The sequence below is a fragment of the Triticum urartu genome, chromosome 7A, assembly GCF_056163025.1.
Source record: "Triticum urartu cultivar PI428250 chromosome 7A, HENAU_Tu73, whole genome shotgun sequence".
Lineage (NCBI taxonomy): Eukaryota > Viridiplantae > Streptophyta > Magnoliopsida > Poales > Poaceae > Triticum > Triticum urartu.
The window spans coordinates 656314827-656386915 of NC_141879.1; the positions used below are offsets into that span (position 1 = coordinate 656314827).

At 43.9% G+C, this 72089-nt stretch overlaps 1 protein-coding gene and 1 pseudogene across 1 annotated transcript; both read left to right on the forward strand.

Moving 5' to 3' along the window:
• Nucleotides 1-6031: 6031 nt before the first annotated feature.
• On the forward strand, nucleotides 6032-8247 carry LOC125519260 (chaperone protein ClpB1-like). Its single transcript, XM_087535593.1, has 6 exons — nucleotides 6032-6314; nucleotides 6682-6848; nucleotides 6937-7277; nucleotides 7372-7651; nucleotides 7730-7927; nucleotides 8049-8247. The coding sequence occupies exons 1-6, from the start codon at nucleotides 6032-6034 to the stop codon at nucleotides 8085-8087; spliced, it is 1308 nt and encodes a 435-aa protein (XP_087391719.1). The 3' UTR covers nucleotides 8088-8247.
• Nucleotides 8248-28504: 20257 nt separating this feature from the next.
• Nucleotides 28505-31063, forward strand: LOC125522968 (G-type lectin S-receptor-like serine/threonine-protein kinase At2g19130 pseudogene; annotated as a pseudogene).
• Nucleotides 31064-72089: the final 41026 nt, after the last annotated feature.

Sequence of the window (72089 nt, forward strand, 5' to 3'; positions counted from 1 at the left end):
AGTGATTCGGGTATTTTTCGGAGTACCGGAGAGTTACGGGAATTCGCCGGGAGAAGTATTGGGCCTTATTGGGCCATACGGGAAAGAGAGAGGGGCTGCCTAGGGCAGGCCGCGCGCCCCCCCAAGGCCTAGTCCGAATTGGACTAGGGGGAGGGGTTGCGCCCCCTCCTTCCTTCCCTTCTCCCTTCCCCTTCCTTCTCTCCTACTCCTACTAGGAAAGGAGGAGTCCTACTCCCGGTGGGAGTAGGACTCCCCCCTTGGGCGCGCCTCCTCCTCTTGGCCGGCCCCCTCCTCCTTGCCCCTTTATATACGGGGGCAGGGGGGCACCCCATAGACACACAAGTTGATCCACGTGATCATATTCTTAGCCGTGTGCGGTGCCCCCTTCCATCATAGTCCTCGATAATATTGTAGCGGTGCTTAGGCGAAGCCCTGCGACGGTAGTACATCAAGATCGTCACCACGCCGTCGTGCTGACAGAACTCCTCCCCGACGCTTTGCTGGATCGGAGCCCGGGGATCGTCATCGAGCTGAACGTGTGCCAAGAACTCGGAGGTGCCGGAGTAACGGTGCTTGGATCGGTCGGATCGTGAAGACGTACGACTACATCAACCGCGTTGATATAACGCTTCCGCTTTCGGTCACCGCGGGTACGTGGACAACACTCTCCCCTGTCGTTGCTATGCATCACCATGATCTTGCGTGCGCGTAGGAATTTTTTTGAAATTACTACGTTCCCCAACAGTTGGATAACATATATAGCATTTAAATTTGAAAAAAATAGAGCAATGAGTCTAAAATTCAAGTGATATGGCCGTATGGCCGAGCATTATAGCACCAACATAGCCTCTTCCGATGGGTGGGTTCTTCGAGGTATCAAGGGAGTATGGGCAGCGATTGGTGGAAGCCTGACCTAGTGGGAATGAGCAGTTGGAACTAGGGTCACTGGATCGATAGTTCAGAGGAGTCCGATGGCGATGAGTCAAGATTTCATCATTTCAAGAAGTCAAATAGGACGTCGGAGGAGTGTTGAGAAGGTGATTGTGGGCCTATGACCTATGGCCGGTTTAGGGAATACAAGATTTAGGGTTGGGCCATATCAGTTAGATACTTACCCCACATGTCATAGGAATAATTCTGATTTATTAAATTTTTGGGTATCCATTGGGTTACCCATGGGTGCAAGTTAATACCCATGCCCTACCCATAGATTTTGTAGGTATGGATACCCATTACCCGTGGGTACAAAATCTTTTAAAGTCATGCCCATGCCCATTGTTTTCGGGTAGGGTACCTGCGGATACCCATACCCATGGGCAAAACAGCCATCCCTAGTTTTGTTTTGCAACATCCAGTTTGTCGCAGAAACATCAGTGATGTTGCAAAACTTTCTTCCGTAACACCATATAGAGGTGAAGACCAAGAAAAAAAATTTGCAATCACCTCGGTTGCCAAAAGTTTCTACAACAATACCATTGTTGCAAAAAAAGTGAAGACATGATTTTTTTTTCTGCAACACAACCTATGTTGCAAAACATATATTCCCGCAACACAACCTATGCTGCATAAAACTCCACAACACAATCTCGGTTACAACTGTTTCCATGACAAGGTCATTGTTGCAAAGAAGAGAGAGACGTTCAGCTAATTGATTGTTGCAAAGAAGGTCATTGTTTCCATGACAAGATCCGTCGTATGACGCTTAGAAGCCCCCATCTCTTTTTGGTTTCCATTGTTTTTTTCTTTCCCTTTTCGTATAAAACATGAATATATATTTTATACGCAGTTAACATTTTTTCCAAATACATGAAACATTTTTAGTTTACACGTTGAACATTCTTTTGAAATACATGATTAACATGTTTTTAAACATATATGTTTTTTATGTCTACGATTTTTATTACATAGTATACATTTTTGTATACAACAGGGACATTTTTTATACAGACATTTAACATTTTTCTATCAGGACGACAATAACGACGTTTTCCTAAGACCCAGCGCTCCCTCCTCCTCCCGGGTCGCACGCGCATGCGGCTCCGGAGGCGCCCCTAACCCTAGGAAACCAGAGGCACCTGATCTCCCTTCCCCGGCCGCTGCCGGCGCCGGCGCCGGCGGTGGCGGCCACGCTTGGCCGTCGAAGACGGTGGGCGAGGGCGGCGCTCCCTGACGAGCCCCTTCGCGCGGAGGCGGGTCGTCCCTGGGGATGCGATGGTGGTGGATGGTCGGCGGTGCGAGGATGCGGCGGGCTTCTCCGGTAGGCGGAGTGGCTCTTGGAGGAGCGGCGGAGTCGATGGGGAGGCAGCAGGGGCAGTGGAGCTAGGTGGCACCTCGGCGCTGCCTGGAGGCGATGGCGCTGGATCTCGGCTTCGGAGGCGGTGTCGTTGTGGAAGCTCTGTCAGGAAGGAGCTCCTGACGAGCAGCGGGCGTTCGGCCTCCTCCACGTCGGGGCTGGTGTGGTGTCCGCCAGGTGGTGCTGGCGCTGGAGCAGTGATTGGAGAGGAGGGTCAGATGGATCTTTCCGGATTTGATCTGGGCCGAAGGGGATGGGGTCATTGCGTGGATGTCCCCTGGAGCGGGTGGCGACCACGGTGATGACCCTGATCCATGGCTGAGGTGTCGGGAGGCTGCTGGCTGAGGTTGGTGGTGGATGTTGGGGCCGCATTCCTCTCTGCTTGCCCCAAACCTTGGAGGTGGGGCGATGTGCGGCGTTACGGATGAAAATCTTGTCCGGTTTTGCTGGGCCGGCGGTGATGGCACCCGTGGGTGTCTTACCCCTCCTTGGAGGCGTCGTCGAGGTGCGTCGACATCCCCTCGCTCGCTTGGTGTTGGTAGTTGTCTCCGGGCGAAAGCCTTGATTCGGTGCAGGATCGGCACGATGGCGGCGTCCTCGACGTCGTCCCTCTGGTGGGAGCATTGTGTCTGGAGACACGGGTTGGAGGTTCTTCGTTGCGCTCCTCCGGCGCTCGCCACTGTTCATGATCGATCATCCGCGACGCAATGTACGGTCGCCGCTAGTGATTCCAAGACGATACCTTTCTCGGGTCTGATCGGTCCCGCCATTCTCCTGCCATCTCCTTTAGGCATTAAGGGTGGATGGTGCATCGGCAAGGGATGCTCGGTGGGAGTTGCAGTCCTTCGGAGGTGGCTGGCATCAACTAAGACGCGGCGAGGTTTTTCTGTTTTGGGCAAGTTCCTTTGCGTTGTAGTGGTGTTGTCGTAGGTGGCTGTCTTTGGACTAGCCGGATGTGGAGTTCATGCTACACTTGTTGTTCGCAGCGAGTTGTAGTCATCTTGTATTTGTATTTCTCTCTTCTTCTATAAAGCTATGGTACGCAATGTGCGTACTCTCGAAAAAAACATTTTTCTATCACATGATTAAATTTCGAAAAACATATTTTTTGGCTACTTTATTATACACATTGTACACTTTTATACATCATTAACAGCTTTTTATACACATGTGTAGCATTTTTAAATACATGATTAACATTCTCTTAAATGCATTTTTATGTCTATTTTTTTGTATATGCGAGGAACATTTTTCTTATATAAATGTATCATTTTCTAAATAAACGTTTAATATTATATATATATATATATATTCTTACATACTGTACATTGTTTTATACATCATAACAATTTTTCTACACCTTTAACATTTTTAAAATGCATGATTAAAATTTGTAAATACAGAATGTAAGTTTATTTTTATTAATATATATTTAAATTATTTCGATATATAAGTAAAAGTAAAAAAGTAAAAAATAAAAGAAAAAATGTGAAAAAGGGAAGAAGAAGAAGAAAAAGCTATGGATGCCTGTGGCCACTGCTGGCCGATCAATTATGGGCTGCTCCTTGTGGCTTACTAACCTCTTAGAATCGGGTTTGTGGGCTGAACTCCGCAGTTGGACCATCTAGCTGACCGCGGTAGAAAGCCTTGGGGCCCAGTTGTAGGTGGTGACGAGACCGCGCTGGAGGATTGGAGCTCAAGCTGCCGCCGCCGGAGGTAGGGCAGCTCGCTCCTGGAAAGCAGAGGAGAAGCGAGGGGTGGAGAGGCGCCAGCTGGAGTGAACCCGACGAGAGCTCTTGGTGGAGCGGCGGAGCGGCGGGCACTGAGGAGCGGGCGGCGGCGGCCTGGAGGAGTGGAGTAACTTCGCCCACGACTCTGGTAAAAACAAAATTCGCCCCTCAAATCCCAGTTTTGCTGATTAATCAAGAGGAGAGTGAATATTTGTGTAAGTAAATAGTTCGCCCCGGTTAATCTTGGAATCTTGCCTCTCAACAGACAAAATTTGAACACTCCCTAAAAATCCAAATTTTGATCACAACTCAGGTTTCCAAAGCAAGACAGAACAAGAAATTTTGTTACAACTCCGCCATTGTAATACAATTTGAAGTCCCATACTTCTGCAATATATATGCATAGGTTGAAATATTATTGCAGTGTATCTTCGTTGCTCAGGTTAGGTCTTTTCATTCATCACCATCACCGTATGGAGGCGACTGCAATCTACGATTCTCGGCTTGGGACCTGGGTTATGGTGTCCGATGGAGAAACTCCGACAAGTGCGGTCTTGGATGGGCTCCTGTCACATGCGTCTATGTTGTTCCGAGGGGTGGAGAGCGCTCTCTGTGTTGGAGCAGCCTTCGGTTTGTGCTGGGCAGCTTGGAGGTACTACGAGCGCAACTCGTGCCTGCGCAGCTACGGCCGTGACATGACGAGTGTTTTGACAAAAAACTATCATTTTAGAGGTTTGCGACCACAGAATTACCACTTTAAAAAAAGTGACCGAAAACTATCAAATTTTTTTAATTTTGTGACTAAAAACTACCATTTTTAGATAATGACTAGTTTAGACTATTTAAGCGTGTTTATGACAGGCAGGGCCCATCTGTCAGCGCTAACATGGCGTCAAAGTCAACTTCACAGGAGAGCGGACGCCGCTCGCCTCGCCTATCCCCGAGATCTGGGGCGTCAATGGAGTTTCGCCGGCGTTCCACCCGGCTACGACCACCGGACCGCATCAGGGCCCTCCCCAACGACCTGCTCCTCGTCCTTGCCCGCTTCCACTGCGCCCGGGCCGCCGCGGGCACCGGCCTCATCTGGCGTCGGTGGTGCGCCCTCACGGCCCGCCCACGTCAACTCGCTGCCCCGCGCCGCCGCGCGGCTCGAGACGGAGGAGCTCATCTTCGACCTCCGCTCCGATCTGGTCGACGGCTCCCTCGTAGTCGACCTGCCCTGCCTGCGTCGTGCCACCTCCTCCTCCTCCTCATCCTCCGCGTGCCCGACGGCGCAGAATTCGGGCAGCAGCAGTCTCGCCCAGCAGCAAGGGCTCGCCGCGATGGTGGCCTCCCTTCGAGCTGGAGGCTCCGGCCTCCCTCTCGCCTCCTGCGATGACCGCCGGGGAGCCGGGATGCACAAAAACTGTTTGTGAAAATGGCAAGGAAAGATAAAGAGAGGAGGAAGAAGAATGACGTGTGGGTCCCAACTATAATAATGGTCAACTGAACAGTCAACATGTTTAAATCGTCTAAACTGGTCATTATCTGAAAGTGGTAGTTTTTAGTCACAAAATTAAGAAAATTTGGTAGTTTTCGGTCACTTTTTTTAAGTGGTAGTTCTGTGGGACGCGAACCCTTAAAATGGTAGTTTTTTGTCAAACACTACATGACCGGCAGCAAGCAGGCAGCCAGCCCGGTGGTCGGCCGGGACAGCGAGATAGACCGTGTTGTCTCCATCCTCTGCCGCAAGACCAAGAACTGTGCCGCGCTGGTCGGTGCTGCAGGAGTTGGCAAGACGGCCATCGCCGAGGGCCTTGCACAGCGCATCGCTGCCGGGAAGGTCCCTGCGGCACTCGCCGGGGCACGCGTCGTGGAGGTTGATCTCACGGCGATGGTTTCTGGGACTGTGTTCCGTGGCATGTTCGAGGAAGGCATAAAAAGCGTGATAAAATAGGCGGAGGACTCAGGTGGCAAGATAGTTCTCTTCATCGACGAGATGCACATGCTTCTTGGTGCCGGTGATGGGATGGGGGGATGCCAGGACGCTGCCAATATGCTCAAGCCAGCGTTGGCCCGTGGTCGTATCCGTTGTGTGGGTGCGACGACTTTTGATGATTACCGTAAGTACATTGAGAAGGATGCCGCACTCGAGCGGCGGTTCCAGAAGGTGCACGTTGAGGAGCCTAGCGCGCAGGCCACCATTGCCATGCTGCGGACGCTAAAGCAGCAGTATGAACAGCACCACGGCTTAGAAATCCAAGATGCCGCTCTTGTTGCTGCCGTGCAGCTCGCTGGCCGTTACATCACGGGTGAGGAATTAATTTTATTCCTTTTGTTTCCAGAGGTGATTAGTAGATGCATGAACTCATCTAGTTTATTATAGGAAATCTAATGAAACATGAAGGGAAGAAAGAGGGTTATATATGATCTTTAATTGGTTATCGTCAGATGTTCATTCTTGTTAAGGTCCACTAGCTCACATGCTAACCCATGTTGCAACCTGTACATTCAGTTTTGTTTGGCTTAACTAATGTATAAATCATGTATACGGTATTGAACAAATTCATGATAGTGTCAGATGCATCAATTAATGGAGCAGGTGCTATCTTTCTGCCGACTTGCTCCCATGATTGGCAAGAATGTATATATGTTGGAGTTAATTGATGTCTACTGTAGGTCGTCCATTTCCTGATAAGGCAATTGACCTCATTGATGAGGCTGGTGCCACAGCAGCCAAAACAATGATGCCAGTTGGTGATCAAGAAGAGAATGTGACCACTCTGCAGAGTAGCTCTAAAAATGCAGTGAAGGAGGCAATTGTTTGCCCTAATCATGTCGCACAAGTAGGCATTCTCTTCCTAATGACAGTTTTGTAATGTTTTGATCGACGAGATATGCTTGTTATGCAGATTTTAACATTGTTATTTGAAGGTTGTGAGCCAATGGACTGGAATTCCTGTCACTGCGCTTGACCAAGAGGAGAAGGACAGACTAATCCACCTAGCGAGCAGACTGCGGGAGCGAGTTGTTGGCCAGGATGAAGCTGTAAATCTGGTTGCACAAGCAGTGTTACGTTCCAGAGCCGGCTTTGATCAGCCTGGCCAACCCATAGGCTCTTTTCTCTTCTTAGGCTCGACTGGTGTTGGAAAGACAGAGCTTGCAAAAGCTCTTGCTGTGCAGTTATTTGACAGCGAGAAGATGTTAGTTCGCTTTGACATGTCTGAATATGTTGACAGGGGATCCGTGCTGCGTCTCATCGGAGCACCTCCAAGGTTTAATTTGTATATCTTTTTGAACATGCATTACTTTCTCATATCATACTTTAATTTCACTGATCGTAATTGCTTTATTTGTTCCTTCTTAAAGCTATAAAGGCCATGAAGACGGTGGACAATTGACGGAGAAAATCAGGAGACGTCCATACAGTGTTATCCTTTTTGATGAGGTGGAGAAGGCAGATCCATCGGTGTTGAACCTTTTTATTCAACTTCTGGATGATGGTGTGTTGATAGATGGGAAAGGCCGGACCGTAAATTTCAAGAACACCATCATCATTATGACTTCAAATCTAGGAGCGGAGCACCTAACAGCAGGAATGGCTGGAAAAATCACAATGGAAGCTGCACGGGACCTTGTGATGCAACAGGTTTGTGTATACAAGAGACTGCTGTTGTGAAGTCACCAGTAGAAACATGCTTAATGCCATGTACATTTGTTCTTGCAGGTTCAGAAACACTTCAAACCCGAGCTTCGCAACAGAATGAGTGAGATTGTGATATTTGAGCCGCTGTCGCACGACAATCTTAAGGAGATTGTGAAAATCCAGATGAAGAGCATTGTCGCCAGCGTAGCTAGCAGGGGCATCTCTCTATGTGCGAGTGATGCCGCGCTGGACGTGGTTTTGTCGGAATCTTACAACCCAGTGAGCACAGCTTCCTTTCAAACCTGAGGCAATATTAGTCTCATGTTTAAGGTAACAACGTTTATATTTTGGTAACCATCCATGCTTAATTTGTCCCGCACCCGCGGATGTATGGCGCAAGGCCTGTAAAGAGGTGGTTGCTGAAGAATGTGATGACTGATCTCTCCGAGATGCTGGTCAGCGGACGAATCTGTGAAGGCTCCTCGGTCTCCATTGACGCTGCCAATGACAAGGGTCTCAAGTTTGAAGTAGTGACGTAGGTGTCAGATCCGTGACGCAACAATCCAACTCCCCGGTGACTGCGAGACTGTGTAGCTTTCTTTGGCATGACAACTAGGGATTTCTGAAATTTATTTGTGTTTTGGCGGATGAGTTTCTCGTTCATCAGTGGCGTGTATATATACTATGCACGTGATGATTCAACCGGTGGCCCTCGTAGTTTATAGCAGTAACTAGTTTTAAATGCTAATCTTCTATATCTAAATAGCTAGCCCCCACTAACCTATTTCTCTCAACATGCAAGCATGACACCTCATCAAGCAACATGCATTAGAAAAGACCCACTTCAACATTCAATGAGTCATAGAAAAAGATTAACTTCAACATGCAAACATGCATGATATATTTAGTAAATATTTTGCAAAAATACAATAATCTAACACAAATAAAAATATGTATTTTTAGTTTTAGCTCACATATTATTTCTCCGAATATTCTTATTTTCATAAAATTATTAATATCTTAGAAATGTATTGCAAAATATTCCCGCAACAACGTGCGGGGCATCGTCTAGTGCTAAAGAATTTATCAGGCTGCACCACAGTACAAACTTCTAGTGTAGACTTGCAAATGGAGATGATAAAACAACCTTCTATTGTAGACACATTGTCACTACACCCAATCCAAGTATAGATCATTGAATCTCGTGTTATCATCTTAACTCAGTATATTCTCTCAAAGCTAAGAAAAGGAAATTAGGACTAGCCCAAGTAGGTTGCGCACTTGGGCTACGATAACGCAGCACGAGAACATCCCGATTCACCAGTACTTATATACGAAGGTTCGCACAAGATGGCTTCATGGATGGTCCTTCTACCTTCCCATAATTTACTCCAACTACCCTATATCTAATCTTCACACTCTTTGTTTTGCTCTATCTAATGCTACTTCTTCTACTCACATACATACACATATCTGTTATAATAACGTTGAGGTCTGAATCTCCTTCCTCTTCTCCTTCTCATTAGTAGGAAAAAAAATCTGTGAACCTAGTACGTCCAATACTCACTAGTTTGTTGACCTTTCGGCATGGGAGGTATTAGGATGCAGAAGGTGATGCTGTGGCTTCTCTTGAGACCCGACATGAGTGGTGCTCCCTTTCCTACTACAGCCTAGTAGGACTCATGTATGCCCAGCTTCACATTAGAGCTAAGACACGTGGGACACTTCAAAACCTATCGTCTCCGCCCTGGAAAATGTCTATGGGTCATGTCTGATGAACTAGACAATCGCGGAGTGTTTCGTGTGCGTAAGATTCTAATTTTATTCTCGATCTCTGAACCTCCATGTGAAGCTAATTAAGAGAGTGATCTGGGAGATAGGGACTAACTAGATTACTCTCTTTAGTTTCAAATTAACTTTCAACATTCTCAAAGAAACTTCGTATGATTTCGATTCACAGAGCACAGAGTTTGTCCGACAGATATCATATGGGTCCAATATATAGCTCTATATCCCTACTAACTTCAAGAAATACAACATGGTTTGGGACTTCATAGGAAAAATATCATTTTGTCAAATGCATGTGTTTCCTTACTGTAGGATCCGGAAAACCAAATTCCGGTGTTACATTTTGTCAAGTTATTGCGTTTCTAGAAGCTCCATGGACGGTACTGGAACACACACAAGGGCGTAGATTTCCACCTGTTCTTCAAGTTCCATAAACTAAAGTGGTTGCTGTTCCGTAAGATATGTTTCCTGTAAAAAGTACTCACTCTGTCCGAAAAAGTTTGTCCCTCAAATGGATGTATCTAGCACTAATTGGGAATTAGTGCTAGATACATCCATTTGAGGGACAAGCTTGGGACAAGTTTTTTTTTTTGGACAGAGGGAGTAGTTCCTATCGTGATTTAGATGCGCTTGTTCATGTTCACTTCTACCATTATCAACACAATAATAATGGTTATCAGAAATTCAATATCAAACCTCACGACCAGAGACGGAGTATTTTGTGAAAGAGCTGATTCAATATATTTTACGAACCCGTGCACCTTACAATCAGACAAAGTTCAGTGATAAAAAACTCCATGCACCTTATGATCGGACAACGTTCAGTGATCCTATCCCGCAAAAAAATAAAATAAAATTTCAGTGATCCTTACATAATTCGGTAGGTAATTCGTGGACTGTTAGTATGTCCATCGTTTCACTGAACTCCACCTGTCTCTTGATTTTTTAACAAAAGGCAAGTGTATCTTCAGTGAATATGCAAGAGTTTATGTACACGCAAATGGAAAAGGAAGTTCTATATATGGGCGTGCCATTGCAACACTTAGCCTTGTTCTTGGTAAAAACAAAACAGTTGGGCCCATGGAAAACCAATCACATTACTTTTTGTTCAGTCCTATCGATCCTGAACAATACTTGCTTACTATGAACCAACTGATCCCTTGGCTGTCTCGATGATACGCATCCATATTCTGCTCACATCATCACATCTTTATTCCACTTCTATATATGCTCCTCTTAATGTACAATATACTACCTTTTTTTTTCTATTTTTTTACTCCTTTCACGTTCCATGTTCCATGTTTCAACTGCCTCTTCTTTATTCGCACACCTTCTTATTGGCTCCGTTTATTTATGCCACTCGCATATCCTAGTTGCATGTGTAGCTTGATCGGCATCCTAGTATGATTAGGTTTGATAGTTGATACGCACTGAGCACCTTTCCCCTCAATGATTCAGTGGCCGCGGTGACAATTTGAAAAGAAAAATGTTCTCTCTCTCTCTCTCTCTCTCTCTCTCTCTCTGGGTACTTTGTTTACTCCATCTATTCTAGTACTGATCTTTCTCTTCTTCCATTATTACCGAAAGTACATAGCTACTTCAAAACGACCTCATATAACTTTGCAAGATAAATACCACCAAATAGGCACATCATTGAGGTTTAACTGCCTCTGCCTCCTATTCCAATCACAAACAAACATCACGCGTTCACCCACACGGACATGGTTTTCTTCAGTTACATGGTTTTATCCAATCGTAGGAAAATAGCATGCATGCATACAAAGAAAAATGATTGTTGTGCACATTGAAAAACAAGATGTTCCTGAAGATTAGTCACGACATTTCCCCAATGGGTTGTTATCTTAGCATGGGAGGTATTGGGATAAAATGTGAAAGTTTTCTGGTTGCATTTAGTAAGAGTAGTTGGTGTCCGTAACAAACAAGCGAGGAAATTTTGCGAGAGAGGTACTGCACAAGGTACTCGACAATCTTGAGGAACTTTCCCCAGGAAGTGGGAACTTTGAAGTACAAAGTCGTCATCATTTCTTGAGTCTCACATTTTGATTTACTCAAGGCATCTATTTAAATTTTGTTATTGTAAGAGACTTATTCACTTACTAGTTACCAACCAGTTATGCCTTTCTATCTAACGTGATGAAGCTATAAGTTGCATTCGCGGTGGTTAAATTTTAGTAGCTACATGGTCATTGGTGTCATCACTTGACACTATGCATATGTAGGCAGTTTTACCGATGTTAATTTTAGTAACTACAATCAATCAAGATATTTTCCCTGGGTGTTTATGTTTATTTCAAAAGATAAAATGTATTAACCATTATCCATACTTCTGTATGTGAGCCCATGCATACATGTGCACATAACCCATAAGTGGCTGAATGGAAAGTTGTGCATTGAGATCAAACTTATTGTTTAGTAGCCCTTATTTGACGAACTATGGGCGAGCAAAAGAAAGTACGATAAGGGGGTATAAATTATATTTCATTTCAGCGCCAGAGAAATGTTTATCACATTTTTCTTCTACTGTCATATCTCAACATTAATTAACATTGTTACAGAGAGGCCTTACTTCGCCTCGTCAACTCTAGTTTGTCAGACTTTTTACATCTTGGCCTCCGATGGGAGCACAAGACATATGGGCTAACACTTTCCTCTTCTGCTATAGGTTTGGGCAAGATGGTCATCAAAAGGCTTTTAGAAACCACAAGTCAACCAAACATGGCTTTGTTTTGTATGGTTCCCTATTGAAATCTTGGATGCAATAATGTGTCATGAAGTTTGTGGCACATTGGACATCATTCTCTTGGCCTAACACTTGTCCTAGCTACTAGTTTGGATATCAGGGATAGCAGAGGCATGTGATGCGGGTGGGGGTGATTAGGATATATGATGTTTCCTTATCATGTTTACTATGGCAAAAACTTGTTTGGTCATTGCAGTTCAAGTTGAAATTAAGGATGTCTTTTGTTACTCCAAGGATAGGGCCCGGAAAGGACATTAGATCCTTTGTTTTGATTATTTTGGGTTTCATTGTTGTAAAATCCGATTCATGGCATGCGTGGCATGTTTTTTTTTCATGAACGTCTGACAAGCTAGCTGTCCCTGACAGTTTCTCTTGTATTTTCCCATAAAAAGTACACATTATTACAGGTTGTATCTTTACCTTTCAGGTGTGCACCTACCTGCCACAGACCCATATCAATTGCATATGAGCACATTGGGTTATATCCATTTGTTTATCAATAGTACACATTTTTGTTTTAAAGACCATTTTACCGTTTGTTGGTAATACACATAAGTAAGAACCCCACGATTTAAGGCCTACCTTCTTTTTGAGTACTCAATTGTGTTCTAATAAAACAAAAGGATATGCTACTCAGCTTGTATCCCAAATGGATATGAAATAATCATACAGTCGTCGTAAAATTTGGGTTAGTTCTGTAAAATGTCTGAAGCAGGTGAAAATCTCCAAAGTGCAGATTTGTGAAGTGAGAAACTCCAACCTTTAATCATGGACAAATGCATTCGGAAGATTTGCCAATTTAGTTGTTATGAGTCTCGATGGGGACAAAAGTGCATTGTGTAAAATACTTCCCAGACAGAGAACCCTTTTTCTCTTTGCCACGGAATAGCCCTTAATTTTGGAAACCTCTTCTTAATTTAGATCTGAGACAAATTCTATACTATGTCAAGTTCATTGTGGGCTAAGGGATCTAGTGAGCTCGCCCCATTATGCTTCTCGATTTTTTTTGATTAAATCTATTTACAATAGCCTACAATCTAGAACCTGCTCCAGTAAGTTTTAGGGCCATGTGGGCTTAAACGGCCCCTTTCCCCTCCCCCTCCCTCGAGCGACGGGGAGAACCCTACCCGTCGGTCATGCTGCCCGCCTCCCCCCCCCCCCCCCCCCCGCGCCGACGCCACAAGGGCGGCCGCCGCCGCCGCCGGCGACGACAGGGATCTTTTTCCACCTCGCCTGCTCGGGACTGATGCGGGTCTATGCCGTCTGGTTGGGTTGTCAAGGTGCACGGGCTTTGGTGGCGCGACGGCGGGCCTCGGTGACGACGTCGCGAGGCAAGCTGGTGGCATGGTGGCGGAGTGCGTCTGGCCAGGAGGCAGCGGCAACTGGTTGTCCCAAATCTGGCACCTGCCAGGACGGAAGGCACGCACTACTGGAATCGCCCTATACGCCGAGTGTCACGGACACTCGGCAAAGGCCCAAAAACCGCCGGCAACGCCTTTGCCGTGTGTCACTTTCAGCAAAAGCCACCCGGCGTACACCTCTTCGGCAAACAGGAATTTGCCAAGAGCCATAACACGGGCACTCGGCAAAGTCTTTGCTGAGAGCTAAACAGCCCGTCTCGGCAAAATAAAGCAGCTAACGGATAAGTCCGTTAGCTCCAGACATGTGGGACCACGTAAACTTTGCCGAGAGCCACTCTCTGCAAAGGGAACCATTAGGAGGCTGACACGTGTCGCCTCCTGACATGTGGAACCACGACAACAGGCCAAGGGCCAACTTTGCCGAGAGCCACTCTCAGCAAAGGGAACCAGTAGGAGGCTGACACGTGTCACCTCCTGACATGTGGGACGACGAGAGCAGGCCGAGGGCCAACTTTGCCGAGAGCCACTCTCGGCAAAGAGAACCAGTAGAAGGCTGACACGTGTCATCTCCTGACATGTGGGACCACGAGAGCAGACGGCTTGGGCTGCGGTCGGCCGCCTCCGCAGTAGTTGGTGGAGATGGCGGCGCGGTGGAGGTTGCATTCATCTGCTGGCTACCGGGCTGTTTGGCCTCGTTCTGGTTTGGTCGAGCGGGCTCCGCGACTCTCTGCGAGTGCGTGAACGGGGATGGATGGTGCTATGGCGGCCCGTGGTGGGTTATGGTGGGGGCTAGCGTAGGCGTGGAGGCGTGGACGTGATCGTAGTTGGTGGCTGCTGTTCCCGGGTGGCTCCCGTTTGGATATGGAGTTGCTAGATCGGATGGTGCAGTGGCTGCCGCTACTCTCCTGAGGTGCTGCTAGCAGATGGCCGGCGGCACGGGCCTGGATGTAGGGGTGTGTGGTTCCCTACATGCCCAGTCCGAGCTTTCTCCATTCCTGTGGCCTGGTGCTTGTTCGTTGGGCGGCTTTCGTGGCGATGTTGCCCGCCTATGGCTCCCTCTGGGCGACTGCGTGGTCAGTCTTGGCGGGTTGGCAGGGAGGTGGTTCCTTCTGGGCCTGGTGATGGCGTTTGCGTGTTGTGGCACCAGGGAGTGGTCCAGAGAGATGCTGGGGTGGGGGCCTTAGGTGGCGGGCTACTAGGTGGCTCTTCGGAGGGTCACCGGGTAGCGATGGTGGCTGCATCTCTCGGTCGTGCAGACGGAGAGTGGTGCGGCGTTGGGAGGCTCTGGCGTCTTCTACGTCGCAACGGAGATGCCCAGTTCTAGTTATAGAGTTCTTGGTTACACCGCGGCGTCCGGCTTAGCTCCTGTTTGGCTGGTGGCTACAACTGGGTGAAAGCTCCGCCCTTCGGTGCCGATGACGACGGTGCCCGTGGGTGCCGCTATCCTCTTGAGGACGTCGTCGCAGGTTTGCTTTCCCAGTCAGTGCTCCGGGTGAAAACCTTGGTCCATGTCATCGGATGCGGTGATGATGACGTGTTGCAATGTTTTTCCTCCTTAGGTCCTGTAATTTTGTTCGGCGACATAGTCATGTCTTGACCGATGTATGTTGGCTGTTTCTTTCTAAGTTCTGCTTTCTTTGAGGGCTTGCTCATCATTGATTTATCGTATGGCCGTGTACTTTTGGTTTGTGCTTTATATATAAGAAAACGGGGCAAAATTCTGTTTCGAGAGTTTAAGGCCACGTGGAAGGCACATATTCCTCTTAAAATCTAGATTTTTTCAGAACAACATCAAGACCGGGGGTAATCCTTCTTTTTTAAAAAAAAAATCCGCCATTGTTCGCTATAGCAGTTGTATCATCTAGGAGAAGTGGCTGCGAATGCTTTCTCCCCCGATCCAAATCTGCTTGCTTGGGACAAAAAAAAAATGCTCCTAGCTCCAAGATTATCTCACTCCTCTCTTTGCCCATTCTAGACGCATCCGTTGGGTTGCATTTTCTGCTATAGCTTGGTCCTTATGGAAAACCGGAAATACCCCATGATGGAAGCACCCGACACTTTCCCAGGTGCTCCCATCTTGGGGTAATCCCGGTGCTCCAAATTCAATAAAAACAAATGTTAATGTTCACAAGGAGTTTGACTACAACCCTAAAAGTTCAAACGTACATTGAGAAAAATATATATGAAATCTAGCATGAATAGTGTTAAAAAAAAGACACAAGCAACATTGACACTATTCACATCTGGATTTCACTTTTTTGTTTCTCATTGTGCATTTCGAGTTTGGAGCTGAAATTTTTAGGGGTTGTAGTCACATTCCTTGTGAACATCTACAATTTTCAGATTTTTTTGAAATATTTGTGATTTATTTTAATTTGGACACCAGGAGTACCCAAGGATGGGAGCATCGATACTTTCTCGGGAGCACCTGATACTTTTTCGGTCCTTATGGACTACCCGCGACAAATTTACTATCGAGCTTATTTTCTCCGGTAAGCCATATGACTGCTATTTCAAACCGATTTTCATCTTACGACAATGGTGGCCGCTTGCTAAGGTGGTCGATGGTGACATGGAATTTATTATCTCCAAGATACGCACCACAGCCCGCTCCTTGTATTCATCGCCGGACTAGTGTGAATGTTATGTGTTATGTTTATGGCTTGCTTCATCATGTTTGGCTTTACTCATAAAGTCAGGCGTTCGCCTTTTCTATATTAAAAAAACTCCAGCATTTCCCCATGCAGGTGCCACCTTTGTTGATGTAGTTAGTTGGATCGGTTGCTTTATTAGAGTACAAGCGTGAAGTTCCATAATATATATTATCTTTTATTACAGTAATCACCTCTGGCTATCTTATGTACTTAAAAGATTACTCCTCATGATTAATTGATTATAGCCTTCAACTGCCACATCTCTGGTTTTTACACACTCACATATCATACCTTTTTATGTCCTCCCTCTCTCGCTCCAAGTCACATATACATTTTAATTTTCAAGAAGTGTTGGTCGTGCATATGGACCTTTTATAAGCTAAAAGATGCGAGCGTTAAACCTAGCTGATATCTAGTCTTGGTGCTCCTGCTCATCTTCCTTTCCTTCCCATCATATGCAAATGATATATGTGCACCAGATATGGTCTAACCAAGGCAATTGATCGATATACTACATTTTAGAAGGGAGGTATCAGGATATGCATAGGTGTGAATGGGCATCTTCCCGCAAAAAACATGTTAACTGACAAGAATTTGTGGCAACCACCAACCTGACACTCAGATGCAACTCGTACGACCTTGGATGCATAGCAACTCCTAAAAAAAAGGCAATTCTCTGTGCCTTCATAGGTCATAGGCCTCCATCACGCAATGGGTTAGGCTTGGGGATACGATGCAGCCATGTTTGCTTGTCTGGGAATGTGTTCTTGAGTTCTCTAGCTTCCCTTGCCCGCCTGGTCTCAGTGCGGGTCAGTTCCTACCCGTGGAATACGAAACTCTAATGTTTGTTGTTTGAAACCAAAAAGTAGAGCACTGGCCGCGTGAACATAAAGGTTACACATGCATCTGTTGTATTCTATATGTGTGATTCATTGACATGCTGTTTCATTCTAGGAGTAGTATAGATTCTTCATTTGAGCAGACCATGCATGTCGAGGCACCGTAAAAGAACCATAGTCATTGTTCACAATCATGATGGAACAACCACATTGGTACGGCTCATTACAACAAATACAGCCCACACATATCAATAACCGGATTTAACAATTTATGAATACCCTAAAAGAACAATGAATCCCCTAAAAAAACAATTTATGAATCCAAAGACTCACACGGACACGCCTCAACAAACACAAAGTATTCCTCGCCTAGTGTAAACAATAGCATGCAATCGCCTTTGGCGCTCCAAGCAAGGGCCACGGCCCATAAGCCTATTTTTCTAGTTTTACTAATGTTTTTTAATGATTTTTTCATTTCCAGTTTTTTTTCTGATTATTTATTTATTTATTATTTTCCAGTTTTCAGTTCATTTTACTTTTCCGTCTGTTTTCCCTTTTCGGTTTCAATTTTTTACCTTCTGTAACTTCTTTTTGTTAAAATCACATATTGTTTTTAATAATACACAATTTTAAAAAGGCAGTGGTGAAATTTTTATGCATGATGAAATACATAATATTTTTTTATTACGTGATGACCATTTCTTATACACGATGAAAGTGTTAGAGTTAACCTTGTTCTAAAGCATGCATCATGTTTACTTGGTTGCATTAGTTCGTTCATGCATGTAGTTGAGTTTCCTATACGCGAGCTGCGGTAATGTGTGCACTGAGAGATGCGATCCTGTGTACAAATGCAAGCTGAGTGTGTTTAGTTTGGCTAAGATGTGGACCCAGTAATCAACTAGGAAGAGGATGGTGCCCGCCGAATAGTGTGGCCTTGCCAAGTCGTTGTTACTCATAGCCTTAGCTACTGACTAGTGGAGAGCAAATAGTGGATAAGGCTAATTTTAACATGGTCCCTCTTACCTCCTCTTTTCACATGATAGGTAAGAAGGTAAGAGTTAATCAGGCCACTTCTTAATGAAATCAACGGCTTAGATCTGTTCTATACTTTTACCTCTCATGTGAAATGAGGAGGTAAGCGGGACCATGTTAAAACTGCTCAGTGGATAAGCAGTAGCAGTACGTGTGTATGCATCTCTATTAATAAGACTTGTAACCGGTTGCATCAAGTGAGAGAAGAAATACAAGAAAAGGCAAATGTGTGCATGCCAAGACTCTTTGTGTGTATTCATCAAACTCCAGCTCGCGCGAGCGTGTGTGACCTGGGCAGATCCAACAGAAAGTTTTTTCTATAATACTCACTTTTGTTCTTCTTCGGCTACAATTTACACTTCTCACGTCTACACACCTTCAATTGCTCTGTCCTTAGACTTTAGACACCACATATATCGATTAGTAATTGGTTCTCTTCTCCCTTCAAATCACATACACGTTTGAAAGGGTGTATATATAGCTAGCTAAGATGCTCCTTTTGCGGTTACCAGACACACGAGAAGTATATCTAGCTAACATAAAAGTCCTAGTGTTGCTACCTCTTCCTGGTCTTCTTCCTACCATCAGCAACTGATATGTGAATCTAGATTTATATTTTGTGACGGCGATCAAAAGGCTTTTAGAAGCCACAAGTCAACCAAACATGGCTTTGTTTTGTATGGTTCCCTATTGAAATCTTGGATGCAATAATGTGACATGAAGTTTGTGGCACATTGGACATCATTCTCTTGACCTAACACTTTTCCTAGCTACTAGTTTGGATATCAGGGATAGCAGAGGCATGTGATGCGGGTGGGGGTGATTAGGATATATGATGTTTTCTTGTCATGTTTACTATGACAAAAGCTTGTTTGGTCATTGCTGTTCAAGTTGAAATTAAAGATATCTTTTGTTACTCCAAGGATAGGGACTGAAAGTACATTAGATCCTTTGTTTCGTTGGTTTTGATTATTTTGGGTTTCATTGTTGTAAAATCCGATTCATGGCATGTGTGGCCTGATTTTTGTCCATGAGCGTCTCACAAGCTGGCTGTTCCTAATAGTTTCTCTTGTATTTTCCCATAAAAAGTACAAATCTTTTTAGGTTGTATCTTTACCTTGCAGGTGTGCACCTACCTGCCATAGACCCAGATCAATCACATATGAGCACATTGGGTTATATCCATTTGTTTATCAACACTACACATTTTTGTTTTAAAGACCTTTTACTGTTCGTTGGTAATACATATAAGTGTGAACCCCACGATTGAAGGCCTACCGTCTATTTGAGTACTCAATTGTGTTCTAATAAAATAAAAGGATATGCTTCTCAGCTTGTAACCCAAATGGATACGAAATAATCATAGTCGTCATAAAATTTGGGTTAGTTCTAAAATGTCTGAAGCAGGTGAAATTCTCCAAAGTGCAGACTTGTGAAGTGAGAAACTCAAACCTTTAATCATGGACAAATGCCTTCTGACAAAATGGTGGTGGAAGATTTGCCAATTTAGTTGTTATGAGTCTCGATGGAGGCAAAACTGCATTGTGCAAAATACTTCCCGGATAGAGAACCCCTTTTTTCTTTGTTGTGGAATAGCCCTTAATTTTGGAAATCTCTTCTTAATTTAGATCTGAGGCAAATTCTATACTATGTCAAGTTCATTATGGTATCTGGTTCCTCAACTAGGTTTTGGCTAGACTGCTAGACCGGAGATGGTCCGCTTAAGGATTGCTTTCTAATACTTTTCTCATATTGTGGCAATCATGATGTACGCACCTACGAGCTTCATGCTAGAAACTAGGACTTTGGCTTTCGACGTTCAATGTAGTGAGATGAACCAGTGGGAACCTATTATTACCCGGTTGCTTCCCCCTCGTGCGCTAAGGATCTAGTGAGTTCAACCCATTATGCTTTCCGAAAAATTTGGGTTAAATCTATTTACAATAGCTTGCAATCTAGAACCTGCTCCGGTAAGTTTAGGGTCACATGGGCTTAGACGGGCCCTTTCCCCTCCTCTCTCACTCGCCCCCACGAGCGACGGGGAGAACCCTAGCCGCCGGTCATGCCACCTGCCTCTCCTTCCCTCCCCCACCACCGCTGTCGCCGCAAGGGGTGCCGGGGCAATGTCCGGCCGTTGTCGGCAACGACAGGGATCTTTTTCCACCTCGCCTGCTCGGGACTGATGTGGGTCCGTGCCGTTTGGCTGGGTCGTCACGGTGCGCGCGCTATGGCGGTGCGATGGTGGGGCTTGGTGACGAGATCGCGAGGCAAGCTGGTGTCATGGTGGGCCACGTGGTGGCGGAGTGTGTCTGGCCAGGAGGCAACGATGGCTTGTTATGCCAAATCTGGTGCCTGCCGGGACGGGAGGCACGGGCTATGGCAGGCGACTTGGGCTATGGCCGGCCTCCTCCGCAGTAGTTGTTGTAGATAGCGGCGTGGTGGAGGTTTCATTCATCTGCTGGCGACTGGGCTGTTTGGCCTCGTTCTGGTTTGGTCGAGCGGGCTCCGCGACTCTCCGCAAGCACATGGACGAGGATGGATGGTGCTATGGCGGCCCGTAGTGCGTTACGGTGGGGGCTAGCACAGGCGTGGAGGCATGGATGTGGCTGTGGTTGGTGCTTCCAAGGCTGCCCGACGACTGGAGCTACCGTTCCCGGGTGGCTCCCATTTGGATCTGAGACTGGATTTTCTACTCTCGGGTACACCTACACCCGCATGAACAGTACATTTAAAAAAATACAAAATAAAATTGAAAAAATCTGAAATTTTGGGACATCAAACTAGATCAAAAGTTTTCGCTTCTTGCAAAATTTCATGACCAAATAACATTCGAGGAGCCCTCAACAAAAATAACAAATCTGTGTTCAAAGTTTTATTCACTTTTCAGGAGTGATTTTGTTTTTTTTGCTGAGGGCTCCTCAAATGTTATTTGGTCACGAAATTTTGCAGAAAGCTAAAACTTTTGATCTAGTTTGATGTCAAAAAAATCGAATTTTTCCTACTTTGTTTCATTTTTTTTCAAATGTACTGTTCATGCGGGTGCACCTACACCCGGGAGCTGCCACACCTTTCTCTTTGGATCTAGAGTTGCTAGATCGGATGGTGCACTGGCTTCCGCTGCTCCCCAGAGGTGCTGCTAGCAGATGGTCAGCGATGCGGGCCTGGATGTGGGGGTGTGTGGTTCCCTGCCCAGTCCGAGCTGACTCCATTCCTGCAGCCTGGTGCTGGGTCACAGGGAAGCTTTGGCAGCGATGCTGCCCGGCTATGGCCCCCCCTCCGGGCGGTTGCGTGGTGAGTCTTGGCAGGTTGGCAGGGAGGTGGTTGCTTCTCGGCCTAGTGATGGCGTTTGCGTGTTGTGGCGCTAGGGAATGGCTCGGAGAGGGATGTTGGGGCGGCGGCCTTAGGTGGCGGGCTACTCGGTGGGATCTCTGACGGGTCGCTGGGTAGCGGTGTTGGTTGCATCTCTCGGTCATGCAGACAGAGAGGGGTGCGGCGTTGGGAGGCTCTGGCGTCTTCTACATCGCGGCGGAGATTCCCAGTTCTAGTTCTAGAGTTCTTGGCTACACCGCAGCGTCCGGCTCAGCTCCTCCTTGGCTGGTGGTTACAACTTGGTGAAAGCTCTGCCCTTCGGCGCCGATGACGACGGCGCCCGTTGGTGCCGCTATCCTCTTGAGGACGCTGTCACAGGTTTGCTCCCCCAGTCAGTGCTCTTGGTGAAAACCTTGGTCTGTTTCATCGGACGCAGTGATGGCAACACGTTGCACTAGTTTCCCTCTTGAGGGCATTGCCGAGGGATTCTGGGAGTTGCTGGTCATCGCCGTGTAGTCCTTAGGTCCTGTATTTTTGTTCGGCGACATAGTCATGTCTTGACCGATGTATGTTGTCTGTTTCTTTCTAAGTTCTGCTATTTTTGAGGGCTTCCTCATCATTGATGTATTGTTCGGCCGTGTATTTGTGGTTTGTGCTTTATATATAAGAAAACAGGGCAAAATTCTGTTTCGAGAGTTTAAGGCCACGTCGATGGCACATGTTCCACTTAAAATCAAGATTTTTATAGAACAAAATCAAGATTTTTGTGTGGCAAGCGACCAGGGATGCTTGCTAGCTGTTCACTGGTCAATCTTCTATATCTAAATAGCTAGCCCTTATTAACATATTTCTCTCAACATGCAAGCATGAAATCTCATCAAGCAACATGCATTGGAAAAGGCCCACCTGAACATTCGATGAGTAATAGGAAAAGGTTCGGGCAAAATATTCCCGCAACAACGTGCGGGCCATCATCAAGTTTATAAAACGACATGGACCGGCTAATGCAGCATGCACTATTTGTGGAGAGGTTTAGAATGTGAAGCATATTCCATTCAATTGCATTTTGCCTGAGTTTGTGTCGATCTTTGTTCGTTCATCGCTCAATGTCAGCTTGGCTCAAATATTAAAATCACTGGTGAAACTAGCGCTATTGCAGCTGAAGAGCCTCCCCGTGGCGCAATGCCTATTTTCCCGCAATCTGCTGTTATGGCCACGATCACTGGTCGAGACAACACTAATATAACACTAATATAATGGCTTAGCAGTCACTGCAAATTTCATTGGAATGACTGAGATTTAATTTCCGCGGGCCGAAACTGAGGCCCACACAAATCTCAACCCAAATTTCCTCTAATTTTGTCTGAGATTTGTTTGGGCCTCTGTTGCGGCCACTGCTCCCCTGCCGATCCGATCCGCAGCACGCCACTCCCCCCTCTGCTCGTTAACCCACACTCATCCTCGATGGCAGGTGGTAGATTATCGCCAACAGGTACTAGTAAGTTCATCTCTGTCCGTTTGCAGATTCAGAAGCTCTAGTACTCGGTATGTTTGCTTTCATTGAACGACCCTCTAGTGTGTTTGCTGATTCAGCATGAAATTTCTAATTCCCGCTAAATGCCTTGGCGCCCGCCATTGTCTGCTATAGCGGCCGTATCGTCTAGGAGAAGCGGCAGCAAAATGCTTTCTCCCGCGATACAAAACTTTTCTTTGGACCCAAAGAAAATGCTCCTAGCTCCAAGATTATCTCACTCCTCTCTCTGCCCATTCTAGACGCATCTGTTGGGTTGCATTTGCTGCTATAGCTTGGTCCTTATGGACTAGTTACCAGCAACAAATTTACCAATGAGCTTATTTTACGGCTAAGCCATATGACTGCTATTTTAAACCGATTTTCATCTTACAGCAATGGTGGCCGCTTGCTAAGGGGCTTGACGCTGACAACATGGAATTTATGATCTCCAATATACACACCACAGCCTGCTCTTTGTATCCAGCACCGGACTAGTGACTCTTACTCAGCCTTGCTTCGGCATGGTTTACTGATAAAGTTGGGCGATCGCCTTTTCTATATAAAATAACACCACCAATGTTTTCCCCTCAAGGTGCCCCTTTTGTTGATGCAGGCAGTTGGCCCGGTTGCTTTATTAGAGCAGCTTCACTCCTCTCTCTGCCCATTCTAGACGCATCTGTTGGGTTAATTAGGATGAGCTGGTTATTTAGCCCAATTAAAGAATGACAAGTCAGCTGATCCGTAAAATTCCGTTGTTTTACTCCACGTGTCTAACATTTTTCTTATTAGAGTACAGGCGTGGAATTCAATCAAATTTATTATCTTTTATTAGAGTATACTCACCTTTCGGTTATCTTATATTATCTAGCAGTACTCAACAATTTACTCCTCATGACTATACCCTTGAACTGCCACATCTCTAGTTTTTACACATTCACTTATCAGACACGTGTATGTCCTCCCTCTCTGGCTCCAAGTCATATATACATTTGAATTTTCAATGGAAGTGTTGGTCATGCATATGAACCTTTTATAAGATAAAAGATGCAGGAGTTAAACCTAGCTGTTATCTAGTCTTGGTGCTCCTGTTCATCTTCCTTTCCTTCCCATCATAAGCTAATGATATATGTGCACATATATCATATATGCACAACCCGCAAAAAAATGATGTGCACAAGATATAGTCTAACCAAGGCAATTGATCCATATACTACATTTTGGAAGGGGAGGTATCAGGATATGGATAGGTGCTGCTGGCCAATTTCCTGCAACAAACATGTTGGCTGACAAGCATTTGTCGCAACCACCAACTTGATACTATGAGGCGACTGGTACGACCTTGGATGCGTAGCAACTCTTCGTACCTTCATAGCTCATAGGCCTCCATCACGCAATGGGTTGGGGATACGGTGCACCTGCTCTCGCTGGTCCTGGAGAGTGTTGTCAAGTTCTCTGGCTTACCTTGTCTGCCTGCTCTCAGCGTGGGTCCGTTCCTTTTTGCAGAAGTGGTGGCCGTGCGAGCATAAAGGTTACACATGCATATGTGTGATTCATTGACATGGTCTTTCATTCTGGGAGTAGTATAGATCTTCATTTGAGCTGGTCATGCATGTTGATGTGAGAGGCACCGTAAAAGAACCGTAGGCGTTGTTTACAGTCGTGATGTGTTTGTTCACGATGGAACAACTACGTTGATACGAGTCATCACAATAAATACAGTCCACACATATCAAAAACTGGATTTAACAATTTATGAATCCAAAGACTCATGCCGACACGCCTCAACAAACACAAAGACTATTCATAGCCTAGTGTAAACAATAGCCACCAATCGTGTCTCGCTCTCCCAGCACGCTCCACGGCCATTTTTTTTGAAATGGAGGTGGACCTCCGGCATCTGCATTTGGACGATGCATGCAACCACTTTATTAATTATTCACACAAAACATTATAAAGTCATACAACAGTAAGACTAAAGCCACCGACTAGGTAACAAAAGTGTCGCTACTCCTATCCAACTGATGAAGGGGTGCTGATAGTCTGGGCCTAGTACCAAACAGACCTCGCAGCCAAGTCTAACATCTAAGACCTGAGGTCCCATCCAGGACGCCTGCCGGGTATGGGTCACCTACCAGTCCGGCGCACTCCTCAACCAGGACGCCTGCCGGGTCTGAGGCCGCCGTAGCCACCTGCCACCAATCCATCTTCAGAGTTGTACTGATGCATCTACCTTACCCGGTCTAGCTGCCGTCGACGCCACCACGACGCCAGACCGCGTCACCCTCCTGCGCGGGTCCATCTCCGCGCATCGGACGCAGAGTCACCACAGCGCCATGCCGTCGAGACCCGCCGCCATCAATGAGTGAGATGCCGCACCGCTCCACCAAAGAATCCGTCCTCTGGTCCTGCATCCAGCCGCTGCTCAAAAAACGATGCCCCCATGAGGGAAAACGACGCCCCAAAAGCACCGCCATCGTCCGATCCGGAAACTCCGGATCAAGGTTTTCACCCAGAGCAGCGCAAGCAAGTCGACAGAAGCTGCAAAGGCGATGTCTTCAACAAGATAACGATGCGAAAACGCCGCCATCGCCCGCCATGACCCGAGTCATAGCACGGTTTTCACCGGCAGCCCCATCTCCCCACTGTACGCTGGGACTGGATGCGAGAATCCACAACCATCTAGCCGACCACCTCCGGCGAAGAAGATGGCCACCACCTCCACGCCAAGGGCTGGAACCCCCGACGTTCTCGTATCGTGTGCCTAGTCCAGAGGCTGCTTGCCGCGCCGGAACAAAGGATGCGCACGACGGCTCGAGGAACCACCATCCAGATCCGAATGGGATCCAGATCGGACACCCTAGCCGCCGACTGGATCTCTTTGTCACCGGCACCAGCACGACAGCCCTGGTCGCCACCGTCCTGCGCCATCGCCCTTGGATCGGCCGGAGTGGGTCGCCGCCACCCAGATCCGATCGCCGGCCGAGGAAGATTGCCGCCGCCCCCGCTGCGCCCCGCAGGCTTAGCCTGCGATGCCCTCGGCGGCAGCGGCGGGAGGAGAGGGAGGCCCGGCGGGGAGGCCCCGGTGCGGCGCGGCGCCGCCGCACGGGGGGAGGAGGTCCAAACAGAACTATTACGCAGGAGTTAGCGTGGCGCAAGGCAAGTCGAGGAAGGAAGATGGCTCCACGGCCAATAAGACTGTTTTCTTTTCTTTTTTTTCTATGTCTTTTATGGTTCTCTTTTTTCCTTTCTAATTTTGTTTCTGATTAATTTTTCCAGTTTTCCAATTCCTTATTCTTTTCCGGTTGTTTTCCTTTCTTCTTTCCTGTTTTCATATTATTTTAACCTTTCTCTACTTCTTTTTCTTAAAATCACTTAATTATTTTTAAAAATACACAATTAAAAAAGGCAGTGGTGAAATTTTAAAACAAGATTATTTTTAAAAAACATGTGATGGCCATTTTTTATACATGATGAAAGTTTTTTTTTATAATACTCACTTTTGCTCTTCTTCGGCTGTCTCATCAACTCTGCCATTTACTCTTCTCATGTCTACACACCTTCAGCTGCTCTGTCCTTAGACTTTACACACCCATATATCGATTAGTAATTGGTTCTCTTCTCCCTTCAAGTCACATGGACGTTTGAAAGGATGTATATAGCCGGAAATTGCTTTTGGCGACCGAGCTCACCGGAGGCCTCCAGATTCAAAATTCAAATTTCATCGAAATTCATATTTTTACATTTCAAAAAATTCTGAAAACAATTACAGATGTATATGAAGGTAAAACACACATGTGTGTAAATTTTCAGGGCAAAAAACGTTGAAATGAGCGGTGTGCAAAAAAGACAAATCTGAGGCTGTTTAACACATGATACTATTCATCCTTTCAGACCATGAATTTGTCTTTTTTGTGCAGGGTGCATTTCAACGTATTTCATCATGAAATTTTGCACACATGTGGGTTACATCCTTACATACTCGCATATTTTTTTTCGGAATTTTTTGAAACATAAAAGTTTGAATTTGAATTTTTCAAAAATAAAGGCCTCCCTGGAGCTCGGCCTCCAGAACGCCATTCTTGTATATAGCTAGCTAACATGCTCCTTTCGCGACTACGAGACGCACACGAGAAGTATATCTAGCTAACGTAAAAAGTCCTAGTGTTGCTACCTCTTTCTGGTCTCCTTCCCACCATCAGCAACTGGTATGTGCATCTAGATGTATAGTTGGTGACTGACGCAACCCATGTATCGCACTTGTGGAGGTGAGGTATGAGGATATACATTCTTCACGCAATAGATGTAGTGGTACTAGTCCGAAATAATTTTGTGACAACCAGCACCCTGATTGTTTCAAGAGGTAGGTACGAACTTGGATACACACTTTCAGAGGAAGCAACTCTATATAGGTGGTCTTCCTGGCACACCTGCTCGAAGAACCATCCAGCCTTGCTCACAGGTTCGAGATGCTCGCTAACTTGTCTGCATTGCGGATACCTTCCGCCAAAGACCATGGCGGTAGGTTATAATAGGCTACCGCCAAAATTCCCGGTGGTAGGGTATTTTCTACATCAAACGTCCATGACGGCGCAATTAAATTCTACTGTCAAGGCTTGTGGCGGTGGGCAGTTATACCCTACCGTCAGATACTACGGTGGTAGCAAAAAGGGTCAGACCCCGAATTTTTTTGCAGTCGGGGTAAGATCCGGCTAAACTTTCGCAAAAAGGTCAAAAACACGAAATTTGGCCGCATAGTGACAATGAGCCCTTTTTTTGACGATCAGCGAAACTGAGGCTGGCAGACTAGTACTAGTGGGAAAATGGCCTAGCGCTCAATTAAGACATGACCTAGGGTGCATTCATAATATCCATTCCAGCAGGATCTGATCAGTCGGAGCATCGTATCACCTAAGAAGCGGTATCACCATTCATGTTGCCTCCACTCTCATCCTATCCCCTGTAGATCTGGGGTAGTTGTTGCTTCAGTGGAGTCTCTAGCAACTCCGAGTTGTAGCCAGCGAGCTCTTCCGATCCAGCGATGCGGCAAGGGAGTATTTATAACACTTCTTAACTGTGGCAGCGAAGCTTGCCTGGGAGGTGAATCAATCCTGGCGCCATCGTTGCATAGAGTCCTTCGATATGACGATATCCGTAGAATCACGAATGCGTGAGCGACGGAGCGCACGGTACAAAAAGTCTATCGTGAAAGCACCACTTGCAGTTATGTTCAAGCGAAAATCGTGTAGACCTTGTGTCAATTGGACCGCGGCTAAACGTCCCAACAAGGCATGCCAAAAATTCTGACGTCTGCTATGGCAGTACATACGATGACTTTGAGCGCCCTGTCCAAATTGTCATTTCTTTTTACAACCACGGACTGCGCATTGAAAACTACGATGACTTTGATGTCTGCTATAGCCGAACCAACCAAATCACAAATCAGTAGTAGATGTAGTATCAGCTCATCAAAAATAAATAAAAGGTCGACGTAGTATGCGTTCCCTCTTTCTCCGCATGCGTTCGGTTTGACAGACGAATGCACGAACAGTAGAATCGATATAAGTATGTGTCGCTCGCGATCGAGGTGATTCTTCTTTCTATCCGTCTCACCTGCCTGCAAATTCTTTCTGCGTCCCCATCATGTCGTTGATCATTGCCACTTTTGCAGCCCTTGCTTTGTGCTTCGCCCCTGCTCCGGGTGCAGCGGCGATCTCGGCGCGGCGTCCGCTGCGGGGCAGCGACACGCTGGTCTCAGCGCAGGGCAAGTTCGAGCTCGGCCTGTTCAGCCCGGCTGGCAGCTCCGACGGCCGGTTCTACCTCGGGGTCTGGTACAAGAACATCCCCGGCCAGACCGTCGTCTGGGTTGGCAACCGCGCGAGTCCATTGTCCGGTGTCGCCTCCGCCCAGCTCCGGGTCTCTGCCAACGACGGCAACCTCGAGCTCGTCGGTCCCACCGCTGCCTCCGCCTCGCTGGTCGTCGTTTGGTCATCGAACCTGTCGTCGTCGTCACCGGGCTCGAACAACACGGCGGAGATCCGCGACGACGGCAACCTGGTCCTTGTCGACGGCGGCAACTCCTCCAACGTGCTGTGGCAGAGCTTCGACCACCCGACGGACACACACGTGCCAGGGGCGTGGATCGGCGAGAACAAGCTCACCAGCGAGTACCAGACGCTGACGTCGTGGCGGAATTCCCAAGACCCCGCGCCGGGGATGTTCACCGACATGATAGACCCCAACGGCACCAGCGAGTTCTTCTACATGTGGAACCGTTCCCGTGCGTACTGGCGGAGCGGCGTCTGGACGGGGCAAGTCTTCGAGAGGCTGCCAGACGCGACGAGGAGCATCACGTCGTACGAGGAGACGTCGGCGTACCGGCGTCTCACCAACGTCATCACGGACAACACGACCATCACGCGCTTGGTGCTCGATCTAACCGGACAAGCGAAGCTGTACATCTGGGTGCCCGCGAGACAGAGCTGGCGCTCACCATGCAGTGTGAAGTGTACGCGCTCTGCGGCGTGTTCAGCATCTGTGAACAGAGGAGCCAACTGCCATGCCGGTGCCCGCCCGGGTTCGCTCCGGTGTCGGAGGAGGACTGGACACTCAACGACTGGAGCGGTGGCTGCCGCCGGAGTTAGCCGCTCACATGCTCACGTAGCGGATTGACGACGGACGGGTTCTTAGCACTGCAGGACGTGAAGCCCCCCGACGACTCGCTCGTCGTGGGCGCTGCCCAAAGCAAAGCGGAGTGTGAATCCGCTTGCCAAAATAACTGCTCTTGCCAGGCCTACGCATTCTCCGCCGGGGGGTGCACCGTCTGGCACAGAGAGCTCAAGAACCTCGCGGACTCTGACATCTCAGGGTCAGAACTGTATCTACGGCTTTCAAAAAGAGGATTGCAAGATCTCCAAAGCGTAGACAGGAAGAAAGGTGGGAGAAAGTTATGGCTTGTCCTTGGCATCACATTGGCCGGTGTTGCAGCACTGGCCACGTCGGTCATACTATCCTGGAGAATTGTTTCTGCCCGGACGAGGAGACTGGTCAGTATTGCAAACGTGAATGGATCCTCCTTGGCCGTGTATAGTTACAACGACATCCGTGCCGCCACAAAGAACTTTTCAGAGCGGCTGGGCGGCGGTGGCTTTGGCTCAGTGTACCGCGACGTCCTGAAGCAGCAAATGGGAGACAACACGGCCCAAGTTCAGGTGGCAGTCAAGAAGCTGGAAAGCCTTTGCCAGGGAGACAAACAATTTCGGACGGAGGTGAGCACACTGGGCTGCATCCAGCACGTTAACCTCGTCAGGCTCCTCGGGTTTTGCTCGTCGGGCAACAAAAAGATGCTCGTCTATGAGTACATGGCCAGAGGCTCCCTCGATGGCTATCTTTTCTGTGTAGGTGCGTGCCTGAGCTGGCGAGAAACGTACAACATCATGGTCGGCGTGGCGAGAGGGCTGACCTACCTGCACGACGGCTGCCACGAGTGTATCATACACTGTGACATCAAGCCGGGGAACATCCTACTGGACGAGGACCTGTCCCCAAGGATTGCCGACTTTGGGATGGCGAAGCTGGTGGGAAGGGACTTCAGCTGCGCGCTGACGACGATGAGGGGCACCGTTGGGTACCTGGCGCCGGAGTGGATCTCGGGGCACCCGCCAGCAGCAAGACCGACGTGTATAGCTTTGGAATGGTGCTATTCGAGCTCATCTCGGGACGACGAAATTCCGAGGGGTACAGCGAGGTGGAGGCTACAGGGAGTGAGAGTAGTGAGTCGTGGCCCTTCTTCCCTGTGTGGGCCGCGGGGAAGGTCTTGAAAGGGGACGTAAGTGCCGTGGCAGACCCGCGGCTGAGTGGCGAGGTGGTGCTGGAGGAGCTGAGGCGGGCGTGCACGGTGGCGTGCTGGTGCATCCAGGACCAGGAGGGACAGCGCCGGACCATGGCGCAGGTCGTGCAGGCGCTGGAGGGCACCATCCACGTCCAGGCACCGCCGGTGCCGCGAGTGTTGCAACAGCTCGTTACATGAGCTCATTAGTGCGAATCAATATTAGAACAATTGTACAAGCGTACACATCTGGCGTTCCAATCATCGTATGTACTAGTGTCACAGCACGGGTGGCAGATCCTAAAGTGTTACTCTAATCCGCGAACAACTGCACCCGTATGAACTGTGAATTCTAGAGAAATAGTGAAAAAATCCACACAAAAAATATGCTGCTGGTTGCTCCATTAGGATGACGGCGGTTCTGTAGCTTTGTGGTTACTTAAAAGAAACAGTCAAGTGCATGGACGAGGATCCACGTAAAAGGCCTACGATGAAGTATATAGTTCATAAACTCAACAAGCTAGAACTTGAGGAAAACAAATCATTCTCGCCAATAGAACAGGTACAAACATTTTTTCCTAGATGTGCAATAATTATTCTTGAAGATTCTCTCTAGAACCGTGCAATAGTTGTTGGTAAAAACACACAGAGAAGTGTTCATATATCTGAAAACATTCACATACGTTACTTTCTTGGTATAGTATGTACCTCAAGTCTTTGTTCCTGAGGCATGACGATTTCTTTTCTAAAGGGAAAAAAGAATACACACAGTGAACAAGCACAGATCACAAATGATCATATTTCTGTAAATCAAATTACTTAGGGGAATCTACACGAATATTTTAAGGATTTTTAAAACATCTATGTATGGTCCTACTGATTCCATTTATTTATTTCCCTGCTGCTCTAGTCTTTAAATGTCAAAATGATAGAATAGTTACTATTTGCTCTGTTCCAAAATATTTGAAGTTCTAGGTTTGTCCTAAGTCAAACTTCCTTAGGTTTGACCTAGGTTATAGAAAAAAATACTAATATCCACAAAACTAAATATAAAATTACATATAGTCTGAAAATATACATTATGATGAATCTAATGAAACTAATTTGGTGTTTTGGATGCTGGTATATTTTTATGTAGACCTGGTCAAACCTAAGGAAGTTTGACTTAGGACTGAACTGTAACTTCAAAGAGCAGAGGGAGTACTTATTACTACCTGGCAAGGTGATAATAGAAATTGATACAAACACGGTGGCTCCATCGACATTCTCATCCATTTCTGTAACTTCATCAAGCAACTAAACTGCTACAACCTCAAAGCTGCAAACTTGCAAAAAACACATGTTCTTTCAATGCCCATTTACATTAGATGAAGCCTTAGGAGGCTGAAAGAACACAAAAATGGCACCGAAAGCATATGATTTTGTCTTCAGTTTAAACGCAAATCTTATTTAGTAAAAATAATATTTTCACCACTTGTTTGGTTAAAACTTAGTATTACAGAAAACAACATTGAAGAGATTATGTTCCGCATCCATGCATAATAATTACATAATTTCCTGTAGATTCAAGGCGGTCGCCCCAAGAGGGACATCTCAAAGGGGCCATCTCCAGGTTAGCACTACTCTAAATGATGCCTTACTGCCAGTGCTTGCCCTGCAGCTTATTTATACTTCCATGCTATTTTTTTCCCTTTTCTGCTATACATAAACGAAATAGAAGTTCCTTCTCCTCATACTGCAGTTTTTACATTCATGTAAATTATGATGTTTGCATCAAAATGATCCCAAGTATACGAAACACAAGGGATGCGTCACCTTTGTTTGGACTTATGGATATATATGTCAATACTAATTATGTTTGTTTGTACATATTTCTTACTCTTTCATCATGTTACGGAACCCACACTATTAAATTTCACAGTAATAATGTACAAATACCAAAATAACATTATAAAATAACTCTGGCAAAAGATATAAGACTTGGTGAAGGTGACTGCAATTATGATCTTATACCCATTACTATGCGCATCAGCCTGTGAAACAGACAACTTTGTGAAACAGGACAAGAGCATTCACGGTATCAAAACCAAAATACATGAACCCTACAGGGAGTACAGAATAATTACAACAAACAATCACAAATAAGCACCGATTGAAGAGAAGGTTAACCAACATCATCCGATATGACTTGGGCATATACAATGCAAGCCTCCAGCAGCGTCACTGCATAGCGGGCGGTTTAAATGTGCTGATAATGTCAAGAGAGGTCGTGGTAGACCAAACCTGACATGGGTGTCCATAAAGAGAAATCTGAAGGACTGTAATATGACCAAAGAACTAGCCATGGACAATGGTGCGTGGAAGTTAGCTATCCACATGCAAGAACCATGATTTGATTTCAAACTCATATGGGTTTCAACTCTAGTATACCCCACCTTGTTTGGGACTGAAAGATGGACAACGCTACGTGTCCGCTGGTGGATTAATTAGAAACATCCACCGCCTCATGCCCGCTGGATTGGGCAACAAATAGGAAGGAGGTGCATCACAAATTGCAACAGGGTAAATGTTGCAGAGGCACAGCTCGCTCGCAACAGTTGCTTTGTTGCAAAACCACCGAAGCGTTATTTTTGCCTGATTTATTTATTTATTTTTGTCTTCAATATTTTTTTGCAACAAAGGTGTTGTTGCAGTTTTTTTCCGTCTTCATCTTTTTTGCAAAATAGATGATGTTGTGGGAGGACTTTTGCAACATGAATAATGTTGCAGAATTTTTTTCATTGAAAAGATGATGTCGTCTGGATTGTGAGCCCAGAAATTTCTACAATAGAGATGATGTTGCGGGAGGAATTTTGCAACAAATCCCTTATTGTGGAAAGAATAAAAAACATCGTTGGCCGGAGCGACAACGGAGGGCGGGAGGGGAGGCCGGAGCGGCGCAGCTGGGCCAACGGGTGGCCAGAGTGGAGCTCAGGCGTGCGCGCTCTAGCTGCGGCCATGTCTGCGAGCGGGCATAGGGAGGTGGGGAGAGGAGGAGTTGGAGAGGAAAAAGAGGAGAGAGAAAGGGCGGCCAGCGGCGTCCTCCGATGATCACTGGCGGCGGCCTCGAGAGAGCGGCTTGCAGCAGTACGCAGGATGGCTGGCTTGCTGCGGCACTTGTGGCCGTGACGGTCCTAGTCCCTTGGAGCATCGACTACAAGCGAGAGGGTGTGAGCGAGATTGAGAGAGGAAGAGATGAAGCGACAATCTGAATGGAGAAAATAATGAATGGATGAGAAGCATGAAGAGTAGATAAGGATAAGGACATATATTGCTCGGTTCGTCTCACACAGGACACTTGAACGTAGGAGGCGGCGGTCGCAATAATGCATGTAATCCACCAGGTGATGGAATCTTTTCCCTACATCCTGCCTCAGTGCCAAAATTCTTGTCTTAGATTTGACTAGATACGGATATATTTAGTCATGTTTTAGTGTTATATATAGATACATCTGTATCTCAACAAATCTAAAATAATTTTTTTGAGATCGAGGGGTTTAAGTGCAAGGAACATGAAATAGGATCCTACTTCTTTTTTGTGCAACACGTCTTAAGGCGGATTCCTCTAGTAAAACAGTAAAAGAGGTGTCTTTTTTGCGGGTGTGGTACCTCATATTTCCTTGTGAAAACAAGGCTTTGATAGGTAGGGTCTCCAAGATGCCTACCTCGTTGTTGCTCGTAAAACAAGTCTCCGATAGGTAGGGTCTCAAAGACGCCTACCTCATTGTTGCTCGTAAAATAAGTCTCTCCTTCGGTTTTGCTTTTGATATTATATATTATCATTACCATAATACGTAGATCCACAATGTAGGACAAAGTGCATGTTGGAAGTAAACCCAACGTCCGGCCCGATTACACGTGTGTATACGTGTCCAACTAGTGCATCAATTAGTTACATCCTAGTCCTAGGATTAGTATTCTATACTGATCCGATCAGCCGTGTAACTACGCAGCCTAGCTGATGTTTATGCCCATGTATATCCCTTGAAAACAACCAGAACGAACCGTGAGAAGCAATAATGCATTACCGGGCTCGAGACTGGCATGTACCAAAAACACAAGTTAACCCGTGCGTCTTTGTTAGTCTAACTTATTCGATCAAAGAACAGATCGATCAGCTAGTTATATGCGTGGAGCACGTAATTATTTTTGCTAGCTTCGATCGATCAGGAATCCAGAGCTTTGTTCATCATCGTTTGTCGTTGCTTGTTGCCGTCGCCGAAAAGTACTTGCTGTCAGGACTGGGCCAACAGTGTAAAACTGCAAACCATGAGAGAACGATATTTCCATTTGTAAGAGCTGCACAAGAGAAAAAAATAATCAGATTCTAACAACGACCATGACCGTAAGTGTGGACAATTTGTTTCTACTCTACAACCATAAAAGGATGTTTGGATGGAAAATCGTAGGTTCACACTTTATAACTTTGCTACTAGAAAAAAAATATGTTTCGTGGAAACCTTTTAAAAGCTTATAGGTGCACAAACTCATCCTTTTGTGTGCTCCCAGCCCAGGCTCACAAATAAGGTATAATCAAGAGGGAATACCTGGGTGGAAAAATGGTAATGTCACTTCGTCATTCTAGTCGTGTTTGCGTAGGTGCACCCACTGCACTAGTAGAAAACGGGCCTATTGTCCTGGTTCGTAAGAGCATTTTGTCCCGGTTCCTGAACCGGGACTAAAGGGTCGTTACTAATACCCTGTCCCTTTAGTCCCGGTTCAGTCCAGAACCGGGACAGATGGGCCTCCACGTGGCCTGTGCGCGGAGCCCAGGCAGGAGGGCCTTTGGTCCCGGTTGGTGGCACCAACCGGGACCAATAGGCGTCCACGCGTCAACATTTATGTGCCTGGGGTTTTTGTTTTTTTTTTGAAAGGGGGGGGGTGGGGGGTTGGGGGGGGGGGTTAATTTAGGTGTTTCATATATTGTGTTAGCTAGCTATAATTAATAGAAAGAAGTGTCCTCTCTTATGTCTGTGCTTGGTCGACGCTACGTACTATACATACGTATAGAGAGGACTAGACACGCTAGCTAGCTAGTAAGCAAACGAAGGAAACAGAAGATTGTCATGAACATATATGCATACAGAGAGAAGTGATATCGACCACCTCTCCTTCTCCGAGAGATTGGTCGAACAACAAGTTCTCGTATATCTATCCGACACTACCGGCTACATATATACAATAATTATCTCTTACAAATATAATCTCCTAACATACGGACGCATGGTCCACATAGTATTCTCCGTCTTCAGCGATCACGTGGTCAAGAAAGAATGCCGCCAATTCCTCTTGAATTGCTCGCATGCGAGCTGGTGCTAGGAGTTCATCCCGCTTCCAAAACATCTAATTTGAAGAAGGGGGTTAATACATATATATATATATGAATGAATGAAACTCAACACAAATGATGGTAATAAAATAAAATTGTGAATATTGTTATTTACGCACTTCATATTGTTCGTCAAAGTAGCCCCGCTCACAGGTCGTGTGGCGGATGGACTCGCAAACGTAGTATCCACAGAAATCATTCCCTTGTTCCTGTCACAACCACTTTACAAGAAATTGAGGTCAATCAAACTGATAAGCAAGAATGTCAAATGGTATTGATGAAACTAGCGCTTGAATCACTAGGAGATGCGCGGAACATGCTACTATAGTACTTACTTTCGGGTGTCTAAATTCCAGCTTCTTCGACAGTCCCGGAGCTTTTTTGGTGAATTTTCTCCAAACCCTGCCAGACAAAGAAAACAATTACTTGATATCAGAAATGAACAAAGTTGTTGATATGGTGGATAATGATCGATTTAACTTACTTCTCGAGCATTTGAGTCATGTCCGCATACTCCTGGGGATCTTTTCGTTTAGAGTCCAAAACAGTCACTACTCCCTGCTCAAGCTTAATCTCTAGGAGAATATAGTGGAACCTACGCACGCATGCATAACTCATCAATTACATTACTATAACCTTGACTAATATATAAGGGAAACCGAATATGCACAAGACAGTAACACTCACTTGAAATTGTAAGGGAAGAGTATTATATCTTTGTTTTCATTTATTACCAACGATCGTAGCAAGTTGGCCTCGGTATCTGCGGCATGAAATTTAACCCCAGTTGCATCTATGAGATTTGTGTTAATGAACCCAATATCACCGATTTGTCTTTTCTTCAATTCGACGATCTTCAATGTGCATAATATAGTGAGGATAATATAAATACATGCAATGAAAGAGCTGAGCTATATAGAGAGACTTAATGACAGAAGTAGTACTACTTACAGACAGTAGCAGGTGACCGTTGCTTTATCGAGGGCCAATTGATTGAAAAACTGAAAGAACTCCTTAAATGGAACAGGCAACAGTTCAATTCCAACGAGGTCATGCTCCTTTTTAACTCTCACATACAAAGTATTCCTCCCCCCAGACTCTCTGCAGATTTTCAAGTACCAATCATGCAATCTTCGCATCATCGTTGATAGAGATCTTTCATCTTTGACGAGAGGCTTCCCGTACTCATATCTTTGTATCTGCACCTCCAAGAAATCATAATGTACATCGTCGGGCAGGTAATCTCCAAGATTGCTATAACCGGGCATCATCCTCGGATCATTAGCGACGATGTCGCTAGGCACCTTGAGCGGGGGGCACGATTGCTTCGCTTGTTCACCGAGCCGGGCAATTTGTTTCCCAGCTCGTCGTTCTTTCATCCTTTGATCACTGACAGTACTTCCTGACCGCTCCGCTTCGGCAAATGCCTTTCCAATAATGCGCTCATAGTTGCCTTTCGGCGGAGACTTGGGTGGTTTTGTCAGGGCAGCCAGAGTGTGCTTCGCTTTCACCGGATCTACCTTCTCCTCCGGAGGTGGATGTTTCTTTGCTTTCACCCCTTCAAAGAAGTTCCTCACTTCTTCTCGCGCGATCTCGGCGTTCTCCTCCGGGGTCCTCTCGTATGGTAACTTCTCTGGAGTCTTCAAAGAAGGACCGAATCTGTATGTACTCCCGCCTCTGGCTGTACTGCTAGACGCCGGCAGAGCAGACGGAGCGGTGTCTTCTTTACTTGTTTACGAGACAGAGGAGAAGGACTATGACGCGCCATAGTAGCCGGAGCGGTGGCGGGTCTCTTCCACCCTTGCTGACGAGGTGGAGAAGGAGGAGGCTGACTGCTCGGGCGCGCCGGCGCATGCGGAGAAGGAGGCGGAGTGCCGCCACGCGCCGGAGAAGGAGCCGGCCAAGTGCCCTGATCGTCACTCACCGGAGGAGGAGGCAGTGGAGGAGGCGGAGTGCCCTGACTCGCCGGAGGAGGAGGAGGAGGAGGTGGAGGCGTCCAGTTCGGAAGGTTGATGAGCTCCTTCCGCCATAGGCATGGAGTCTTCAGAGTAGAACCCAGCCGAGTCTCCCCTTCACTGGTAGGGTGGTCAAGCTGGAGGTCCTCAAATCCCTCCGTTATTTCATCCACCATCACCCTAGCATATCCTTCTGGAATCGGCCGGCAGTGAAAAGTTGCGTCGGGTTCAGTAGGAAAAACAGAGCCAACAGCCGCCTTGACCTTCATATTAATCCATTGCGTCATAAGGTGGCAATTTTGAGACTCTGTGATAGCATCCACGGGATAGCTGGCAGGAGCCGTCAAGACATGCTCCGGCTGAAGCAGCTCGGTGGAAGCCACGCTGCTTCTCCGCTGAGATGGCGGGGTAGCTTCGGGGGAAGCTTCGGCAGTTCGTTTGCTGCGATTTGCTTCTCATTCCTCTATCGCTTGTACCCTAGTGTGCAGCGCCTGCAGTTGGGTCTGCTCCACTTTCTTCCTTCTCTCGTGGCATTTGTAACCGCCTGCGTCCGAAAACCCAGCCTTCCACGGAATGGAGCCTGGCGTGCCTCGTGTCCGTCCAGGGTGCTCAGGATTCCCGAGGGCCATTGTGAGCTCGTCGTTCTCTCTGTCTGGAACGAACGTCCCTTGCTGCGCTGCTTCGATATAGTGCTTAAGCCTCTTGACTGGTATTTCCATTTGCTCGTCCGTCCAAATGCACTTCCCTGATACAGGGTCCAAGTTTCCGCCAGCCCCGAAGAATCAAGTCCGGCAACGGTCTGGCCAGTTAATTGTCTCTAGTTCGATCCCTTTATCAACCAGATCATTCTCAGCCTTGGCCCACTTAGGCCGGGCTACGAGGTAGCCACCTGACCCCGTGCGATGGTGATGCTTCTTCTTCGCAGCATTTTGCTTGTTTGTCGCCGACATCTTCTTACTCTTTTCCGATGTCTTGTGGGCCACAAATGCGGGCCAGTGATCTCTGATCTTCTCATATCTGCCATTAAATTCTGGTGTCTCTTTTTTATCGACAAACTTATTCAGCTCTTTCTTCCACCTCCTGAATAGGTCTGCCATCCTCTTAAGAGCAAAAGACTTGATTAATTGCTCTTTAACTGGCTTCTCCGGATCATCCTCTGGCGGTAGGGTGAAATTTGACTTCAGCTCAGTCCAAAGATCATTTTTCTACATATCATTGACCTAAGACACCTCAGGGTCTTCTATAGCCGGCTTTAACCATTGCTGGATGCTGATCGGGATCTTGTCCCTAACCAGAACCCCGCACTGAGTAACAAATGCGTTCTTTGTCCGGATGGGTTCAATCGGTTGGCCGTCAGGCGCGATTGCTATGATCTCAAACCTTTCATCCGAGCTCAACTTTTTCTTCGGGCCTCGTCTCTTTACCGAAGTTGTGCTCGATCCGGAGGGCTAGAAAAAAGAACAAAGACTTAATTAATATGTGTACATACCAAAACAATGAATGCATCAATTAGCTAGTCAGCACAGGCTTAACTAATATATATACCTGGCCGGACTCGGTTCGGTCACCGGAGCCGTCATCACGGTCTCCTTCTTGCACCGGCATTGGGTCACCGGAGCCGTCCTCATGGTCTCCTTCTTGCACCGGCATTGGGTCACCGGAGCCATCATAATCATAGCCAGTTGCTTCCAGACCATCAGTGTCGTTGAGAAACAACGAGAAGACGGCATCACTTCCTCGTGCGATTATGTCCCCCAACAACTCTTCTTGTACTTCGTCTCGGGCGGTGTCCATAGTTTCTACAAATATTTACAACATGACAATTATTATTCAAACATGACATAATATTAATTAGTGGCCTCGACGCTGCTTCTCTAGGGTTTGGGGTGGCCTCGACAACGCTTCAAGGGTTTGGGGTATATCGACAATGACGACATACGTACATGGGAAAATAATATTATCGGGGAGGGGGTATATCGACCCCCCCCCACGTGTTGAAGTTATCGGGAGGGGGTATATCGACCCCCCTCATGTTGAAGTTATCGGGAGGGGGTGTATATCGACCCTCCCAGGTGTTGAAGTTATTGGGAGGGGGTATATCGACCCCCCCTCGTGTTGAAGTTATCGGGAGGGGGTATATCGACCCCCCCCCACGTGTTGAAGTTATCGGGAGTTTATATCGACACGACATACATACATGGGAAAATAATATTATCGGGGAGGGGGTATATCGACCCCCCCCCATGTTGAAGTTATCGGGAGGGGTATATATCAACGACGACAGACCCGATAAAACATAAGAAAACAAAGAAGAAATAAAAAGAGGAGAAGAAGAAAGGAATAGCTAGAGGAGAAGATCAAAGAAAAAAAGAGGAGAAGAAGAAAGGAATAGAGGAGAAGAAGAAAAAATAGAATAAAATCCATTTTCTCCTCTTCCTCTCCACTCTTCTTCTCCTTTCTTCCTCTTCTTATTTCCTTTTTCCTCTCATTCTTATTCTTCTTCTTCCTTCTTAAAACTACATGAAGTAGTATTGCTTGTTTTTTTAAAATAATGTTCAAATAGAAATTTTAGAAAAAAAAGTAAAGGTTTTTCCTAATTCATTGTTCATATGAATATACAAACATTTGCATATTTACAATAATCAATATCACCAAAAAAATCTATGAACAGAAAAAAATACTATTTTTTCTAAAAATCTATCTTTTGCATACATACATTAACATATATATATACATAGAGAACATATATACATACATATATACATTTTTATAAAAATGCAAAAAACAAAAAATCTAAAAAAAGGACATATAAACAGATATACACACATACATATACTCATACATATACATATAATCAGAAAAAAAACATATATATATTTGCAAAAAAACAAGGGGAAGAGGGGGGCGGTGCCGACCCTGACCAAAGCGAGGCAGAGGCGACGGCGGCGCGGGGCAGCTGGGGCGCGGCGAGGCAGAGGCGGGCGGCGACGGCGTCGGGGCGCGACGCGGGGCGGCGACGGCGTCGGGGCGGCGCGGGGAGGTGACCGCGACGGCGCGGGGTGGCGCGCGGCGACGGCGTCGGGGCGGCGCGGGGTGGCGACGGCGTCTGGGCGGCGCGGGACGGCGTCGGAGGCAGGGGCGACGACGGCGACGGCAGGGCGCAGAGGGGCATCCTGGCGGCGGCGTCGGGGCGGGATCGAAGAACTGAACAAAAAAATTCACAAGTGCTGTATATATAGACTGGGCATTGGTCCCGGTTCGTAGCACAAACCGGGACCAATGGCCTTGCGCTGGCGCGGTGGTGGGAGTTTAGTCCCACCTCGCTAGTTGAGAGCGGCCAACACCTGTTTATAAGCTCCGCGGTCTCTTCCCTCTCGAACTCGTCTTAACTGCAGGCCTATGGGCCTAATCTGACACCTCTCTGCTTGTGGGCCTATTGAGCCTTCTGCGGGCCTGAATCCTGGCCCAGGTTGGGTTTCTATTCGTATTCAGGCCGTGGTGGCCCAATAGGTGGCAGTTTTTTTCCTTTGTTGCTTTATTTATTTTATTTTGTTTCTACTTACAACAAAATACTTATTGTTGCTATTTTTTCCAGTTTTTGTTTTGTTTTCTGCATTATTTATTTTCTTTTGTTTTTTGCTTTATTTTTTAATTCTTTTTTCTTTTAGTTTTAGAAAAATTATAAACTTTCTGTTAGTGCCATTAGTTTTCAAATTTGAAAACATTTTTTTAGTTTTTTTTTGTTTTCTTTATTGATTTATTTATTTTATTTTGTTTCTACTTACAACAAAATACTTATTGTTGCTACTTTTATTTTTGCCATTTTTTTGTTTTGTTTTCTGCCTTATTTATTTTCTTTTGTATTTTGCTTTATTTTTTAATTCTTTTTTCTTTTAGGTCTGCAAAATTATAAACTTTCTGTTAGTGCCATTAGTTTTAGAAAAATTATAAACTTTTCTATTAGTGCCATTAGTTTTCAAATTTGAATAGTTAATATTTGAATTCTTTGAAATTTGTGTGAATCACAAGTTTATGATTAACTTTACTAAAAAAATGAACATAGATGCACCTATAGAGAAAATTTGACCTAAATTCATAATCAATTTCTATGAATTTCAGAGAAATTCATTATGAATTTCAGAGAAATTCATTATGAATTTAGGTCAAATTCCCTGCATAGGGGCATCTATTTTTACTTTGAGAGGAGCTCAACAAGGTAGAGAGAGACGGGCTTATAAACTGGTGTGAGCGCCCTTCGGTTGGCGAGGTGGGACTAAACTCTGGACGCAACGAGGACCAGCCCTTTAGTCCCGGTTTGTGGCACAAACCGGGACTAATGGTCATGGGCCAGGGGCGAGCCCTATTTTTTTCCAATATTTTTGTTTTGTTTTCTGCATTATTTATTTTCTTTTTTTTGCTTTATTTTTTAATTCTTTTTGCTTTTGGTTTTGAAAAATTATAAAATTTCTGTTAGTGCCGTTAGTTTTCAAATTTGAAAACATTTTTTTGTTTTTTTGTTTTCTTTGTTGCTTTATTTATTTTATTTTGTTTCTACTTACAACAAAATACTTATTGTTGCTATTTTTAATTTTTTTTCCTATTTTTTTGTTTTGTTTTCTGTATTATTTATTTTCTTTTGTCTTTTGCTTTATTTTTTAATTCTTTTTGCTTTTAGGTCAGCAAAATTATAAACTTTCTGTTAGTGCCATTAGTTTTAGAAAAATTATAAACTTTTTGTTAGTGCCATTAGTTTTCAAACTTGAATAGTTAAAATTTGAATTCTTTGGAATTTGTGTGAATCACAAGTTTGTGATTAACTTACTAAAAAATGAACATAGATGCACCTATAGAGAAAATTCGACCTAAATTCATAGTTTTCAAATGAAATCTGAAAAAGTTGGCATAGCATGTGCATGTACAAAACGGACAATGGTATCATACTCGTCTGTTACAAAGTTGGCATGGTATCATCATAATAGTTCCGGAAGAAAGTCTTCACTTTTTCTTCGCTTGTGTCATTTGCTTATTGCGCCGTAACCATGGATAATCTTCATCGTTTATCAGGATGCTTGGGTCAGCCTTGACTTTGAAGGGGGGAATTTCATGAAACTTTTCATAATCTTCAGACATGTCTGTCTTGCCCTCCACTCCCAGGATGTCCTTTTTTCCTGAAAGAACTATGCGGCGCTTTGGCTCATCGTATGATGTATTCGCTTTCTTATCTTTTCTTTTTCTCGGTCTGGTAGACATGTCCTTCACATAGATAACCTGTGCCACATCATTGGCTAGGACGAACGGTTCGTCAGTGTACCCAAGATTTTTCAGATCCACTGTTGTCATTCCGTACTGTGGGTCTACCTGTACCCCGCCTCCTGACAGATTGACCCATTTGCACTTAAACAAAGGGACCTTAAAATCATGTCCGTAGTCAAGTTCCCATATGTCCACTATGTAACCATAATATGTGTCCTTTCCCCGCTCGGTTGTTGCATCAAAGCGGACACCGCTGTTTTGGTTGGTGCTCTTTTGATCTTGGTCAATCGTGTAAAATGTATTCCCATTTATCTCGTATCCTTTGTAAACCAATACAGTCAAAGATGGTCCCCTGGACAATAAGTACAACTCATCACAAACAATGTTGTCAACTCTGAGACGTGCTTCCAACCAACTGCTGAAAGTCCTAATGTGTTCACATGTAATCCAGTCGTCACATTGCTCTGAGTGTTTGGAGCGCAGACTGTTCTTGTGTTTATCGACATACGGGGTCACCAAGGTAGAGTTCTGTAGAACTGTGTAGTGTGCTTGAGACCAAGAATATCCGTCCCTGCATATTATTGAGTCACTTCCAAGAGTGCCTTTTCCAGTCAGTCTCCCCTCATACCGCGATTTAGGGAGACCTATCTTCTTAAGGCCAGGAATGAAGTCAACACAAAACCCGATGACATCCTCTGTTTGATGGCCCATGGAGATGCTTCCTTCTGGCCTAGCGCGGTTACGGACATATTTCTTTAGGACTTCCATGAACCTCTCAAAGGGGAACATATTGTGTAGAAATACGGGCCCTAGAATGACAATATCGTCGACTAGATGAACTAGGACGTGCGTCATGATATTGAAGAAGGATGGTGGGAACACCAGCTCGAAACTGACAAGACATTGCGCCACATCACTCCTTAGCCTTGGTACGATTTCTGGATCTATCACCTTCTGAGAGATTGCATTGAGGAATGCACATAGCTTCACAATGGCTAATCGGACGTTTTCCGGTAGAAGCCCCCTCAATGCAACCGGAAGCAGTTGCGTCATAATCACGTGGCAGTCATGAGACTTTAGGTTCTGAAACTTTTTCTCTGGCATATTTATTATTCCCTTTATATTCGACGAGAAGTCAGTCGGGACCTTCATACTAAGCAGGCATTCAAAGAAGATTTGTTTCTCTTCTTTCGTAAGAGCGTAGCTGGCAGGACCTTCATACTGCTTCGGAGGCATGCCGTCTTTTTCGTGCAAACGTTGCAGGTCCTCCCGTGCCTTAGGTGTATCTTTTGTCTTTCCATACACGGCCAAGAAGCCTAGCAGGTTCACGCAAAGGTTCTTCGTCACGTGCATCACGTCGATTGAAGAGCGGACCTCTAGGTCTTTCCAGTAGGGTAGGTCCCAAAATATAGATTTCTTCTTCCACATGGGTGTGTGTCCCTCAGCGTCATTCGGAACAGCTAGTGCGCTGGGACCCTTTCCAAATATTATGTGTAAATCATTGACCATAGCAAGTACGTGATCACCGGTACGCATGGCAGGCTTCTTCCGGTGATCTGCCTCGCCTTTGAAATGCTTGCCTTTCTTTCGACATTGATGGTTGGTCGGAAGAAATCGACGATGGCCCAGGTACACATTCTTCCTGCATATGTCCAGGTATATACTTTTAGTGTCATCTAAACAGTGTGTGCATGCATGGTATCCTTTGTTTGTCTGTCCTGAAAGGTTACTGAGAGCGGGTCAATCGTTGATGGTCACGAACAGCAACACCTTTAGGTTAAATTCCTCCTGTGTGTGCGCATCCCATGTACGTACACCGTTTCTATTCCACAGCTGTAAAAGTTCTTCAACTAATGGCCTTAGGTACACAACAATGTCGTTGCCGGGTTGCTTAGGGCCTTGGATGAGAACTGGCATCATAATGAACTTCCGCTTCATGCACATCCAAGGAGGAAGGTTATACATACATAGAGTCACGGGCCAGGTGCTGTGATTGCTGCTCTGCTCCCCGAAAGGATTAATGCCATCCGCGCTTAAAGCAAACCATACGTTCCTTGGGTCCTTTGCAAACTCATCCCAATACTTTCTCTCGATTTTTCTCCACTGCGACCCGTCAGCGGGTGCTCTCAACTTCCCGTTTTTCTTACGGTCCTCACCGTGCCATCGCATCAACTTGGCATGCTCTCCATTTCTGAACAGACGTTTCAACCGTGGTATTATAGGAGCATACCACATCACCTTCGCAGGAACCCTCTTCCTGGGGGGGCTCGCCATCAACATCACCAGGGTCATCTCGTCTGATCTTATACCGCAATGCATAGCATACCGGGCATGCGCTCAGATCCTTGTATGCACCGCGGTAGAGGATGCAGTCATTAGGGCATGCATGTATCTTCTCCACCTCCAATCCTAGAGGGCATACGACCTTCTTTGTTGCGTATGTACTGTCGGGCAATTCGTTATCCTTTAGAAGCTTCTTCTTCAATATTTTCAGTAGCTTCTCAAATCCTTTGTCAGGCACAGCATTCTCTGCCTTCCACTGCAGCAATTCCAGTATGGTACCGAGCTTTGTGTTGCCATCTTCGCAATTGGGGTACAACCCTTTTTTGTGATCCTCTAACATGCGATCGAACTTCAGCTTCTCCTTTTGACTTTCGCATTGCGTCCTTGCATCGACAATGACCCGGCGGAGATCATCATCATCGGGCACATCGTTTGGTTCCTCTTGATCTTCAGCAGCTTCACCCGTTGCAGCATCATTGGGCACATCGTCTGGTTCCTCTTGATCTTCACCAGCTCCCCTCGTTGCAGCATCACCGTATTCAGGGGGCACATAGTTGTTATCGTACTCTTCTTCTTCGTCGTCTTCCATCATAACCCCTATTTCTCCGTGCCTCGTCCAAACATTATAGTGTGGCATGAAACCCTTGTAAAGCAGGTGGGAGTGAAGGATTTTTCGGTTAGAGTAAGACATCGTATTCCCACATTCAGTGCATGGACAACACATAAAACCATTCTGCTTGTTTGCCTCAGCCGCATCGAGAAACTCATGCACGCCCTTAATGTACTCGGAGGTGTGTCTGTCATCGTACATCCATTGCCGGTTCATTTGCGTGCATTATATATAATTAAGTGTCCAAATTAATAGAAGTTCATCATCACATTAAAACCAAAGTACTACATAGTTCTCATCTAACAACATATAGCTCTCCAGAGCATCTAATTAATTAAACCATACATTGAAACTATGTAAAACATTTCAATGCGAAAACAAATATGATCATAATCGCAACCAAGGTAACAATTGATCCAATGGCATAATGATACCAAGCTTCAGTATGAATGGCATATTTTCCAATCTTTCTCATCTTCAAGCGCATTGCATCCATCTTGATCTTGTGATCATCGACGAGATCCGCAACATGCAACTTCAATATCATCTTCTCCTCCTCAATTTTTTTTATTTTTTTCTTCAAGAAATTGTTTTCTTCTTCAACTAAATTTAACCTCTCAACAATAGGGTCGGTTGGAATTTCCGGTTCACATACATCCTAGATAAATAAAATATATGTCACGTTGGTCGGCATAATTTTCATAAATAATAAATGAACCAATAGTTATAAAGATAATATATGTACCACATCCGAATCATAGACAGGACGAGGGCCGACGGGGGCGGATACCAAAACCATCGCACTATATAAGATGAAATAATAAAAGTAAGAAAATAATACAAGTATCTATGTAAACATACAAGTAAGAATATTTTTTCCTTTCAGAAAGAAGATAAGAACAAGAGGCTCACCACGGTGGTGCCGGCGATGAGCTCGGCGCGGGTGATCGACGGCGGTGAAGACGGGGACGGGGCGTGAAGGACCGCTAAACCTAAACAAATAATGAGGAAAATGGAGTTTGAAGGTCGAGCTTGGAAAGGAGAAAGCTTAAGTAGTGTGGCTCGGGCATTCCATCGAACACCTTGTGTGCATAGGAGGTGAGTTAGAGCACCACCAAGCCCTCTCCCCCTCCGCCAGAAAAAACAGAGCAGTGTGCTCTGCTCTTACGCGAGGGGGCATATATAGGCACCTCATTGGTCCCGGTTGGTGGCATGAGCCGGGACTAAAGGGGAGCCTTTGGTCCCGGTTCAAGCCAGCAACCGGGACCAATGGTGGTGGGCCAGGAGCGAGGCCCATTGGTCCCGGTTCGTCCCACCAACCGGGACCAAAAGGTCCAGACGAACCGGGACCAATGGCCCACGTGGCCCGGCCGGCCCCCTGGGATCACGAACCGGGTCCAATGCCCCCATTGGTCCCGGTTCTGGACTGAACCGGGACTAATGGACTGACCCGGCCTGGACCTTTGCCCCCTTTTCTACTAGTGCTGGTGTTCCTGAGTGGTGGTGGTAGTGCTATCTGCAATTCTGCATGTCTTCCTTGTAACCGTGCAAATAAGTATATTTTGGATGTGATGGAGGACGAGGTGGTATATGCAGGACTCACGCAATTCATGCCTCGTAGAGCCTAATTTTCTCAACGAAGCTATGTGCATCAGAAATAAAAACACTCATATCTCTCGAAAATGAAAAATGAGAAAGATGACCCTGACATTCATATCTGTTTCAATCATCAGAAATAGGCACTGAGGTCCAAGGCAGGACATTGACCTTTGTGAGTACACTACCGAAGGCTCCCGCAGAAAAAAGAGAGAGTACACTACCGAAGGACCTACCACTTGACTTTTTGAAGAACATTACAAAAAACTTCTCCGATGAACGACTGATTGGTCAAAGTGCATTTGGAAATCTTTATAAGGTACATATGATTGAGCATTACCTCTTTTTTGTCTTTTCAAAAGTTGATAAAAAGAACAGTTATGCTGATGTATGTAACTATACTTAAACAGGGTATTATGCCAGATGGTAGGATGATTGTTGTTAAGAAACTTGTAGAAGATCCTCCAGTGCCGCTTGCTGAAGCATTTTCTAATGAAGTTCAAAATATCATGGCTCTCCAACACAAAAATATTGTAAAGTTAGTCGGCTTTTGTCATGAAGGTCAAAAGAAAGTAGTGCAGAAAGACGGAAGGTATATTTTTGCAGAGGTTTTTGAATCTTTACTCTGCTACGAATACTTACCTATGGGAAGTCTTCATAGTAATCTTTTTGGTACGCAATCCACTATCTGGCATATTTATGTTCTACTTTAGTTTCTTGTAGTATTATACTCTATCTAGATCTTTTGTTGGTTTTATGTTTCTTTAAATTTTGTACTCATATAAAGAAAATGGCAAAAGGAGGTGATAATATTGCATATTGTCAACTGAACAAGTCTTGTTGTACTTTACTGAAAGTTTGTCATTCGCCAATGTTTTTCGTGTTGTTAATACGTTAAGAGATAAATATTGTTGGAGGTCATAATCTTAGGGTACTTACATAATTTTTTGTATAACTTCTGTAGAATCCAATGGCATGGACTGGAACACACGGTTCAAAATAATGAAGGGAATCTGCCAAGGCTTACTTTTTCTACATAAAACTCTTATTATCCATATAGATCTGAAGCCTCAAAACATACTTTTGGGTGATGATATGGAACCAAAAATTGCGGGGTTTGGTACCTCGAGACCTTTCTATGAAGATACAACATGGTTAAATACCCACGATGTCGCGGGGACCTAGTAAGCCAGCCATAAACTTGTAAAATATTTTCGGTCCTTTGTCGTAATGTAAATTATATTTTCTCCTCTCCAGTAATGCTTATTGAACTCTTAATGCTGATTATATTCAGTGGATACATGGCTCCAGAATATCTACACAAAGGAGAATTCTCCGCCCAATCAGACATATATGCTTTAGGTGTACTAATCTTGGAGACCACTACAGGAAAGAAGAATGGCAAGAAAGACCCATCTGGAAGAGAATACATATATGAAGTAAGAGTAAATATTACTTTACTTTACACAGATCAAAATTTAGAAACTTCCGTTAAGTTTTAGCTTCTATTTTATCTCCAAGGATATCACATTCATGTTCTGTACGTGTATATAGGTGCAACTTAATTGGATGATTGATTATATAGCGTCCAAGCACTGTACGCTTGATGTAGATTCCTTGTGGCAGATAAGAGCATGCATTCTTATTGGACTAAAATGTGTGCATGCTGATAGGAAGATGAGACCTTCCATACAAGGCATTGTTGACATGCTTGATGGACGGGCATGCTCCAGCAAGCCTCTGATCGTGCCAGAACTTTTGGCATGGTCCAGTAGGCGTCTGATCATGCCAGAACCTTTGGCATGGTCCAGTAGGCGTCTGATCGTGCCAGAACCTTTGGCATGGTCCCGTAGGCGTCTGATCGTGCAACCTCCAGAGCTCCGCTTCTCTTTTGAGCCAAAAAGGTTGATCTCCTGCTCGTTTTCTCTAACGAACACAACAGATGGTCATATCGCCTTCATGCTTGTAACGGAAAATCCGAGGATATACCTTACAAAGCTACCACTTTGCGGTGTTGTGCCGCCAAATCACATCTACACCATAAATGTGACCATGCGCGAGCATAAGGAATCAAGAAATGGCGAGTTTCTGACCCTCCGGAGCGGTACGGCGCGTGAGGAGCAACTCACGAATGCCCACCCAGATTCCTTAGCCGGTGATGAGGTGAAAGAGGTGAAGCTGTGTGTTGTTTGTGACCCACAAGAGGGTACAACCTCAAATCAGGCACGTCTCCTTTTGGTTTTGTGCTTTAGATTGGGTGAAAAGACATGTCATATATGTTCACTGATGATGTGTAAATTGTCATTCTTAAAATTCCTTATCCAATTTTCCTCTGTTTGTTTTGTGTGACAGTCGATCCAACCAGCAGCAGAGGTATGTTTTTTGTTCTTCTTTGTTCTGCTTTGTGCTTTTGTTTGGGAGTTTCTAGTAGCTTAATTAGCATGTAGAGGTATTTCTGTAACTTTGTTGTTCGGTGCTCTCTTGAATCATCAGGTCATAGCCAGTCAGAACTATCGGCTGGTGCTGTCCGTAGACGTGCACCCAAATAAACCATGGTGAGTACTTCACTTAATTCGTGTGGGCGTCGACATATCCTCTATATGCACGTTAAAACTTTTCGGGTTGTGCAATATAGGATCTTGACAAGCAATCGGAGGGGTTGTGTTTGCATTTGGAACTACCAGACCAAGGTATTGGTTTGCTGGGCTGCTGTGTACTCTGTGCTAAAGTAGTGTGCCATATCGTGTTGCGCCATAAAACCTTTTTTTTGGAACTGATCAAATAATCTCTTTTGCCATGCAGACAGAGGAAAATTCCTTTGAAGTCAGCGCAGAGGAACCAGGCATGCCTTCTTATCGGCTTCCCTATTCACCTTCCTTTCACCGTGAACTTGAACATGAAGGCATGACCCACTGCACTGATTCTTAACCTTTCCAACTGCAGTATATTCGGCAACGTTCATTGAATGAGAGGAATGGCTCGTGGCTGGTGGTGGAGATGGGTACATCTACGTGTACAGCTATGACACAATGGAAGAAATCAAGAGCTTCGAAGCTCATGATGGTCGTCACATCAGGTCTTTGGCTGCAAATCCAACACATACGTTTTTGCTGTCGGCATCAGATGACCAAATGATAAAGATCTGGGACTGGAAGAATGGCTGGAAGTGCATGCGGACGTTTCTAGGGCACGGTAAATGTGTCACACAAGTAATGTTTGATCCAAATGACAGCACCAGATTTGCCAGTGCTTCTTTGGATCACACGGTCAAGGTTTTCTTTTTCTCTTCTTATTTCAACTACCAAGTAACTAAATGGTTCTTACATCAGAGCTACTTACGTTTGCAGTGCCTAATTTTTGAGATTTACAGATGTGGGACATTTACTCTCCAACGTGCAATGCCACGTTAGACGGACAACCTGATGGTGTGCTTTGCCTCCATTACTTCACATATATGAATCAGCAGCTTTTACTTTCTGGATCTTTGGATGGCGCTGCAAAGGTATTACACATTCTTCAAATTAGACTAATGCACTCTGTTTCTATCTGCATGCTAAGTTGTTCTCTTGTTTTCTTGTCCGATAAGATCTGGGATCTGGAGAAAGAATGTTGTTTTAGTACGCTGGGAGGGAATGCAAAGAGTGTTAATGCTCTTTGTTGGCACCCCGAACTTCATGTAGTAATTGCAGGTTCACTTGATGGGACAGTCCAAATCTGGAAGTCCACTAAACCTGGATACAGGTACTGCTTTCTACTTGTGCATATAGTTTCATCTGTTCCTGTCGTCTTGTCCTGAATCCTGATAGGAACTTCTGTGACGCCTAGAATAATTTTGGTACACCATGTGCATATGTTTGTTTTAAGGAAGATTAAACCTCCCAGCCTCTGCAACATGCATATGCATCCTTATAATGTCGTGTCAACTCATGTAAATAGTACCAAACCATATAATGCATATGAGCAAAAAATATAAAAGAATAATTGAAGGTGTCTTGTGTGCAATTGCATTGAACAAGTTAGCCAAACAAAACAAAAAGGATAACGTGCTTCGCACTGTGAGATAGTAAGACCGCAAGTTCATGCTGAGGATATGGGATGAATACTTGCTGACTCATACTTGTCTAGTTGGTATATATGTACTGCCCTGTCTAGTTATTCTCTTGCGATCAGTGTTGACGATTTTCATACAGTTAACTATGAGTTTTGTAATCTTACAGGCTTGAGAATGTAATTGGTTTCAACCTCGGTGCAGTTAACGCTATTGGATACATACAGGGATTAACAAGGTGATGAGGAGTACCATAATGTTACTTCAGTTTCTTCGACGCCCTAAACAAATTTCTTTAAGCGTGAATGTTGAACCACATTAACTCGGGGGGGGGGGGGGGGGGGGGGGTCGTGATTTTCTTTATTTTGTATTTGTTTTTGGAAAATCTTACTTTTATTTGATGAGAACACCCCATTCATGCAGGAATAAATTTCCCGCAAAAGGAAGGCGTCGTGCACCAGGAGAGAAACAACAAAAAATGATCTGGAGAGTGTGTACGACAGTACGTGGCTCCGCGAATGTGACCTCACCTCAGAACGTCGTTCTAACAAGCTTCGGTTATTTAAAAAATGGTTGCATAATCCATAATGTTTATATTCAGGACATCGCTAACTGGTGATTGCTATGGTATATTTTTAGGGATAGATACAAACGCTTCTTCATCATCCTCTTTTCCCCGCATGCACATGCATGCATGCATTAGGATAAAAGTTGATGTCATTCTAGATTCTTTCACATCTAAAAAATTTAAAATATTTTGTAGCTCAAACCATCGGTGAGTCAAAATCTTTTCAACATTAAATTCATGACGAGCCCTTCGAAACTACTCCTTCCGTCCCATAATATAAGAGCGTTTTTGACATTGCAGTAGTGTAAAAAACGCTCTTATATTATGGGACAGGGGGAGTAGATTCTATGTTGGTATGTTTCCATCACTTCTTTTTCAGGTCAAAAGTTATCAGGCTGTGCTAGTTATCATGCATGTCATACATAAGTTACCATGTTTACACAGAAGTTACTAGCGGCTACCAGTTATTAGGCTACGCTAGTTACCATGCATGTCAATATGTCATACATAAGGGCATCTACAATGGAGAGGCTGTTGGGCCAACGCAGAGGTGCCTATTCAAGCGCTAACAAACTGATTTTTTTCTCGTAAAGAATATCCACAGCTCCCCTTAAATAGGCTCATACAGGCTCATACGAACAGAAAAGAAGAAGGCATCCGGTGACTAAACTGGCATTGATGCTAACCAAATTCCCAAGGTCGACTGGGATAAGACCAAAACTGCCAAGAATAGAACCCCGGCGTCGGGCCTAAGTGCCCCCATTGTAGATGCCCTAAGTTTTTTTTTATGGAACTAATGTGTCATACATAAGTTACCATGTTATTTACATATATGATGGTACGGTTTGTCCATGAAGATACTAGTTAAACACACATGGCACGAATAAATTAAGCAGGTACCAAGAGTGTTTCATCAACGAAACAATACAATACATGTTGGAACACGCGGTACGCAATGCTAGCGCCAAATAAAATTTGCTACCGCGCACCCAAGATCATGTTGCTGGAAATAGATTATGAGCTTGGGTTTACCACTAGAGGCGCAGTCATCGCAGCGGAAGTAGAGTTGGTGATGCGTGTAGCCGATCTCCCGGGCCGTCTCCCTCCTCGCGTCACCAGTCTCCCGCGAACAGCGAAGACCCGTGAAAGGTGATCTCCCGCGAACTGCACCTCACGGTTCCCTCGAACGGTTCGTCCAAGCACCGCAGATGCGATGCTGCTACCTCTTGAGCATTGCATTGGATTTCTTCGAAGAGGAGAGGATGATGCAGCAAAGTAGCGTAAGTATTTCCCTCAGTTTTTGAGAACCAAGGTATCAATCCAGTAGGAGGCTACGCGCGAGTCCCTCGTACCTACACAAAAACAATAGCTCAACGCAACCAACGCACTTAGGGGTTGTCAATCCCTTCACGGTCACTTACGAAAGTGAGATCTGATAGAGATGATAAATAATATTTTTGGTATAGAGATGCAAAGTAAAACGTAAAAGCAAAGCAATAATAAAGTAATGGAAATTGATACGATGAGACAGAGACCCGGGGGCCATAGGTTTCACTAGTGGCTTCTCTCAAGAGCATAAGTATTTTACGGTGGGTGAACAAATTACTGTTGAGCAATTGACAGAATTGAGCATAGTTATGAGAATATCTAGGTATGAGCATGTATATAGGCATCACGTCCGAGACAAGTAGACCGACTCCTGCCTGCATCTACTACTATTACTCCACTCATCGACCGCTATCCAGCATGCATCTAGAGTATTAAGTTAAAAACAGAGTAACGCCTTAAGCAAGATGACATGATGTAGAGGGATAGTTTCATGCAATATGATAAAAAAACATCTTGTTATCCTCGATGGCAACGATACAATATGTGCCTTGCTGCCCCTTCTGTCACTAGGAAAGGACACCGCAAGATCGAACCCAAAGCTAAGCACTTCTCCCATGACAAGAAAAACCAATCTAGTAGGCCAAACCAAACTGATAATTCGAAGAGACTTGCAAAGATAACCAATCATACATAAAAGAATTGAGAGAAGATTCAAATATTATTCATAGATAGACTTGATCATAAACCCACAATTCATCGATCTCAACAAACACACCGCAAAAAGAAGATTACATCGAATAGATCTCCATGATAGAGGGGGAGAACATTGTATTGAGATCCAAAAAGAGAGAAGAAGCCATCTAGCTACTAACTATGGACCCGTAAGTCTGAAGTAAACTACTCACACTTCATCGGAGGGGCTTGGATGATGATGTAGAAGCCCTCCGTGATCGATGCCCCCTCCGGCGGAGCTCCGGAACAGGCCCCAAGATGGGATCTCGTGGATACAGAAAGTTGCGGCAGTGGAATTAGGTTTTTGGCTCCGTCCCCGATCGTTTGGGGGTACGTGGATATATATGGGAGGAAGAAGTACGTCGGTGGAGTTTCGAGGGGCCCACGAGGCAGGGGCGCGCCCTCCACCCTCGTGGCCGCCTCATGGCTTTCTTGACGGAGGGTCCAAGTCTCCTGGGTCTTATCTGATGAGAAAATCATGTTCCCGAAGGTTTCATTCCGTTTGGACTCCGTTTGATATTCTGTTTCTCCGAAACACTGAAATAGGCAAAAAAACAGCAATTCTGGGCTGGGCCTCCGGTTAATAGGTTAGTCCCAAAAATAATATAAAAGTGGAAAATAAAGCCCAATATAGTCCAAAACAGTAGATAATATAGCATGGAGCAATCAAAAATTATAGATACGTTGGAGACGTATCAAGCATCCCCAAGCTTAACTCTTGCTCGTCCTCGAGTAGGTAAATGATAAAAACAGAATTTTTGATGTGGAGTGCTACTTGGCATAATTTCAATGTAATTCTTCTTAATTGTGGTATGAATATTCAGATCTGAAAGATTCAAGACAAAAGTTCATATTAACATAAAAATGATAATACTTCAAGTATACTAACTAAGAAATTATGTCTTCTCAAAATAACATGGCCAAAGAAAGTTCATCCCTACAAAATCATATAGTTTAGTCATGTTTCATTTTCGTCACACAAGAATGTTATCATCATGCACAACCCCGATGACAAGCCAAGCAATTGTTTCATACTTTAGTAATCTCAAACCTATAAACTTTCACGCAATATATGAGCGCGAGCCATGGACATAGTACTATAGGTGGAATAGAATATAATGAGGGGGGTTATATGGAGAAGACAAAAAAGGAGAAAGTCTCATCAACGAGGCTAATCAATGGGCTATGGAGATGCCCACCGATGGATGTTAATGCAAGGAGTAGGGATTGCCATGCAACGGATGCACTAGAGCTATAAATGTATGAAAGCTCAACAAAAGAAACTAGTGGGTGTGCATCCAACTTGCTTGCTCACGAAGACCTAGGGCACTTGAGGAGGCCCATTGTTGGAATAAACAAGCCAAGTTCTATAATGAAAAATTCCCACTAGTATATGAAAGTGATAACATGAGAGACTCTCTACTATGAAGATCATGGTGCTACTTTGAAGCACAAGTGTGGTAAAAGGATAGTAACATTGTCCCTTCTCTCCTTTTCTCTCATTTTTTGGGCCTTTTCTTTTTTTTATGGCCTTTCTCTTTTTTATATATTCCTCACTTGGGACAATACTCTAATAATGATGATCATCACACTTCTATTTATTTACAACTCGATACTAGAACAAAGATGACTCTATATGAATGCCTCCGGCGGTGTACCGGGATATGCAATGAACCAAGAGTGACATGTATGAAAGAATTATGAACGGTGGCTTTGCCACAAATACTATGTCAACTACATGATCATGCTACACAATATGACAATGATGAATGTGTCATGATGAACGGAATGATGGAAAGTTGCATGGAAATATATCTCGGAATGGCTATGGAAATGCCATAATAGGTAGGTATGGTGGCTGTTTTGAGGAAGATATAAAGAGGTTTATGTGTGAAAGATCGTATCATATCACGGGGTTTGGATGCACCAGCGAAGTTTGCGCCAACTCTCAATGTGAGAAAGGGCAATGCACGGTACCGAAGAGGCTAGCAAGGATGGAAGGGTGAGAGTGCGTATAATCCATGGACTCAACATTATTCATAAAGAAGTCACATACTTATTGCAAAAATCTACAAGTCATCAAAAACTTCGGCACTACGCGCATGCTCCTAGGGGGATAGATTGGTAGGAAAAGACCATCGCTCGTCCCCGACCGCCACTCATAAGGAAGACAATCAAATAACACCTCATGTTTCAAATTTGTTGCATAACGTTTACCATACGTGCATGCTACGGGACTTGCAAACCTGAACACAAGTATTTCTCAATTTCACAACTACTCAACTAGCATGACTTTGATATTATTACCTCCATATCTCAAAACAATCATCAAGCATCAAACTTTTCTTAGTATTCAACACACTCATAAGAAAGTTTTATTATTAATCTTGCATACCAAGCATATTAAGATTTTAAGCAAATTACCATGCTAATAAGACTCTCAAAATAATCTAAGTGAAGCATGAGAGATAAATAGTTTCTATAAAACAAATCCACCACCGTGCTCTAAAAGATATAAGTGAAGCACTAGAGCAAAAACTATAAAGCTCAAAAGATATAAGTGAAGCACATAGAGTATTCTATCAAATTCCAAATTATGTATGGCTCTCTCAAAAGGTGTGTACAGCAAGGATGATTGTGGTAGACTAACAAGCAAAGAATCAAATCATAAAAGACGCTCCAAGCAAAACACATATCATGTGGTGAATAAAAATATAGCTCCAAGTAAAGTTACTGATAGAAGTAGACGAAAGAGGGGATGCCTTCCGGGGCATCCCCAAGCTTTGGCTTTTAGGTGTCCTTAGATTATCTTGGGGGTGCCATGGGCATACCCAAGCTTAGTCTCTTGCCACTCCTTGTTCCATAATCCATCAAATCTTTACCCAAAACTTGAAAACTTCACAGCACAAAACTTAAAGTAGAAAACTCGTGAGCTCCGTTAGCGAAAGAAAACAAAAGACCACTTCAAGGTAATGTAATGAACTCATTATTTATTTATTTGGTGTTAAACCTACTGTATTCCAACTTCTCTATGGATTATAAACTATTTTACTAGCCATAGATTCATCAAAATAAGCAAACAACACACGAAAAACAGAATCTGTCAAAAACAGAACAGTCTGTAGTAATCTGTAGCTAGAGCAAGATCTGGAACCCCAAAAATTCTAAACTAAATTTATGAATGTGAGGAATTTATCTATTAATAATCTGAAAAAATAATTAACTAAATATCACTCTCCAAATAAAAATTACAGCAGTTCTCGTGAGCGCTAAAGTTTCTGTTTTTTACAGCAAGTTCAACAAGACTTTCACCAAGTCTTCCCAACGGTTCTACTTGGCACAAACACTAATTAAACACAAAAAACACAACCAAAACAGAGGCTAAATAATTTATTTATTACTAAACAGGAGAAAAAATCAAGGAATAAAAATAAAATTGTGTTGCCTCCCAACAAGCGTTATCGTTTAACGCCCCTAGATAGGCATAACAAGCAAGAATAGATCTAGGTATTGCCATCTTTGGTAGGCAATCCATAAGTGGCTCTCATGATAGATTCATATGGTAATTTTATTTTCTTTCTAGGGAAGTGTTCCATGCCCTTTTTAATGGAAATTTAAATCTAATATTCCCTTCCTTCATATCAATAATTGCGCCAATCGTTCTAAGGAAAGGTCTACCGAGAATAATAGGGCAAGAAGGATTGCAATCCATATCAAGAAAGATAAAATCTATGGGCACATAATTCCTATTTGCAACAATAAGAACATCATTAATTCTTCCCGTAGGTTTCTTAATAGTGGAATCCGCAAGATGCAAGTTTAGAGAGCAATCATCAAAATCACGGAAGTCTAGCAAATCACACAAAGTTTTGAGAATAGTAGAGACACTAGCACCCAAATCACACAAAGCATAAAACTCATAATCTTTAATTTTAATTTTAATAGTAGGTTCCCACTCATCATAAAGTTTTCTAGGGATAGAAACTTTCAACTCAAGTTTTTCTTCATAAGATTGCATCAAGGCATCAACGATATGTTCGGTAAAGGCTTTATTTTGACTATAAGCATGAGGAGATTTTAGCAAGGATTGCAACAAGGAAATACAATCAATCAAAGCAATTTTCATGATTAAATTCCTTGAAATCCAATATAGTTGGTTCAGCATCATCTAGGGTTTTATTTCTTTTAATCCCACTCTTATCAATTTCATCATCAAGATCTAAATACTCCGAATTTTTAGAACACCTTCTAGGTAAAGGTGGATCATATTCAGTCCCATCATTATCAAGATTAATATTGCAAAACAAAGATTTAATAGGGGACATATCAATAACTTTTAGATCTTCATCTTTATTTTCATAGGAATTGGAAGAACACGCTTTAATAAAGGCATCTTTCATAGCACGCATCCTAGCGGTTCTTTCTTTGCACTCATCAATGGAAATTCTCATGGCTTTGAGAGACTCATTGATATCATGCTTAGGTGGAATAGATCTAAGTTTCAAAGAATCAACATCAAGAGCAATTTTATCAACGTTCCTAGCCAAATCATCAATCTTAAGCAATTCTTCTTCAATCATAGCATTAAAATTCTTTTGCGAAGAAATAAATTCTTTAATATTAGATTCAAAATCAGAGGGCATCTTATTATAATTTCCATAAGAATTGTTGTAGGAATTACCATAATTATTAGAGGGATTACTAGGATAAGGCCTAGGATTGAAATTTCCTCTATACGCGTTGTTACCAAAATTGTTCCTACCAACAAAATTCACATCCATAGATTCATTATTATTCTCAATCAAAGTAGACAAAGGCATATCATTAGGATCAGATGAAATACTCTTAGTAGCAAATAATTTCATAAGTTCATCCATCTTTCCACTCAAAACATTAATTTCTTCTATCGCATGCACTTTTTTATTAGTGGATCTTTCAGTGTGCCATTGAGAATAATTAACCATAATATTATCTAGGAGTTTAGTAGCACCTCCTAAAGTGATTTCCATAAAAGTGCCTCCCGCGGCCGAATCTAAAAGATTTCTAGAAGCAAAATTCAATCCGGCATAAAATTTTTGTATAATCATCCACAAATTCAAACCTTGAGTAGGGCAATTACGTATCATTAATTTCATTCTCTCCCAAGCTTGTGCAACATGTTCATGATCAAGTTGCTTAAAATTCATAATATCGTTTCTAAGAGAGATGATCTTAGCGGGAGGAAAATACTTAGAGATAAAAGCATCTTTGCACTTGTTCCATGAATCAATACTATTTTTAGGCAAAGACGAAAACCAAGCTTTAGCATGATCTCTAAGCGAAAAAGGAAATAGCTTCCATTTAACAATATCATTATCGACATCTTTCTTCTTTTGCATGTCACACAAATCAACGAAGCTATTAAGATGGGTAGCGGCATCTTCACTAGGAAGGCTGGAAAACGGATCTTTCATGACAAGATTCAGCAAAGCATCATTTATTTCGCAAGATTCAGCATCGGTAAGAGGAGCAATCAGAGTGCTAAGGAAATCATTATTGTTGGTATTGGTGAAGTCACACAATTTAGTATTATCTTGAGCCATCGCAACAAACAAGCAATCCAACACACGAGCAAACAAAAAGCAAACGGGCAAAAGAGGCAAATAGAGAGAGGGAGGATAGAGAGAGAGGGCGAATAAAACGGCAAGGGTGAAGTGGGGGAGAGGAAAACGAGAGGAAAATGGCAAATAATGTAATGCGGGAGATAGAGATTGTGATGGGTACTTGGTATGTTGACTTTTGCGCAGACTCCCCGGCAACGGCGCCAGAAATTCTTCTTGCTACCTCTTGAGCACTGCGTTGGATTTCCCCGAAGAGGATAGGATGATGCAACAAAGTAGCGTAAGTATTTTCTTCAGTTTTTGAGAACCAGGGTATCAATCCAGTAGGAGGCTACGCGCGAGTCCCTCGTACCTACACAAAAACAATAGCTCAACGCAACCAACGCGCTTAGGGGTTGTCAATCCCTTCACAGTCACTTACGAAACTGAGATCTGATAGAGATGATAAATAATATTTTGGGTATTTTTGGTATAGAGATGTGATACGTCTCCAACGTATCTATAATTTTTGATTGCTCCATGCTATATTATCTACTGTTTTGGGCAATATTGGGCTTTATTATCCACTTTTATATTACTTTTGGGACTAACCTATTAACCGAAGGCCCAGCCCAGATTTGTTGTTTTATGCCTATTTTAGTGTTTCGAAGAAAAGGAATATCAAACGGAGTCGTAACGGAACGAAATCAACTAGAGAAGTTATTATTGGAAGGAAACCTACCGGATAGGCTTGGACCCTACGTCAGAAGATGAAGGAGGTGCTCACGAGGGTAGGGGCGCGCCCCCCTGCCTCGTGCCCCCCCCCCTTCGGTCCACCGACGTACTCCTTTCACCCATATATACCTACGTATCGTAAAACTTCCAGAAGAGTAGAATAGATCGGGAGTTCCGCCGCCAGAAGCCTCCGTAGCCACCAAAAACCAATCTAGACCCGTTCCGGCACCCTGTCGGAGGGGGGAATCCTTCTCCGGTGGCCATCTTCATCATCTCGGTGCTCTCCATGACGAGGAGGGAGTAGTTCTCCCTCGGGGCTGAGGGTATGTACCGGTAGCTATGTGTTTGATCTCTCTCTCTCTCTCGTGTTCTTGAGGTGATACGATCTTGATGTATCGCGAGCTTTGCTATTATAGTTGGATCTTATGTTTTCTCCCCCCTCTACTCTCTTGTAATGAATTGAGTTTCCTGATACGTCCATTTTATATCATGCTTTTATATCGATATTTATTGCATTATGGACTATTATTTCACTTTATGTCACAATACTTATGGCTATTCTCTCTTATTTTACAAGGTTTACATAAGGAGGGAGAATGCCGGCAGCTGGAATTCTGGGCTGGAAAAGGAGCAAATATTAGAGACCTATTCTGCGCAACTCCAAAAGTCATGAAACTCCACGGAACATCTTAAAATAAATAAAGAAAAATCCTCGCCAAAGATGAAGGCCAGGGGGCCCACACCCTGCTCACGAGGGTGGGGGGCGCCCCCCCCCCTAGGGCGCGCCCCCCTACCTCGTGGGCCCCCTGGTGTCTCTCCGACGTCCATTTTCTCCTATATGAAGTCTTTCGATGAGAAAAAAAGAAGAGGGAACTTTTCGGGACGAGACTCCGCCGCCACGAGGCAGAACCAATCTAGAGCTCTGGCAGAGCTGTTCTGCCGGGGATACTTCCCTCCCGGAGGGGGAAATCATCACCATCGTCATCACCAACGCTCCTCTCATCGGGAGAGGGCAATCTCCATCAACATCTTCACCAACACCATCTCATCTCCAAACCCTAGTTCATCTCTTGTATCCAATTCTTGTCTCAAAGTCCGGGATTGGTGCTAGTAGGTTGCTAGTAGTGTTGATTACTCCTTGTAGTTGATGCTAGTTGGTTTATTTGGTGGAAGATCATATGTTCAGATCCTATATGCATATTATTACCCCTCTGATTATGAACATGAATATGCTTTGTGAGTAATTACGTTTGTTCCTGAGGACAAGGGAGAAGTCTTGCTATGAGTAGTCATGTGAATTTGGTATTCGTTTGATATTTTGATAAGATGTATGTTGTCTAGCCTCTAGTGGTGTTATGTGAACGTCGAATACATAACACTTCACCATTATTTGGGCCTAGAGGAAGGCATTGGGAAGTAATAAGTAGATGATGGGTTGCTAGAGTGACAGAAGCTTAAACCCTAGTTTATGCGTTGCTTCGTAAGGGGCTGATTTGGATCCATATGTTTCATGCTATGGTTAGGTTTACCTTAATACTTTTGTTGTAGTTGCGGATGCTTGCAATAGAGGTTAATCATAAGTGGGATGCTTGTTCAAGTAAGAACAGCACCCAAGCACCGGTCCACCCACATATCAAATTATCAAAGTATCGAACGCGAATCATATGAACGTGATGAAAACTAGCTTGACGATATTCCCATGTGTCCTCGGGAGCGCTTTTCCTATTATAAGAGTTTGTTCCGGCTTGTCCTTTGCTACAAAAGGATTGGGCCATCTTGCTGCACTTTATTTACTTTTGTTACTTTTTGCTCATTACAATTTATCATATCACAAAACTATCTGTTACCACTTATTTCAGTACTTGCAGAGAATACCTTGCTGAAAACCGCTTATCATTTCCTTCTGCTCCTCGTTGGGTTCGACACTCTTACTTATCGAAAGGACTACGATAGATCCCCTATACTTGTGGGTCATCAAGACTCTTTTCTGGCGCCGTTGCCGGGGAGTGTAGCGCCTTTGGTAGGTGGAATTTGGTAAGGAAAAATTTATATAGTGTGCTGAAATTTACTGTCACTTGTTACTATGGAAAGTAATTCTCTGAGAGGCTTGTTCGGAGTATCTTCACCCCGTCCAGTAGAGCAAAGAGTTGCTCCTCAACCTACTGAACCTATTGAAAATTAAATTCATTTTGAATTTCCTTCGGGTATGATGGAAAAACTGCTAGCTAACCCTTTTACAGGAGATGGAACAAAGCATCCTGATGAGCACTTAATATTTGTGGATGAAGTTTGTGGATTATTTAAGCTTGCAGGTATACCCGATGATGTTGCTAAGAAGAAGGTCTTCCCTTTATCTTTGAAGGGAGACGCATTGATATGGTATAGGCTATGTGATGATATGAGATCATGGGACTATAAAAGATTGAAGTTGGAATTTCATCAGAAGTATTACCCTATGCATCTTGTTCATCGTGATCGCAATTATATATATAATTTCTGGCCTCGCGAAGGAGAAAGCATCACTCAAGCTTGGGGGAGGCTTAAATCAATTTTATATTCATGCCCCAATCATGAGCTCTTAAGAGAAATAATTATGCAAAGTTTTTATGCTCGGCTTTCTCATGATAATCAAACCATGCTCGATACTTCTTGTGCTGGCTCTTTTATGATGAAGACTATTGAATTCAGATGGAATTTATTCGAAGAATTAAACGCAACTCTGAAGATTGGGACCTCGACGAAGGTAAGGAGTCAGGTATGACACCTAAGTTTGATTGTGTTAAATCTTTTATGGACACCTATATTTTCTGTAAGTTTAGCACTAAATATGGACTTGACTCTGAGATGGTAGCTTCTTTCTGTGAATCTTTTGCTACTTATGTTGATCTCCCTAAGGAGAAGTGGTTTAAATATCATCCTCCCATAGAAGTAAAAGTAGCTGCACCTATTAAAGTTGAAGAAAAGACTGTCACTTATAATGATCCCATTGTTCCTACTTCTTATGTTGAGAAACCACCTTTCCCTGTTAGAATAAAGGATCATGCTAAAGCTTCAACTATTGTTCATAAAAGCAATATTAGAACTTATACACCTCCTGAGCAAGTTAAAGTAGAACCTAATATTGATATTGTTGAAGATCTCTTTGATACGTCCATTTTGCATCATGCTTTTATATCGATATTTATCGTATTATGGACTATTATTTCACTTTATGTCACAATACTTATGGCTATTCTCTCTTATTTTACAAGGTTTACATAAGGAGGGAGAATGCCGGCAGCTGGAATTCTGGGATGGAAAAGGAGCAAATATTAGAGAACTATTCTGCGCAACTCCAAAAGTCCTGAAACTTCACGGAACATCTTAAAATAAATAAAGAAAAATCCTCGCCAAAGATGAAGGCCAGGGGGCCCACACCCTTCTCACGAGGGTGGGGGGCGCCCCCCCCCCTAGGGCGCGCCCCCTACCTCGTGGGCCCCCTTGTGGCTCTCCGACGTCCATCTTCTCCTATATGAGGCCTTTCGATGAGAAAAAAATAGGAAGGAACTTTTTGGGACGAGACTCCGCCGCCACGAGGCGGAACCTTGGCGGATCCAATCTAGAGCTCCGGCGGAGCTGTTCTGCCGGGGATACTTCCCCCCGGGAGGGGGAAATCATCACCAACGCTCCTCTCATCGGGAGAGGGCAATCTCCATCAACATCTTCACCAGCACCATCTCATCTCCAAACCCTAGTTCATCTCTTGTATCCAATTCTTGTCTCAAAGTCCGGGATTGGTGCTAGCAGGTTGCTAGTAGTGTTGATTACTCCTTGTAGTTGATGCTAGTTGGTTTATTTGGTGGAAGATCATATGTTCAGATCCTATATGCATATTATTACCCCTCTGATTATGAACATGAATATGCTTTGTGAGTAATTACGTTCGTTCCTGAGGACAAGGGAGAAGTCTTGCTACAAAAGGATTGGGCCACCTTGCTGCACTTTATTTACTTTTGTTACTTGTTGCTCGTTACAATCTATCTTATCACAAAACTATCTGTTACCACTTATTTCAGTACTTGCAGAGAATACCTTGCTGAAAACCGCTTATCATTTCCTTCTGCTCCTCCTTGGGTTCGACACTCTTACTTATTGAAAGGACTACGGTAGATCCCCTATACTTGTGGGTCATCACTCTTGTCTGATAATATTGATGGACATGTTATTCAGTTCGAAGGTGAAACTGCTAGAATTGCTAAACCTTGTGATAAAGATAAACATAGATCTATGGTAGGCGTGCCTGTTATTTCTGTTAAAATAGGAGATCATTGTTATCATGGCTTATGTGATATGGGTGCTAGTGCTAGTGTAATACCTATTGACTTATACGAAGAAATTAAGAATGAAATTGCACCTGCTGAGTTAGAAGGTATTGATGTCACAATTAAACTTGCCAATAGAGATACTATTTCACCAATTGGAATTGTTAGAGATGTTGAAGTCTTGTGTGGGAAAACTAAATATCCTGCTGATTTTCTTGTTCTTGGTTCCCCACAAGATAGCTTTTGTCCCATTATATTTGGTAGACCCTTCTTAAATATTGTCAATGCTACCATAGACTGCACAAAGAATGTTGTTACTATTGGCTTGGATGATATGGTTCATGAGTTTAATTTCTCTAAATTTAGTAAACAACATCGTGAGGAAGAATTACCTAGTAAGGATGAAATTATTGGTCTTGCTTCTATTGCCATACCTCCTAGTGATCCTTTAGAACACTATTTGCTAGACCATGAAAATCATATGTAAACAGGAACCTATTCTGCAACATAATTTTCCTGTTGAAATTTTAGGGGATCCTCCTCCACCCAAGGGTGATCCCGTGTTTGAGCTTAAACCGTTGCCTGATAATCTTAAATATGCTTATCTTGATGAAAAGAAGATATATCCTGTTATTATTAGTGCTAACCTTTTAGAGCATGAAGAAGAAAGATTATTGAAACTCTGAAGATGCACTGTGCTGCTATTGGATATACTCTTGATGATCTTAAGGGCATTAGTCCCACTCTATGTCAACATAAAATAAATTTGGAAGCAGATGCCAAACCAGTTCGTGATCCTCAACGACGTCTGAATCCTAAAATGAAAGAAGTGGTAAGAAAAGAAATACTCAAGCTTCTGGAGGCAGGTATAATCTATACCGTTGCTGATAGTGAGTGGGTAAGTCCTGTCCATTGTGTCCCTAAGAAGGGAGGTATTACTGTTGTTCCTAATGATAAAGATGAATTGATGCCACAAAGAATTATCACAGGTTATAGGATGGTAATTGATTTCCGCAAATTAAATAAAGCTACTAAGAAAGATCATTACCCCTTACCTTTTATTGATCAAATGCTAGAAATATTATGCAAACATACACATTACTGCTTTCTAGATGGTTATTCTGGTTTCTCTCAAATACCTGTGTCGACTAGAGATCAATCAAAGACTACTTTTACATGCCCTTTTGGTACTTTTGCTTATAGACGTATGCCTTTTGGTTTATGTAATGTACCTGCTACCTTTCAAAGATGCATGATGGCTATATTCTCTGACTTTTGTGAAAAGATTTGTGAGGTTTTCATGGACGATTTTTCCGTCTATGGTTCCTCTTTTGATGATTGCTTGAGCAATCTTGATCGAGTTTTGCAGAGATGTGAAGAAACTAATCTTGTCTTGAATTGGGAAAAGTGCCACTTTATGGTTAATGAAGGTATTGTCTTGGGGCATAAAGTTTCTGAAAGAGGTATTGAAGTTGATAAAGCCAAGGTTGATGCTATTGAAAAGATGCCATGTCCCAAGGACATCAAAGGTATAAGAAGTTTCCTTGGTCATGCCGGATTTTACAGGAGGTTCATTAAGGACTTCTCAAAAAATTCCCAGCCTCTGACTAATTTATTGCAAAAAGATATACCATTTGTCTTTGATGATGATTGTGTAGAAGCATTTGAAACACTTAATAAAGCATTAGTCTCTGCACCTGTTGTTCAGCCACCTGATTGGAATTTACCCTTTGAAATTATGTGTGATGCTAGTGATTATGATGTAGGTGTTGTTCTAGGGCAAAGAGTTGATAAGAAATTAAATGTTATTCATTATGCTAGTAAGACTCTAGACAATGCTCAAAGAAATTATGCTACTACTGAAAAAGAGCTTTTAGCAGTTGTATTTGCTTGTGATAAGTTCAGATCTTATATTGTTGATTCTAAAGTAACTATTCAAACTGATCATGCTGCTACTAAACATCTTATGGAAAAGAAAGATGCTAAACCTAGACTTATTAGATGGATTCTCTTGCTACAAGAATTTGATTTGCATATTGTTGATAGAAAGGGAGCTGAGAACCCCGTTGCAGACAACTTGTCTAGGTTAGAAAATATTCTTGATGACCCACTACCTATTAATGATAGCTTTCCTGATGAACAATTAAATGTTATAAGTACTTCTCATAGTACTCCATGGTATGCTGATTATGCTAATTATATTGTTGCTAAGTTTATACCACCTAGCTTCACATACCAGCAAAAGAAAAAAAATTCTATGATTTAAGACATTACTTTTGGGATGACCCACGTCTTTATAAGGAAGGAGTAGATGGTGTTATTAGATGTTGTGTACCTGAGCATGAACAGGAACAGATCCTACGCAAGTGTCATTCCGAGGCTTATGGAGGACACCACGCTGGAGATAGAACTGCACATAAGGTATTGCAATCTGGTTTTTATTGGCCTACTCTCTTCAAGGATGCCCGTAAGTTTGTCTTGTCTTGTGATGAATGTCAAAGAATTGGTAATATTAGTAGACGTTAAGAAATGCCTATGAATTATTCCCTTGTTATTGAACCGTTTGATGTTTGGGGCTTTGATTATATGGGACCTTTTCCTGCCTCTAATGGATATACACATATTTTAGTTGATGTTGATTACGTTACTAAGTGGGTAGAAGCTATTCCAACTAGTAGTGCTGATCATAACACTTCTATTAAAATGCTTAAAGAAGTTATTTTCCCGAGGTTTGGAGTCCCTAGATATTTAATGACTGATGGTGGTTCACACTTTATTCATGGTGCTTTCCGTAAAATGCTTGCTAAATATGATGTTAATCATAGAATTGCATCTCCTTATCACCCACGGTCTAGTGGTCAAGTAGAGTTGAGCAATAGAGAGCTCAAATTAATTTTGCAAAAGACTGTTGATAGGTCTAGAAAGAATTGGTCCAAGAAACTTGATGATGCATTATGGGCTTATAGAACTGCATACAAAAATCCTATGGGTATGTCTCCATATAAAATGGTTTATGGAAAAGCATGTCACTTACCTCTCGAACTAGAACATAAGGCATATTGGGCTATTAAAGAGTTTAACTATGATTTTAAACTTGCCGGTGAGAAGAGGTTATTTGATATTAGCTCACTTGATGAATGGAGAACCCAAGCTTATGAAAATGCCAAGTTGTTTAAAGAAAAAGTTAAAAGATGGCATGACAAAAGGATACAAAAGCGTGAGTTTAATGTAGGTGATTATGTATTGCTATACAACTCTCATTTAAGATTTTTTGCAGGAAAACTTCTCTCTAAATGGGAAGGCCCCTATGTTATCGAAGAGGTCTATCGTTCCGGTGCCATAAAAATCAACAACTTCGAGGGCACAAATCCGAAGGTGGTAAACGGTCAAAGAATTAAACATTATATCTCAGGTAATCCCATAAATGTTGAAACCATATTATTGAAACTGTAACCCTGGAGGAATACATAAGGGACACTTTCCGGAACGTTTCAAACTCTGAAAAGGAATAGGTATGTGGTACGGTAAGTAAACCGACTCCAAAACAATTTTTAAGGCAATATTTCTCCGTTTTGGAATATTTAGAAAAATAGAAAAATAAGTAGCAGTCCGGGAAGGACACGAGGGCCCCACGAGGGTGGTGGGCACGCCCTACCTCCCTAGGCGCGCCCCCCCCTACCTTGTGAGCACCTCGTGTGCCTTCCGGACTCCGTTTTCTTGCACGTTACGTTTTTTGGTCGGTAAAAATTCATTATATAACCTCCCGAAGGTTTTGACTCCTGTATCACGCAAACCTCCTCTGTTTTTGTTTTCGAGTTGTTGCCGCTGCAGATTAGAGCAAGATGTCTTCTCAATAGTCAATCAGGGAGAGCCGGGTATCTAATCCGGCACCGGAACCAAGGGCAAACAGCGACGCTGACCACTTTGGGCCAGCAACAGAGGAAGAGATGGAGGCTGACTTGATGAGAGTAGATGCCATGGAGGATCAAGAAGTCACCTCTCGCCTCCGAGCTGGGTTCACGATGGGGGAACTACAGAGCTCAGTTGTTCCAAACTCGGTTATCCCTTCTAATGTTAGATTTCATTCTTATGAAAATATGAAGAGGAGTGTCACTTGTTCTCCCGCAGCTATGCAACACCCTTGGGTGCAAGGAGCTTTAGCTTTCACAGGAAAGCTTCGTAAGGAAATAATGGACCTCAAACAGCAAGTCAATAAGCTCGAGGAGGAGAACCGCATCCTGAGGGGAATCATCGCCAAGAATATTACACCGACAACAAAGAAGGAGATATAATCACATGGGTATGGGCACTCCCCTTGGCAACTGCCAAGCTTGGGGGAGGTGCCCCGGTATCGTATCACAATCACAACTCCCATCTTTACCGTTTTTCTTAGTTCGATCCTATTAGTAGTATCTTGATCTAGTAGAATAAAGTTTATGGCATGATCTAGTTTTGAGTTTGCTTTATGATCTCTCTTTGTAATCGAGTCTGTGAGCTATATATAATAAAGATTAGTGTTGAGTCAAGGGCTTGATTATTTTGCCATGATCTTGGGTGAATAAAAAAGAGAAAAAGAATAAAAGAAACAAAAAGTTCATATTGATCTTATTGAGAGTAATGACTTCACATAGAAAGAGTATGATGATTAAAAGTTGTTGGGAGTTGGCAGACATAGCTTTGGTCATTGTTGCAATTAATAGGAAGTAATAAGGAAAGAGAGGTTTTCACATATAGATATATTATCATTGACATCTTTTATGATTGGGAGCACTCATTAAAATATGACATGCTAAAGGGTTGATATTGGACAAGGAAGACAGCGTAATGAGTTATGTCTTTCTTATATATGAGATAAAGTATGTTGTCATGGATCCTCTAACTTGTTGAGCTTGCCTTTCCCCCTCATGCTAGCCAAATTCTCAGCACCAAGTAGAAATACTACTTGTGCTTCCAAATACCCTAAACCAGTTTTGCCATGAGAGTCCAGCATATCTACCTATGGATTGAGTAAGATCCTTCAAGTAAGTTGTCATCGGTGCAAAGCAATAAAAATTGCTCTAAATATGTATGATTGATTGGTGTGGGAGAAATAAGCTTTATACGATCTTGTGATGTGGAAGTAATAAAAGCGACGGACTACATAATAAAGGTTCATATCACAAGGGGCAATATAAAGTGACGTTCTTTCGCATTGAGATTTTATGCATCCAACCATAAAAGCGCATGGCAACCTCTGCTTCCCTCTGCGAAGGGCCTATCTTTTATTATTATCTTCTACCTTATGCAAGGGTCATGGTAATCGTCGCCTTTTCTTTTTCATTTTATCCTTTGGCAAGCTCAGCATGTTGGAAAGAACGTGATATATATATCTAATTGGATGTAGGGGAGTATGAACCATTATTGTTGACATTACCCTTGAGGTAAAAGGTTGTGGGGCAAAACTATAAGCCTCTATCTTTCTCTTTGTCCGATTAAAACTCCGTAACCACAAGTATTGCGTGAGTGTTAGCAATTATGGAGGACTAAATGATAGTTGAGTATGTGGACCTGCTTTTCAGCTCTGACATAGACTCTTTCCGATGTTATGATAAATTGCAATTGCTTCAATGACTGAGATTATAGTTTGTCGGAGCCCAATAAGGTTTATGATTTATACTTTTGCATTGTGAATAGATCATCACTTGAACATAAGTAATCATATGACAAAATCTATATATGTTGCTGTTATGAGAATAATCATGATGCCTTCATGTCCATATTTTATTTTTATCGACGCCTCTACCTCTAAACATGAGGACATAGTTATTGTTATCGGCTTTTCGCTTGAGGACAAGCGAGGTCTAAGCTTGGGGGAGTTGATACGTCCATTTTGCATCATGCTTTTATATCGATATTTATTGCATTATAGACTGTTATTTCACTTTATGTCACAATACTTATGGCTATTCTCTCTTATTTTACAAGGTTTGCATAAGGAGGGAGAATGCCGGCAGCTGGAATTCTGGGCTGGAAAAGGAGCAAATATTAGAGACCTATTCTGCGCAACTCCAAAAGTCCTGAAACTCCACGGAACATCTTAAAATAAATAAAGAAAAATCCTCGCCAAAGATGAAGGCCAGGGGGCCCACACCCTTCTCACGAGGGTGGGCCCCCCCCCTCCTAGGGCGCGCCCCCCTACCTCGTGGGCCCCTAGTGGCTCTCCAACGTCCATCTTCTCCTATATGAAGTCTTTCGATGAGAAAAAAAAGAAGAGGGAACTTTTCGGGACAAGACTCTGCCGCCACAAGGCGGAACCTTGGCAGAACCAATCTAGAGCTCCGGCAGAGCTGTTCTGCCGGGGATACTTCCCTCCCGGAGGGGGAAATCATCACCATCGTCATCACCAACGCTCCTCTCATCGGGAGAGGGCAATCTCCATCAACATCTTCACCAACACCATCTCATCTCCAAACCCTAGTTCATCTCTTGTATCCAATTCTTGTCTCAAAGTCCGGGATTGGTGCTAGTAGGTTGCTAGTAGTGTTGATTACTCCTTGTAGTTGATGCTAGTTGGTTTATTTGGTGGAAGATCATATGTTCAGATCCTATATGCATATTATTACCACTCTGATTATGAACATGAATATGCTTTGTGAGTAATTACGTTTGTTCCTGAGGACAAGGGAGAAGTCTTGCTATGAGTAGTCATGTGAATTTGGTATTCTTTTGATATTTTGATAAGATGTATATTGTCTAGCCTCTAGTGGTGTTATGTGAACGTCGACTACATAACACTTCACCATTATTTGGGCCTAGAGGAAGGCATTGGGAAGTAATAAGTAGATGATGGTTTGCTAGAGTGACAGAAGCTTAAACCCTAGTTTATGTGTTGCTTCATAAGGGGCTGATTTGGATCCATATGTTTCATGCTATGGTTAGGTTTACCTTAATACTTTTGTTGTAGTTGCGGATGCTTGCAATAGAGGTTAATCATAAGTGGGATGCTTGTTCAAGTAAGAA

Excerpts from the sequence above, each read along its gene's own strand:
- LOC125519260 (XM_087535593.1), top strand. The coding sequence starts at position 6,032 with ATGGGGGGATGCCAGGACGCTGCCAATATGCTCAAGCCAGCGTTGGCC. Across the intron at positions 7,278-7,371 it reads CTCATCGGAGCACCTCCAAG|CTATAAAGGCCATGAAGACG; the intron begins GTTTAATTTGTA and ends TCCTTCTTAAAG. Across the intron at positions 7,652-7,729 it reads GGGACCTTGTGATGCAACAG|GTTCAGAAACACTTCAAACC; the intron begins GTTTGTGTATAC and ends TTGTTCTTGCAG.